This window comes from Ranitomeya imitator, chromosome 4, assembly GCF_032444005.1.
Source record: "Ranitomeya imitator isolate aRanImi1 chromosome 4, aRanImi1.pri, whole genome shotgun sequence".
Taxonomy (NCBI): domain Eukaryota; kingdom Metazoa; phylum Chordata; class Amphibia; order Anura; family Dendrobatidae; genus Ranitomeya; species Ranitomeya imitator.
In genome coordinates, this window is record NC_091285.1 from 217,165,383 (window position 1) to 217,237,471 (window position 72,089).

Here is a 72,089-nt window from a genome sequence, read left to right on the forward strand (position 1 = left end):
TGGGGTTAGTGTTCTGGAATCACTGCGTTGAGAAACACGTGATGGTGTCTCCGCGGTGTTGGATGTTTTGGTCTCCCCGAGGCCAATCATCTGTGCCTTTATAGCCTTTTTACTAGGCACTGCTCCTAATAGCCAGATTCCTACTCCACACTGATGAGGGGCAAAAACCCCGAAACAGCTGTCTGTGGATGGATACCATGCTTGGCATAGGTGGCTTTCCTTCATAGGATGCTGCCCTTCCCGTGGTTGTTCCTTCCCGGGGAAAGGCCTGGCTATTCACTGCTTGCGTCGAGAAACACGTGATGGTGTCTCCGCAGCTTCTTTACATGCATCTGCATATTTCCCATAAGGGATGGGGGCAGTGTTCTGGAATCACTGCGTTGAGAAACACGTGATGGTGTCTCCGCGGTGTTGGATGTTTTGGTCTCGCCGAGGCCAATCATCTGTGCCTTTATAGCCTTTTTACTAGGCACTGCTCCTAATAGCCAGATTCCTACTCCACACTGATGAGGGGCAAAAACCCCGAAACAGCTGTCTGTGGATGGATACCATGCTTGGCATAGGTGGCTTTCCTTCATAGGATGCTGCCCTTCCCGTGGTTGTTCCTTCCCGGGGAAAGGCCTGGCTATTCACTGCTTGCGTCGAGAAACACGTGATGGTGTCTCCGCAGCTTCTTTACAAACAAATTGGTATTGTCAGTGCCAGGCATTGAAGGATTTCACCACATAGACTAAACAGCGGTGGAGCAGTGACAGATAATTTTGCAAGTGGTAGAGCACAGTTTAAGCTGGGGGGTGGGGGGCACTCTCTCGTGCCCGGCGGTACTGGCCGAAGGCCCCTCATGTTACAACGGTGTGTCTGACGTTGGGTGCGCGTCACCACCGCCAGAGACACTTCATTGTACTATGAGGGACCCGGTGCCAGTGCTATCAACCAAAAGTGGGCATACCCACCTTTTCAGACAAACGGCACTCTCACGGGTGCTTGCGCCAAGTGGCGAGACCACGGCCCCGTGGGGGGAGTCAGCCCATTTAGGGAGGTGTAAACATGTCGTATGCTGGACATACAGCAGTTGCAAATGGAGAAATTGGAACACTCAGTAAGACCAGTCCAAAAGCAAGACCTTTATAAAGGAAAGCTAGGTGTCAGCCGGGAAAGGTGGGGCAAAATAATTCGAAATCCATGAGTGCTTCATTTTAATGAAGGTTAGATCATCAACATTTTGGGTAGCCAGACGAGTCCTTTTTTCGGCCAGTATTGAACCAGCAGCACTGAATACTCTTTCTGATAGCACACTAGCTGCTGGGCAAGCGAGCTCCTGCAATTCATATTTGGACAATTCAGGCCAGGTGTCTATTTTGGATGCCCAGTAATCAAATGGGAATGATGGGTGAATGAGAACATCGATAGGGGAGGAAAAATAGTTAGTAACCATACTGGACAAATGTTGTCTCCTGTCACTTTGAATTGATGCTGCAGTACCTGTCCTGTCTGCGGTCATTGCGAAATCACTCCACAACCTGGTCAGAAAACCCCTCTGTCCAACGCCACTTCTGATTTGTGCACCTCTAACACCTCTGCCCTGTTGCCCCCTACAGCTCGTGTGAGAACCATCACCGCTGCTGTGTGCTGGGAATGCCTGAACCAAACGGTCTACAAGAGTTGCTTGTTTGGTTGCCAATATTTGTTCAAGGTTCTCATGTGGCATGATGTTTTGCAGTTTCCCCTTATAGCGTGGATCCAGGAGGCAGGCCAACCATTAATCGTCATCGGTCATCATTTTTATAATGCGGGGGTCCCTTTTTAGGATACGCAAGGCATAATCCGCCATGTGGGCCAATGTTCCAGTTGTCAATTCACTGCTTGTGCTGGGTTGAGGAGGACTTTTGGGCAAATCAAAATCACTTGCCTCCCTCAAAAACCCTGAACCTGACCTTGCAACGCCACCAGTTTCTATTGCCCCCTGAGAAGCTTCCTCATCCAAAAAATACTCATCCCCATCATCCTCCTCGTCCTTCTCCTATTCGCCCGCCACCTCATCCAGTAGACTTCCCTGACCAGACAATGGCTGACTGTCATCATGGCTTCCCTCATCCTCGGCTGCAGACGCCTGCTTCTTTATGTGCGTCAAACTTTGCATCAGCAGACACATTAGGGGGATGCTCATGCTTATTATGGCATTGTCTGCACTAACCAGCCATGTGCATTCCTCAAAACCCTGAAGGACTTGACAGAGGTCTTGTAGCTTCGACCACTGCACACCTGACAACTCCATGTCTGCCATCCAACTGCCTGCCCGTGTATGTGTATCCTCCCACAAATATATAACAGCACGCCTCTGTTCGCACAGTCTCTGAAGCATGTTCAGTGTGGAGTTCCACCTTGTTGCAATGTCGATGATTAGGCGATGCTGGGGAAGGTTCAAAGATCGCTGATGGTTCTGCATACGGCTGGAGTGTACGGGCGAACTGCGGATGTGCGAGCAAAGTCTGCGCACCTTCAGGAGCAGGTCGGGTTAACCCGGATAACTTTTCAGGAAGCACTGCACCACCAGGTTTAAGGTGTGAGCCAGGCAAGGAATGTGTTTCAGTTGTGAAAGGGCTATGGCAGCCATAAAATTCCTTCCGTTATCACTCACTACCTTGCCTGCCTCAAGATGTACACTGCCCAGCCATGACTGAGTTTCTTGCTGCAAGAACTCGGACAGAACTTCCGCGGTGTGTCTGTTGTCGCCCAAACACTTCATTGTCAATACAGCCTGCTGACGTTTGCCACTAGCTGTTCCAGAATGGGACACCTCATGTGCAACAGTGGCAGCTGCGGATGGAGTGGTCATGCGACTGCGGTCTGTGGACGAGCTCTCGCTTCTACTGGAGGACGAGGAGGAGGAGGGGGGGGCGAACGCCTACAGCCTACTGTTTCCTAGACCGTGGGCAGAACTGTCCCAATATTGCTGTCCCCTGTGGACCCTGCATCCACCACATTAACCCAGTGTGCCATGATGGACATGGAACGCCCCTGGCCTTGCCTACTGGTCCATGCATCTGTTGTCAGGTGCACCTTTCTACTCACAGATTGCCTGAGTGCATGGACAATGTGGTCTTTTACATGCTGGTGGAGGGCTGGGATGGCTTTTCTTGAAAAGAAGTGTCGACTGGGTAGCTCGTAGCGTGGTACAGCGTAGTCCATCAGGGCTTTGAAAGCTTTGCTTTCAACTAACCGGTAGGGCATCATCTCTAACGAGATTAGCCTAGCAATGTGGGCATTCAAACCCTGTGTACGCGGATGAGAGGATGAGTACTTCCTTTTCCTAACGAGAGTCTCTTGTAGGGTGAGCTGAACTGGAGAGCTGCATATGGTGGAACTAGCGGGGGTGCCGGTGGACATGGCAGACTGAGAGAGGGTTGGTGATGGTATTCTTGCTGTTGGCCTACATACAGGGTTTCCTACCAAGAACCTGGTGATTCCAGACTGCTTTGGCCTTGCGACGAAACCTCCACATTTGCTGCAGGTGGTGTGGTAAGCGGTGGGCTTACAGTGAGGGAAGGGATGTAGCGTTGCTGACTAGCTTCATTGTGAGAGGGTGCAACAACGTTAAGGGACGTTTGGTAGTTAGTCCAGGCTTGCAAGTGCATGGTGGTTAAATGTCTACGCATGCAACTTGTATTTAGATTTTTAACATTCTGACCTCTGCTGAAGGTTCTTGAGCATTTCTTACAGATGACTATGCACTGATCATTTGGATCTTGGTTAAAAAAATGCCAGACTGCACTCTTCCTACTATCGGATACCTTTTCAGGCATTGCACACTGAGCTACTTTAACCAGATGGCCACGCTGTCCTACAACTGGTTTTGGTTTTGCCACACGTTTTTGGCCAGATACGGGCCTGCCAGATGGAACCTGTTGCGATGTTGATGCCTGCTGCGGCTCCTCCTCCACTTCAGAGCTACTGCCGGCTGCACCCTGTTCCCCGAATGGCTGCCAATCGGGGTCAACAACTGGGTCATCTATGACCTCCTCATCTATGTCCTGTGCACCTTCCTCTGTGTCACCGTGTAAGCCGGTGCTATAGCGTTCGTGACGGGGCTCTATTGTCTCATCTGGGTCAGATTCTGGATCAGTACACTGCGAGGGCAATGTTGTGATCTGAGCCAAAGGAACAGCATAATAATCTGGCTGTGGCTGTGCATCTGTGCACTCCATGTCCGATTCATCTTGTAATGGGCATGGCCTGTTAACAATTTCCCTTTCTAACCCAGGAACGGTATGTGTAAAGATCTCCATGGAGTAACCCATTGTGTCGCCTGACGCATCCTTCTCTGTTGTTCTGGGTGAAGAATGCAAGGAAGCGACTTGTCCCTGACCGGGAACATCCACTGACGACGCGCTGCTTTTACATTTTGCACTTTCCGAAGAGCTAGAGGCAGAGTCAGCAAGGAAAGCCAAAACTTGTTCCTGCTGCTCTGGCTTTAAAAGCGGTTTTCCTACTCCCAGAAAAGGGAGCGTTCGAGGCCTTGTGTAGCCAGACGATGATGGTGGCTGAACAACTCGAGACTTAGGTGCTATATTGCTTTTCCCATGACCACCTGATGCTCCACCACCACTAGCATCATTACCAGCTGGCAATGACCACCCACGGCCACGACCTCTTCCACCAGACTTCCTCATTCTTGGAAATATGTAACCAAACTAACAAGCAGTATTTGGTACTGTAAAACCAGTTACAAGGTGTACGGAAATTGTTGTGAATTTAAATCTCCCTTTATAGGTGTGTGAGACTGCAGGGAAAATCAGGCCCACTGTATTACAGTACACAGTTTCAGTGGCAGACAGTGGCTGACAGATATGCCACTAACAGGACTGACGCAGATGCACACACTGGAAATAAAAATCTCCCCTTCTTTTTTTTTATATGGAAGACTAGTGAATAAATCTGGCCCACTGTATTACAGTATATTTTCTGCGTCAGAAAATGAAAGACAGATACCACAGACTGGACTGGCACAGATGCACAGATTTGCCAATATTAATCTCCCCTTTTTGTTTTTATATGGAAGACTAGTGAATAAATCTGGTCCACTGTTTTACAGTATTGTTTCTGTGGCAGAAAATGACAGACAGATACCACAAACTGGACTGGCACAGATGCACAGATTTGCCAATATTAATCTCCCCTTCTTTTTTTTTATGGGAGACTAGTGAATAAATCTGGCCCACTGTTTTACAGTATTGTTTCTGTGGCAGAAAATGACAGACAGATACCACAAACTGGACTGGCACCGATGCACAGATTTGCCAATATTAATCTCCCCTTCTTTTTTTATGGGAGACTAGTGAATAAATCTGGCCCACTGTTTTACAGCATTGTTTCTGTGGCAGAAAATGACAGACAGATACCACAGACTGGACTGGCACAGATGCACAGATTTGCCAATATTAATCTCTTCTTTTTGTTTTTATATGGAAGACTAGTGAATAAATCTGGCCCACTGTTTTACAGTATTGTTTCTGTGGCAGAAAATGGCAGACAGATACCACAGACTGGACTGGCACAGATGCACAGATTTGCCAATATTAAGCTCTCCTTTTTTATGGGAGACTATTGAGTAAATCTGGCCCACTGTTTTACAGTATTGTTTCTGTGGCAGAAAATGACAGACAGATACCACAGACTGGACTGGCACAGATGCACAGATTTGCCAATATTAATCTCCCCTTTTTGTTTTTATATGAAAGACTATTGAATAAATCTGGCCGACTGTTTTACAGTATTGTTTCTGTGGCAGAAAATGACAGACAGATACCACAGACTGTACTGGCACAGATGCACAGATTTGCCAATATTAATCTCCCTTTTTGTTTTTATATGGAAGACTATTGAATAAATCTGGCCCACTGTTTTACAGTATTGTTTCTGTGGCAGAAAATGACAGACAGATACCACAGACTGGACTGGCACAGATGCACAGATTTGCCAATATTAATCTCCCCTTTTTTATGGGAGACTAGTGAATAAATCTGGCCCACTGTTTTACAGTATTGTTTCTGTGGCAGAAAATGACAGACAGATACCACAGACTGGACTGGCACAGATGCACAGATTTGCCAATATTAATCTCCCCTTTTTTTTTATATGGAAGACTAGTGAATAAATCTGGCCCACTGTTTTACAGTATTGTTTCTGTGGCAGAAAATGATAGACAGATACCACAGACTGGACTGGCACACATGCACAGATTTGCCAATATTAATCTCCCCTTTTTTATGGGAGACTAGTGAATAATTCTGGCCCACTGTTTTACAGTATTGTTTCTGTGGCAGAAAATGAAAGACAGATACCACAGACTGGACTGGCACAGATGCACAGATTTGCCAATATTAATCTCCCCTTTTTGTTTTTATATGGAAGACTAGTGAATAAATCTGGCCCACTGTTTTACAGTATTGTTTCTGTGGCAGAAAATGATAGACAGATACCACAGACTGGACTGGCACAGATGCACAGATTTGCCAATATTAATCTCCCCTTTTTTATGGGAGACTAGTGAATAAATCTGGCCCACTGTTTTACAGTATTGTTTCTGTGTCAGAAAATGACTGACAGATACAACATACTGGACTGGCACAGATGCACTGATTGGCAATATAAATCTCCCTTTTTAGGTGTGGGACAGTGCAGAAAAATACAGGCCCACTGTTTCACATATATAACAAAGGCAAAAAATGTCTCAAATTTCTCAGATGTTGCGTAATGAAAAATTATAATCATAAAAAAACGATAATGTACCGGGCATACAAGAACAGAACATCGTAGAGATTTCTAGGGATTCTGAGGGTGAGCCGATGAGGAGTGGGGGCACCTACTGTAGAAAATTAGGGTGCCTACCCCCACTGCTAGGCAGGGTGAAGTATAGCGACCCCCTAAGACCTAACAGGTACATACCTTGTGTTTTTTGTATTGATAATGAAAAGAGATTTTTTTAACTGTTTTTCAATAAAAGTTATGTTTTAGGGATCCTTGTTTTTCTAGGTTTTTTAGTGTGTTCTAGGATTCTATTATATTTTTTGTGGTTAACATATTGTACTGACATTGTCATAACAGTGGTAAAATTTCTTTGATATGACTTGCATTTATTTGTGAAATAAACGGAAATTTGGTGAAAATTTTCCAACTTTGAATTTTCATGCCCTTAAATCACAGAGCTAAAGTACACAAAGTACTTAATAAGTAAGATTTCCCACATGTCTGCTTTACATCAGCACAATTTTGGAACCAAAATTTTTTTTTGTTAAGAAGTTATAAGGGTCAAATCTGAACAGCGATTTCTCATTTTTACAGCACTATTTTTTTTAGGGACCACATCACACTTGAAGTCATTTCAGGGGTCTATATGACAGGAGATACCCAAAAGTGACACCATTCTAAAAACTGCACCCCTCAATGTGCTGAAGACCACATTCAAGAAGTTTATTAACCCTTCAGGTGCTTCACAGTATTTTTTAAAATGTTTAAAAAAAATGAACATTTAACTTTTTTTTCACAAAAAAATTACTTCAGATCCAATTTTTTTTATTTTTTCAAGTGTATTATGATAAATTGGACCCCAGAAGTTGTTGTGGAATTTGTCCTGAGTACGCTGATACCCCATATGGGGGGTAAACCACTGTTTGTGCGTATGGTAGAGCTCGGAATGGAAGGAGCCCTGTTTGACTTTTTCAACGCAAAATTGGCTTCAATTGAGATCAGACACCATGTCACATTTGGAGAGCCCCTGATGTGCCTAAACAGTGGAAACTCCCCCCAAGTGGACCCATTTTTGAAACTATACCTCTCAAGGAACTTATATAGATGTGTGATGAGCACTTTGAACTCCTAAGTGCTTCACAGATGTTTATCACGTTGAGCCGTGAAAATAAAAATCATATTTTTTCCACAAAAATGATTTTTTCGCCCCCAATTTTTTTATTTTCCCATGGGTAACAGGAGAAATCGGACCTCAAAAGTTGTTATGCAATTTTTACTGACTATGCTGATACCCCATACGTGGGTGTAAGCCGCTGTTTGGGTGCATGGCAGTGCTTGGAAGGGAAGGAGCGCCGTTTGACTTTTTGAACACAAAATTGGCTGGAATTGAAATCGGACACCATGTTGCATTTGGAGAGCCTCTGATGTGCCTATGGCTGGGCTCTCCCATCCCATCATTGTATGCATGGCTCGACTCGGCTCCCCCCATCCTCCCCCATCATACTCACCCTCCTTGTGCCATCGCTGCACGTCCCTGCATCTCCATTGTCCCTATGCGGCAGCTCTTCCTCTGCTGAGCGGCCACGTGGTACCGCTCATTAAGGTAATGAATATGCGCTCCACGCCTATAGGAGTGGAGATGCGTGCATAATATTCATTACCTTAATGAGCAGTACCACGTGACCGCTCAGCACAGGAAGAGCTGCTGCAACTGGACAATGGATATGAAGGGATGTTCAGCAACGGCGCGAGGAGGGTGAGTATGATGTCACAGCCGCCGTCTCCTGCCGCTGCTCCCCTCCCCCACTGGCTTTCCTGGACAATGACTCATGTATATGCAGAGAGGGGCTTTTTCAGCACAAAAAATTTGCTGAAAATCTCGGCTTATGCACGAGTATATATGGTATCTAGATGTGTGATGAGCACTTTGAATCCCCAGGTGATTCACAGAAGTTTATAACGTTGAGCCGTGAAAATAATAAAATCACACTTTCCTCACAAAAATGTTATCTTAGCTTCAAATTTTGCATTTTCATAAGGGTAACAAAAGAAATTACACCATACAATTTGTTGTGCAATTTCTCCTGAGTACATCGATACCCCATATGTAGGGGAATACTACTTTTGAGGCACAGTGCAAAGCCCACAAGGGAAGAGGTGCCATATTGGAATTCAGATTTTTCATTTTGTAAATTACACTCCCCAATGAATTCATCTAAGGGTGCCGTGATCATATTGACACCACATGTGCCTCACAGAATTTTATACCACTGATCGGTGAATAAAGAATAAATTACATATTTACCACTAAAATTTTGTTTTAGCCCCAAGTTTTCAATTTTTCTAATGGCTAATAGGACATTTTTCTACAACGAACTGAGGTCCACTTTTTCCTGAGTGCACCAACACCCTACATGTAATCGGAAATATTTTTCAGGCACAGTGCAAAGCTCAGAAGGCAAGAAGCGCCAGATTTTACTGTTATGGTTTGCAGGTGCCATGACCCACTGGGAGAGCCCATGAGGTGCCAGAACAGCACAGCCCCCATAAGTGACCCCATTTTATGAACTACACCTCTCAATTAATTAATCTAAGGGTGCAGTGATCATATTGACACCATGAGTGTGTCACAGAATTTTATACTACTGGGCAGTGTAGACAAAATATCTATATTTTTACCACCAAAATTTTGTTTTAATCAAAGATTTTACAGTTTCACACAACAAGTGGGTAAAAATGGCACCAAAATGTGTCCCACAATTTCTACTGAATGCTGCAATACCCCATGTGTGGCTGTACAGTACTACTTAGCCATACGGAGAGACTCGGGAGGAACGGAGTGCTATTTGCCTCACGGAGAGCAGATTTTCCTAGAACAGTTTGCGGACTCCATATACAGAGCCCCTAATTGCTAGAAGAGCAGATTTCCTCCTCAATTGACCCCATTTTGGAAACTATACCCCTTGGGGAATTTATCTACAGGTGTAGGTGTCACGATTTTGACTTCATGGGTACTTTCCAGAAATAAGCAGCAATGAATATTGCCAAGTGAAAATTGCAAACTGCCATTGTAGTGACCAGTACGCTGTAGTTACCAGTACATTGCAGTCACCAGTACGTTATGCCCAACCCGTGCTTCTGGAAGCATGCACCCGTAAGTTATGCGTGCTCTCATCGCTTCAGAAATGCCAAATGTGGATGCAATATGTGTTTTGGTATACTGTGGGGCTCAGAAGGGAGGGGGCATTTGGATTTGGGAGTGTAGAATTTGCTGAATTTCTTTTGGAGGGTGAGGATCTATTTCGCTTTTCCAGAGCCTTTGTGCTACTAGTAATGTGGAAGCCCCCTATATTTCCGTTAACAGATGGTAGACTTGAGTGAAGGCTTGCTTTTTTGCGGATTGAGTTGAAGCTTTTATTGGGAACATTTTACATAATGTTTGTGATCACATTTATCCAGAGCTCTACGCTGAGCACTTACTTTGGGGTTTCCATCTAAATCTCTGGGTGACGTTATTCAGATGAAACCCTCAAGGGGTCCATTCACTATAATGAGGCAACAGAGTTACTCTGGACTCCATCTGGCCTTTGTTCAGTGGTGTCCTTCTTTTCAGAAGTGCACAAAACTGTGGTCAACGTCACTATTATGCAATCCTAAAAAGACGGACACCTACGGATCACAGGTCAGTTTTCGTCCATAGTGCCTACATCTGTCTCATTATAGGGAATATTCTGTCAGAGGTTCCATCTGAATCAAGTATTTCAGAGATATACATGGAAACCCCAGTGTAAGAGCTCAATGCTGAATCAACGTGCGCCGAACCTTACTGCGATCTTTGGGAGGTAAAATGAAAAAATCAATAGCATGTGAAGAATTGATTTTATTTATTTTTTGCGCCATTCCTCGTGTGGTATAAGTGATTAGGTGACTTTATTCTTCGAGTCAGTGCAATTACAGCTATGCCAGATTTCTTTCATGTTTTATGTTTGGCTGCTGTCAAACACTAAATATGTTTTTTATTGCATAAAATAGTTTTTGCATCACCACATTTAGAGAGCTATAACTTTTCCATATTTTGGCCCACAGAGTTATGTGAGGTCTTAATTTTTATGGACCGAGTTGATGTTTTTATTGGTAACATTTTCAGGCACATGATAATTTTTGATCGCTTTCTATTCCGATTTTTGGGAGGTAGAATGAACAAAAAGCATTAATTCTTGAATTTCTTTTAGGGGATTATGCTGTTTTGTGTGTGGTAAAATTGATAAGGCAGTTTATTATTCGGGTCAGTACGATTACGGTGATACAATAATAATAATAATAATAATAATTAATACTACGATACCACGTTTATATCATTTTTTATGTTTTGGCGCTTTTATACAATAAAAACTATTTTAAAGAAAAAACTATTATTTTTTTATCACTTTATTCTGAGAGTTACACATTTTCGTTTTCTGCTGATAAAGCTGTACGGCAGCTTGTTTTTTGTGGAACAAGATGATGTTTTCAGCAGTACCATGCTTATTTATATCCGTGTTTTTGATCGCATGTTATTCCACTTTTGGTTCAGCAGTATGATGATAAAGCATTGTGTTTTGCCTTTTTTAATTTTTTTTATGGTGTTTGTGAAAGGAGTTAACTAGTGGGACAGTTTTATAGGGCGGGCTATTGCGGACGTGACGATGCCAAATATGTGTACTTTTATTGTTTATATTTTTTCATTCAAATATTTATTTAGAGATGTAATATACAAATATTTTTTTTATCATTTTTGATTTTTTTTTTTTTATATTTTTACAATTATTTAACTTTTTTTTACTTTTTTTCTAACTTTTTTAACTTTGTCCCACTATGGGACAATAATTTTTTGCAGACGGATCACTTTTATAGCATGTGGAAGCAGTGACTCGTGTCACAGGTAGGGGTCGCTGTGTGTTCTCCCCAGGTTGTGCATGGAGACGGACGAAGTCCATAGGTGTGCATGGCAGTCACGGATTTCCGGTCCGGGTTTTCCATGTGGCTGAAAGCCACAGGTTTGTTTGTTAAAAACCCTGCAGTAAGGGGTATGGGTGTGTCAGGTGTCAGGTGCAATGTCAGTGTCAGTCTGGTGTGTGCTGTTGTGCAGAGCAGAGGCCTGCAGTGCACTGGCTGTGCATGTGTGAAGCAGCACAGGCAAGTGGAGCCAGCAGCTATGGCAGCTGAATAGTCTGACACCTTCTGCGTATGCAGCGATGCAAGTCATGCATGGAGGCTGGTTTCGGATGTGGACTGTCCCTTGCCCAGAGGTGAATGTCCTGTGCCCGAAAGAGTCGGATGTAGACAGTACTGTGACCAGAGGTGTACCGAATGTGGATGTACTGTTCCCAAAAGAGGACTGGCATGTGTAACGATTGCAAACAGGTGGATATGGTGCCCAGCTGCTATCCGGAAGATATCCTGGGCTGCATACGGCTGTGTGAGTAAAGAGACTGTGATACAGCAGTGCAGGACACTCATGGGAACTAGTCAGAAGAGGACAGGCGTGTGTGGTGTCTGCAACATGTAAAGCTGTGTTTAGAGACTGTAATATAGCTAGCGGTCGCCACACGGATCATGGACAAGGAGAAGTCTGACGTGTTTAAGGACTGCAATCTAAAAACCATATGATGTGGAGAGCTATGAAACTGGCACTGAGACAAGATGCAACTGTGTGTATTGAACTTTGATGATGACGTGTACTATAAAATGCTATGCACCTTTATGTGTGAAGTAACACATTAAAGAGACTTTTCTGTTTGAACTTTGTGGGTCACTGCCTCTTCACTGTGTACTTCCACCGCATTACACATGGAGATGATGCAACATGTGCTTGCTAAAGAAACTGTCAGCTCTGCATTGACATAGAGACCTGCTGATCATGCACTGCGCATGATCAACAAGTTTCCTAGCTCTGGTGATCTGGATGTCATGATGATGACATCGGGTCACCATGGCAACAATCAGGACCCCGCGTCACGCCGTGGGGTCTCCGATTCAAAGTTAGAGGGGCTGCCAGCCCTCTGTGGGCTTCCAGAATGCTGTGATCATGTTTGATTACAACATTTTGGGGTTAAAGTGCCAGGAACGGTCTGTGACAGCTCCTGGCACCTAGTGTCGGGCGTCAGCTGTCAGAATCAGCTGACACCCGGCAGAAATCACTTGCGCACCCCCCTATGTGCGCTGGCAAACGTGATGACGTAATATTCCATCCATGGTGAAATAGGCCCAGGTCATAGGGTCGGAATATTACGTCCGATGCAGAAAGGGGTTATGTACTCCTTTACTATCTTAGTTAACTTCTCCCTACGTGTTTTAGTTACACCCACAGACAGCCCTTGCTGATGTGACAATTTCATGAAAATTGTCCAGTTGGTGGACATTCCCCCCCTGATCGCACCTGGTGTACGTGTCCCTCTCCTTTAATCCTTGTGGGTGAAAAGGGCCCGTATCTCTGCATCAGCATTGTCTGAGGGTAATCTTTTCAGCAAGTCTTCCACAAAGGCCCACTGGCATTCATGCACGGAAAATGGCACGTCTGCCTCCAATATGAGAGAAGGAAATTTCTCCTTGTACTGTGGGTCAAGAAAGGTGCACAGACAGCATTTCATGTTGTTCTAAATGTATTTCATGCGAGAGTCTTGGGAAAGGCATCTGGACATGAACTCTGCCATGTGTGGCAGACTACAAAGAGTCCAATATTCAGTGTCCCTACCAGGACGAACACTAACAATCCTCTCCTCCTCACAACGCATCGCCTACTCCTCCTCTTCAAGCCATCCATGCTGGACAGGCATGAAGCTGAGATTGGAAGCCCCCTCTGCAGCGCAGACCAAAAACTCCTGTTCCTTCTCCTTCTCCTGTTCCTCGTCATCACCCAATGTGGCCTGAGAATATTGTGTGAGGCTAGGCTGTGTGGTATCAGCCACTGTAAAATCTTGCTCCATAGTCACCTGCTTGGCATTCAAAGCTTCCTCTTTGAGATTCTGCAGCGATCATTTTAATAGACAGAGCAGCATGATTGTTATGCTGATAATAGCATCATCAGCGCTCACCATCTTGGTGCTGTACACAAAGTTTTGAAGAGACTCACAAATGTCAGCGATCCACACCCACTCAGCAGTTGTTATTAGAGTTGAGCGACCTTGACCTTTTTAGAGTCGAGCCGGGTTTCGCGAAACCCGACTATCTCAAAAGTCGGGTCGAGTGAAATCGGCCGATTATGGCGAAAAGTCGGGATCGACCGAAACACGAAACCCAATGCAAGTCAATGGGGCAGCATAGTCGGCAGTGAGTGGGGGCCAGGAAAACACCTAGAGTGCCCATTTTAATGTCAAAACCATCCATTCTTCTTAATGAAGCTTGTCAAGCGTAATTTACCTTATAATAATTGGAAGGCATTTGAAATTGGGGGTCATTTGGCTAAAGTTGTGTGGGGTAGGGCTGGTTCAAGTAATTAGTGGGCCCAGGAAATCTGGACCACGTCACGGCAGTGGAGCAGGGAGAGGTAAGTATTTCAACTTTGCAAGTGCTGTGATCCTGAGCAAGCAGGGGGGGCCCACTTGTTGGCATTGGCACTGGCACAGGGCCCCTCAAAGTACAGCGGTGTGTTTGCACGGCGGGGGCGCCTCCCACCGGCAGCAACACTTTTGCGTACTATGAGAGGCCCTGTGCCAGTGACGTCGCCAACTAGTATTCCTCCCCCCACCTGATGAAGGAACCTGCACTTTCATCTGCACCTTCCTCTTTGTCCCCGTGTAAGGTGGTATGGTATGCGGGAAGAGCAACCTGACTTTCAGCAGGGTCACAATGTTGTTGTGTAGCATGCACGGGGAATGTTGCATTATGGGTCAATGTACCAGCAGACTCATCTATCACTGGCTGGGCAATGGGCACGATGAAGTGGAAACACAAATATAGGCCCAAAGAATAAAGTGGGCTAAATGCAGTTCAAAATTGGTAACACAGGAATAACCAGGGGGCATTGCAGTGGAGGACAACTGGAATGAGAGGCTGACACAGAGAGTAGGGCCAAATCAGTAAGTAGTCGAAATGCAGTTCAAAATTGGCAACCGTAGTAAACAGGCGGCACAGCTTTGTTCAGTGGAGGAGAACAGCAAGGAGTGGCAGACACCGATAGTAGGCCCCAACCCAACTAGTAGGCCAAATGCAGTCTAACATTAACATCTACTTAACGAGAGCCTGAAAATGGAATTTCAGGACAGGAAACCAGGAGAACAGCAAGGAGTGGCAGACACCGATAGTAGGCCCCAAACCAACTAGTACGCCAAATGCAGTTGTTCCATTTAACCACAATTTAATGAGAGCCTGAAGATAGAAGCTCAGGAAAGGCAACCTGGGGAACACCTTGGAGTGTAACACACCATCTCTCTCCACCCCATACCCATTTTGTAGGCCTAATGCAGTGTACTTTTCTACAACTACTAAACGAGAGTCGGAAGACCGAAGCAATGGCAAGGAAACCTGGGGAACACCTTGGAGTGTAACACACCATCTCTCTCCACCCCATACCCAATTTGTAGGCCTAATGCAGTGTAGTTTCCAAGAACTACTAAACGAGAGCCGGAAGATCGAAGCTCAGGAAAGGCAACCTGGGGAACACCTTGGAGTGTAACACACCCTCTCTCTACACCCCATACCCAATTTGAAGGCCTAATGCAGTGTAGTTTCCAAGAACTACTAAACGAGAGCTGGAAGATCGAAGCTCAGGAAAGGCAACCTGGGGAACACCTTGGAGTGTAACAAACCCTCTCTCTACACCCTATACCCAATTTGTAGGCCTAATGCAGCGTAGTTTCCGACAACTACTAAACGAGAGCATGAAGATCGAAGCTCAGGAAAGGCAACCTGGGGAACACCTTGGAGTGTAACACACCCTCTCTCTACACCCCATACCCAATTTGAAGGCCTAATGCAGTGTAGTTTCCAAGAACTACTAAACGAGAGCCGGAAGATCGAAGCTCAGGAAAGGCAACCTGGGGAACACCTTGGAGTGTAACACACCCTCTCTCTACACCCCATACCCAATTTGAAGGCCTAATGCAGCGTAGTTTCCAACAACTACTAAACGAGAGCCGGAAGATCGAAGCTCAGGAAAGGCAACCTGGGGAACACCTTGAAGTGTAACACAACGTCTCTCTACACCACGGAAGGGCTGATTCTTAGGAAGGAAGGCTGTTGGAAATAAGCATTGCGCGTCCGAGGGTGATTATATTCTTATTAGGTATATACTCACCCTCGGACGCGCCCTGCTTCTTTATTTGGAATGAATGTTTATTTGCAATGTGGTGTTGACTTTCTCTATTATTTTGGTAATTAATGATTTTATTATTTTCATTGTTTTGCATCTTCTCCGCAATAATATAAAGAAGACGCGACAGGACAACACTCGGTGGATGCCATATCTGTGTTTAAAATTGAAAAAACCTTTCAGTTAAATACTTGCAGGATAAAGTAATTGTAGCTGGTGGCCATTTTTAGTACTGTACCAGATTTTAGTTGTGTGTTTGTTTTTAATGTTAAAATGTCTGCATTTGATATCTCACCAGTATTTTCTTTTTTATAAGCAAAATACTTTTTTTTTTATTTTATGATGTTGGTTCAAGGGGTACACGGGCAGCAGTAGACAGGTCCGTGGAGGCCTAGTGGAAGGAGGGACCGCAGACAGGCTTCGAAGCCCTAACATAATAAATTGAGCTGCCTGTAGGCAGTTTAAAATTGGTTCCAGGGGAACACGGGCAGCAGTAGACAGGTCAGTGGAGGCCTAGTGGAAGGAGGGACCGCAGACAGGCTTCGAAGGCCTAACATAATAAAATGGGCTGGCTGTAGGCAATTTAAAATTGGTTCCAGGGGAACACGGGCAGCAGTAGACAGGTCAGTGGAGGCCTAGTGGAAGGAGAGACCGCAGACAGGCTTCGAAGGCCTAACATAATAAAATGGGCTGGCTGTAGGCAATTTAAAATTGGTTCCAGGGGAACACGGGCAGCAGTAGACAGGTAAGTGGAGGCCTAGTGGAAGGAGGGACCGCAGACAGGCTTCGAAGGCCTAACGTAATAAAATGGGCTGGCTGTAGGCAATTTACAATTGGTTCCATGGGAACACGGGCAGCAGTAGACAGGTCAGTGGAGGCCTAGTGGAAGGAGTGACGGCAGACAGGCATCAAAGGCCTAACATAATAACATTTGGCTGTTGGCAATTTAAAATTGGTTCCAGGGGTACACGGGCAACAGTGGTCTGGTCAGTGGAAGTCTAGTGGAAGGAGTGACGGCAGACAGGCTAAGAAGGCCTAACATAACAAAATTGGGCTGGCTGTAGGCAAGTTTAAATTGGTTCCAGGGGAACACGGCCAGCAGTGGCCTGGTCAGTGTAGTAGTTGTAGAAAGAACGGACCGCAGACAGGCTTCGAAGGCCTAACATAACAAAAATGTCAAAACAATGGTATTGTCAGTGCCAGGCATTGAAGGATGTCAGCGCATAGACTAAACATTGGTGAAGCTGTGAGAGATAATTTTGCTAGTGGTAGAACACTGTTTGAGCTGGGGGGGGAACTGTCTTGTGGCCGGCGGTACAGGCCCAGGGCCCCTCATATTACAATGGTGTGTCTGACGTTGGGTGCGCACCACCACCGCCAGAGACACTTTATTGTACTATGAGGGACCCAGTGGCAGTGCCGTCGACCAAAAGCGGGCACACCCACCTCTTCAGACAAACAGCACTCTCACGGGTGCTGGCGCAAAGTGGCGATACCACGGCCCCGTGTGGGGAGTTTGGCCATTTTGTTAGGAGTAAACATGTCGTATGCTGGACAATCAGGTGCAGAAAATTACGAGATTGGAAAAGTCATTCAGAAGAGTCCACAGGCAAGACCTTTTCATAGGAAAGTTAGGTGTCAGCCGGGCAAGGTGGGGCAAAAGATTTCGAAATCCAGTTGTGGTTCATTTTAATGAAGGTTAGATCATCTACATTTTGGGTAGCCAGACGAGTCCTTTTTTCAGTTAGTATTGAACCTGCAGCACTGAATACTCTTTCTGATAGGACACTAGCTGCCGGGCAAGCAAGCTCCTGCAATGCATATTCTGCCAATTCTGGCCAGGTGTCTAATTTGGATGCCCAGTAATCAAATGGGAATGACGGTTGAGGGAGAACGTCGATAAGGGATGAAAAATAGTTTGTAACCATACTGGACAAATGTTGTCTCCTGTCACTTTGAATTGATGCTGCAGTACCTGTCCTGTCTGCGGTCATAGCAAAATCACTCCACAACCTGGTCAGAAAACCCCTCTGGCCAACGCCACTTCTGATTTCTGCCCCTCTAACACCTCTGGTCTGCTGGTCCCTGAAGCTCGTGTGAGAATGATCACGGGCGCTGTGTGCAGGGAATGCCAGAAGCAAACGGTCAACAAGAGTTGATTGTTTTGTTGCTAATATTAGTTGCAAGTTCTCATGTGGCATAATATTTTGCAATTTGCCTTTATAGCGAGGATCAAGGAGGCAGGCCAACCAGTAATCGTCATCGTTCATCATTTTTGTAATGCGTGTGTCCCTTTTGAGGATACGCAAGGCATAATCCGCCATGTGGGCCAAAGTTCCAGTTGTCAAATCTGCGGTTGTGCTTGGTTGAGGGGCAGTTGCAGGCAAATCTACGTCACTTGTGTCCCTCAAAAAACCAGAACCCGCCCTTGCCACGCCACCAATTTCCAATGACCCCGGGAAAGCATCCTCATTAAAAATATACTCATCCCCATCATCCTCCTCATCCTCCACCTCCTCGTCGCCCGCTACCTCGTCCTGTACACTGCCCTGACCAGACAATGGCTGACTGTCATCAAGGCTTTCCTCTTCCTCTGGTGCAGACGCCTGATCCTTTATGTGCGTCAAACTTTGCATCAGCAGACACATTAGGGGGATGCTCATGCTTATTATGGCGTTGTCTGCACTAACCAGCCGTGTGCATTCCTCAAAACACTGAAGGACTTGACACATGTCTTGAATCTTCGACCACTGCACACCTGACAACTCCATGTCTGCCATCCTACTGCCTGCCCGTGTATGTGTATCCTCCCACAAAAACATAACAGCCCGCCTCTGTTCGCACAGTCTCTGAAGCATGTGCAGTGTTGAGTTCCACCTTGTAACAACGTCTATGATTAGGCGATGCTGGGGAAGGTTCAAAGAACGCTGATAGGTCTGTATACGGCTGGAGTGTACAGGCGAACGGCGGATATGTGCGCAAAGTCCACGCACTTTGAGGAGCAGGTCGGATAACCCCGGATAACTTTTCAGGAAGCACTGCACCACCAGGTTTAAGGTGTGAGCCAGGCAAGGAATGTGTTTCAGTTGGGAAAGGGAGATGGCAGCCATGAAATTCCTTCCGTTATCACTCACTACCTTGCCTGCCTCAAGATCTACAGTGCCCAGCCACGACTGCGTTTCTTGCTGCAAGAACTCGGACAGAACTTCCGCGGTGTGTCTGTTGTCGCCCAAACACTTCATAGCCAATACAGCCTGCTGACGTTTGCCAGTAGCTGCCCCATAATGGGAGACCTGGTGTGCAACAGTGGCAGCTGCGGATGGAGTGGTTGTGCGACTGCGGTCTGTGGACGAGCTCTCGCTTCTGCAGGAGGACGAAGAGGAGGAGGGGGTGCGAACGGCTACAGCCAACTGTTTCCTAGACCGTGGGCTAGGCAGAACTGTCCCAAACTTGCTGTCCCCTGTGGACCCTGAATCCACCACATTTACCCAGTGTGCCGTGATGGACACGTAACGTCCCTGGCCATGCCTACTGGTCCATGCATCTGTTGTCAGGTGCACCTTTGTGCTCACAGATTGCCTGAGTGCATGGACGATGCGCTCTTTAACATGCTGGTGGAGGGCTGGGATGGCTTTTCTGGAAAAAAAGTGTCGACTGGGTAGCTCGTAGCGTGGTACAGCGTAGTCCATCAGGTCTTTGAAAGCTTCGCTTTCAACTAACCGGTAGGGCATCATCTCTAACGAGATTAGTCTAGCTATGTGGGCGTTCAAACCCTGTGTACGCGGATGCGAGGCTAAGTACTTCCTTTTTCTAACCATAGTCTCATGTAGGGTGAGCTGGACTGGAGAGCTGGAGATCGTGGAACTAGCGGGGGTGCCGGTGGACATGGCAGACTGAGAGACGGTGGGAGATGGTATTGTTGCCGCCGGTGCCCTAGATGCAGTGTTTCCTACTACGAAACTGGTGATTCCCTGACCCTGACTGCTTTGGCCTGGCAAAGAAACCTGCACAGATACTGCAGGTGGTGCAGAAAATGGTGGCCCTACACTGCCGGAAGGGATGTTGCGTTGATGAGTAGCTTCACTGGCCGAGGGTGCTACAACCTTAAGGGACGTTTGGTAGTTAGTCCAAGCTTGCAAATGCATGGTGGTTAAATGTCTATGCATGCAACTTGTATTGAGACTTTTCAGATTCTGCCCTCTGCTTAAGGTAGTTGAACATTTTTGACAGATTACTTTGTGCTGATCAATTGGATGTTGTTTAAAAAAATGCCAGACTGCACTCTTTCTAGCATCGGATACCTTTTCAGGCATTGCAGACTGAGCTTTAACCGGATGGCCACGCTGTCCTCCAACAGGTTTTGACTTTGCCATGCGTTTTGGCCAAGATACGGGCCCGGCAGATGGAACCTGTTGCGATGTTGATGCCTGCTGCGGCCCCTCCTCCTCCGCTTCAGAACTGCTGCCGCCTGCACCCTGTTCCCCCAATGGCTGCCAATCGGGGTCAAGAACTGGGTCATCTATTACCTCTTCTTGTAGCTCGTGTGCAACTTCGTCTGTGTCACCGTGTCGGTCGGTGGTATAGCGTTCGTGATGGGGCAACATAGTCTCATCAGGGTCTGATTCTTGATCAGCACCCTGCGAGGGCAATGTTGTGGTCTGAGTCAAAGGACCAGCATAGTAGTCTGGCTGTGGCTGTGCATCAGTGCACTCCATGTCAGATTCAACTTGTAATGGGCATGGACTGTTAACTGCTTCACTTTCTAAGCCAGGGACGGTATGTGTAAAGAGCTCCATGGAGTAACCCGTTGTGTCGCCTGCTGCATTCTTCTCTGTTGTTGTTTTTGCTGAAGAGGACAAGGAAGTGACTTGTCCCTGACCGTGAACATCCACTAACGACGCGCTGCTTTTACTTTTACCAGTTTCACGAGAGGAGGCAAAAGAGCTAGAGGCTGAGTCAGCAAGATAAGCCAAAACTTGCTCTAGATGCTCCGGCTTTAAAAGCGGTTTTCCTACTCCCAGAAAAGGGAGGGTTCGAGGCCTTGTGTAGCCAGACGACGAACCTGGCTCCACAGCTCCAGACTTAGGTGCAATATTTTTTTTCCCACGACCACCTGATGCTCCACCACTACCACTACCCTCATTACCAGCTGACAATGAACGCCCCCGGCCACGACCTCTTCCACCAGACTTCCTCATTGTTTTAAAAACGTTACCAAACGAACGGTATTTGTTGCTGTCACACAACTTACACGGTGAGCTATAACTTCAGTATGATTTAGCTACCCCTTTACAGGTGGGTGAGACCACGACGAAAATCAGCCACAATGTTACACACTCTGTTGTTGTTGGCAACAAATGAGATGGCACACACGCAGGACTGTCACTGAAGCGCAAATGTAAATATTTATCTCCCACTGATTTGTGTTTGTTTTTTTTAAAAGGGAGACTTCAGAAAAAAAAAAATTTAAAAAAAATTATTTTTTACAGAAGAATTTATAAAACAAATAAAATGAAATGATTGTTTCAGGGAGAATTTAGGAAAAAAAAAAAAAAAAGGCTTTGTAGGGCCCACTGAGTGACAGATGACGCACACAGGAGTCAGGAGTGGCACACAAGCCCAGAGGCCAATATTAATCTCCCACTGATTGATTTAGTGATTTTTTTTGGTAGATTTTGGAACCCAAATCAAGCAAAAAAACTAATAGGCTTTCTATGGCCCACAATTGGGGAGAGAGAGAGAGATGGCACACCCAGGAGTCAAGACTGGCACACAAGCAGAAGGGGCAATATGAATCTCCCACAGATTTTTTTTTTTTTTTTTTTTTTTTCAGGGAGATTTGAGAGAAAAAAAAATACAAAAAAAATGATTTTTTTCAGGAATAATTTAGAAACCAAAGAAAATAAAATGATTGTTTCAGGGAGAATTTAGAAAACAAATAAAACAAAAAATAGGCTTTCTAGGGCCCACTGAGTGACAGATGACGCACACAGGAGTCAGGAGTGGCACACAAGCCCAGAGGCCAATATTAATCTCCCACTGATTGATTTAGTGATTTTTTTTGGTAGATTTTGGAACCCAAATCAAGCAAAAAAATTAATAGGCTTTCTATGGCCCACAATTGGGGAGAGAGAGAGAGATGGCACACCCAGGAGTCAAGACTGGCACACAAGCAGAAGGGGCAATATGAATCTCCCACAGATTTTTTTTTTTTTTTTTTTTTCAGGGAGATTTGAGAGAAAAAAAAATACAAAAAAAATGATTTTTTTCAGGAATAATTTAGAAACCAAAGAAAATAAAATGATTGTTTCAGGGAGAATTTAGAAAACAAATAAAACAAAAAATAGGCTTTCTAGGGCCCACTGAGTGACAGATGATGCACACAGGAGTCAGGAGTGGCACACAAGCCCAGAGGCCAATATTAATCTCCCACTGATTGATTTAGTTATTTTTTTGGTAGATTTTGGAACCCAAATCAAGCAAAAAAATTAATAGGCTTTCTATGGCCCACAATTGGGGAGAGAGAGAGAGATGGCACACCCAGGAGTCAAGACTGGCACACAAGCAGAAGGGGCAATATGAATCTCCCACAGATTTTTTTTTTTTTTTTCAGGGAGACTTTAGAGAAAAAAAAAAACAAAAAAAAATGATTTTTTTCAGGAATAATTTAGAAACCAAAGAAAATAAAATGATTTTTTCAGGGAGAATTTAGAAAACAAATAAAACAAAAAATAGGCTTTCTAGGGCCCACTGAGTGACAGATGACGCTCACAGGAGTCAGGAGTGGCACACAAGCCCAGAGGCCAATATTAATCTCCCACTGATTGATTTAGTGATTTTTTTTGGTAGGTTTTGGAACCCAAATCAAGCAAAAAAATTAATAGGCTTTCTATGGCCCACTATTTGTGAAAGAGATGGCACGCTCAGGACTGGCACACAAGCCCAGAGGCCAATATTAATCTCCCATTTTTTTTTTTTCCAGGGAAAATTTATAAACCCAATAAAAAAAATAATAATAAATAGGCTTTCTATGGCCCACTATCTGAGAGAGAGAGATGGCACGCTTAGGACTGGCACACAAGCCCAAAGGCCAATATTAATCTCCCACTGATTGATTGATTGATTTTTTCAGGTAGAATTATGAACCCAAATCAACCAAAAAAATAAATAGGCTTTCTATGGCCCACTATTTGTGAGAGAGATGGCACGCTCAGGACTGGCACACAAGCCCAGAGGCCAATATTAATCTCCCACTTTTTTTTTTTTTCCAGGGAAAATTTATAAACCCAATAAAATAATAAAAAAATAGGCTTTCTATGGCCCACTATCTGAGAGAGAGAGAGATGGCACGCTTAGGACTGGCACACAAGCCCAAAGGCCAATATTAATCTCCCACTGATTGATTTATTGATTTTTTCAGGTAGAATTTAGAACCCAAATCAAGCAAAAAAATTAATAGGCTTTCTATGGCCCACTGAGTGAGAGATGGCACACACAGGAGTAAGGAGTGGCACACAAGCCCTGAGGCCAATATTTTTCTCCCACTGATTGATGTTGTGATTTTTTCTGGTAGATTTTGGAACTCAAATCAAGCAAAAAAATAAATAGGCTTTCTATGGCCCACTGAGTGAGAGATGACACAGACAGAGATGGCACTCTAGCAGAAATGTCAATCTTAATCTCCCACAAAAAAAAAAAAAAAAAAAAAAAGGAACTGTCCTTCAATTACTATCTCCCTGCAGTAATCTCAGCCAGGTATGGCAGGCAGCAATAAGGAGTGGACTGATGCACAAATTAAATAAAAAGTGTGGACAAACAAACAAGATAGCTGTGCAGAAAGGAAGGAACAAGAGGATTTGTGCTTTGAAAAAAGCAGTTGGTTTGCACAGCGGCGTACACACAGCAATGCAGCTATCAGGGAGCCTTCTAGGGCAGCCCAATGAGCTACAGCGCTGAGGAAAAAAAAAAAAAAAAGGAGCTTCCACTGTCCCTGCACACCGAAGGTGGTGTTGGGCAGTGGAAATCGCTACAGCACAAGCGGTTTTGTGGTTAATGGACCCTGCCTAACGCTATCCCTGCTTCTGACGAAGCGGCAGCAACCTCTCCCTAAGCTCAGATCAGCAGCAGTAACATGGCGGTCGGCGGGAACTCCCCTTTATAGCCCCTGTGACGCCGCAGACAGCAAGCCAATCACTGCAATGCCCTTCTCTAAGATGGTGGGGACCAGGACCTATGTCATCACGCTGCCCACACTCTGCGTTTACCTTCATTGGCTGAGAAATGGCGCTTTTCGCGTCATTGAAACGCGACTTTGGCGCGAAAGTCGCGTACCGCATGGCCGACCACGCACAGGGGTCGGATCGGGTTTCATGAAACTCGACTTCGCCAAAAGTCGGCGACTTTTGAAAATGTTCGACCCGTTTCGCTCAACCCTAGTTGTTATGTGTGGGGGTTAAGTGTTACTCTGATGGGCATTGAGAAACAGGAATTCAGCTACTGCCCTCTGCTGCTCACTAAGCCTTGCCAACATATGAAGGGTCAAATTCCAGCATGTGGGCAGGTCACAAATCAGTCGGTGATGAGGCAAATTAAAGTGCTGCTGCAGAAAAGCCAGACAGGCAAAAGCCTGAGATGACTTTCGGAAATGGGCGCTGACATGGCGTACCTTGGCAAGTAGGTCAGGCAAGTTATGGTATGCTTTTAAAAACCACTGTACAACCAAGTTCAGCACATGGGCCAAGCATGAAGCGTGTACCAGCTTGCTGAGCTTTAAAGCCGCCACCAAGTTACGCCCAATATCGCACACAACCAGACCCGGTTGAACATTCAATGGGAAAGCCACTGATCAGTATGGTCTTTTATCCCATTCAACAGCTCTGCTGTGTTTTGAGCTTTATCATCTAAACAGATGAGATTCATCAGAGCATATTGCCGCTTTGCCAAGGCATTGCTGCAGAACTCCCAGCTGGGGAGTGATGGGGAGGCTAGTTACGCTGAGGATGAGGAGGAGTCAGAGGAAAGACAGGAACAGGAATATGAGGAAAATGAAACCCTGATGGAATTGGGGCCTGCTGTTCTTGGTGTTTGTAAGATGTGTGATGTCCCAACCTCTGACTCTGTCCCAGACTCCATCAGGTTAACCCAGTGGCCATCAGGGAACTGTAAATATTAGGATTTCATCAGCTCACCCAACCAGACGTAATAGAGTCCAATTCTCAATAGATATGTGCAGAGCACGGATCACCACCAAGTTCCTGCCGGACGACTCCCAGGTGAAAATCCAAATCACTCACTTGCCCAGCTCATGCAAATATTGAATGGAGGAGATGAAAATAGAATAAAATCTTGCCCTTTATTAGTGCATCATAAAAACAAGCTGATGCGTTTCAGGCAGTACTGCACTTAGTCATAGCATAATGAAAAAACACATTACAACACAATATATAAAAGCACATAACAAAAGGCTACATCCAATCACAATACATGTCAATTAACCATATATCAAACACCTGAGTACCCATTGGACAAAGACACACACCCTGCCCAACCTGAGTGTTATACAAATGTTATAGCCACTAAGTCTATATACAATATTGCAAATACAAATTGTAAGAATACAAAAATACCCATCGCCAATATATATGTATATATAATACATAAAATACCCCCACATATATACATAAAGCACATATCTTTATTATATTTATACATGAAAACATCACTTAATAAAAATACATCAGATCTGTTTTATAATTCATTCCTTTGGGGAAACAAGTATCTAATTTTAAGAGCCAAGCTGCTTCTCTGGCTCGCAGAGTAGATACTGTATCCCCTCCTCTGACTGCCCTCTTTACTTGTTCAATGGCACTCACTCTCATAGAAGTCATGTCACCACCAGCATGAAGCTCCTTGAAGTATCTGCTTTTTCTTGGTTTTCCTGCTACTTCCCTGACCACTCCTTCACTGTATACTTTGTCTGCTCATCTTCCTCTCCTTTTCACTTAATGTCAAGGTTTCTCGGAACTCATTCCTGGGCTCCCTCTTCTTCTCTCTATATACTGCCCTTACTGGACAAACCATCAGCAGAATTGGTTTCCAGTGTCATCTATATGCTGATGATAAGCAGTTATGCACATTTTTACATCTTCTCCTGATATCACTCCCACCTTAGTACAAAATACCAGGGATTGCATTTCTGCTGTCTCTAGCATCATGTCATCCCTCTATTTGAAACTGAATCTCTCCAGAACTGAACTTCTCATGATTCCTCCTTCAACTAATCTATCTATACCCCATAAAGCAATTTCCTTGGGTGGTTCAACCATAACTCCCAAGCAGTACACTTGCTTTCTTGGGGTAATATTTGACATAAAACTTTCCTTTATCTAATCACTCGCTCACTCATGTCATCTGCATCTAAAAAACATCCATCTTTTTCTCACCATGGAACTGAAAAACTCTACTACAACTCTACTGATTGGTCTCTCTCTTGCCAAACTTTCTCCTCTCCAATCTGTCTTGGATGCGGCAGCCAGGACTGTATTTTTGTCCAACTGCTATACTGATACCTTCACATTGTGCCAGTCATTGTTCAGGTGACCGATCCACTACAGAGTGCAATATAAATTTATTATTGTAACATCAAATTGTCCACAGTTTTACACCACCATGCATCTCCTCCATCATCTCTTTAGATCAGAATATCTGTGCTCTTCTTTCTGCAATTAATCTATGCCGCGGGTAACGCACTCCGTTACCGCCGCTATTAACCCTGTGTGTCCCCAACTATTTACTATTGATGCTGCGTATGCAGCATCAATAGTAAAATGATCTAATGCTAAAAATAATAATAATTTAAAAAAAAACGTATTCTCACCTTCCGCCGTCGCGTCCTCTCCTCGGCACTGCAAGCGGCAGGTTCCGCTTCCAAAGATGCTATGGGAGAAGGACCTTCCATGACATCATGGTCATGTGACCGCGACGTCATGGAAGGTCCTGCGCTCATACCAATCCTGGGACCGGACACCGCTCACAAGCGCCGGAACTACAATGGGCTCTTCGGATGGTGAGTATGTTTCTTTTTTATTTTTTAACCTGTTACATACGTGACTGGGCAATATACTACCTGGCTGGGCAATATACTACGTGTCTGTGCTGTATACTACGTGACTGGGCAATATACTACGTGGCTGGGCAATATACTATGTGGCTCTGTGCTGTATACTATGTCGCTGTGCAATATACTGCGTGGCTGGGCAATACACTACGTGGCTCTGTGCTGTATACTATGTCGCTGTGCAATATACTGCGTGGCTGGGCAATATACTATGTGGCTCTGTGCTGTATATTACGTGGCTGTGCAATATACTACGTGACTGGGCAACATACTATGTGACTGGGCAATATACTACGTGGCTGGCCAATATACTACGTGACTGGGCAATATACTACGTGACTGGGCAATATACTATGTGGCTGGGCAATATTCTATGTGGCTCTGTGCTGTATACTATGTCGCTGTGCAATATACTGCGTGGCTGGGCAATATACTACGTGGCTCTGTGCTGTATATTACGTGACTGGGCAATATACTACGTGGCTGGGCAATATACTACGTGGCTGTGCAATATACTACGTGACTGGGCAACATACTATGTGACTGGGCAATATACTATGTGGTTGGGCAATATACTATGTGGCTCTGTGCTGTATATTACGTGGCTGTGCAATATACTACGTGACTGGGCAACATACTATGTGACTGGGCAATATACTACGTGGCTGGCCAATATACTACGTGACTGGGCAATATACTACGTGACTTGGCAATATACTATGTGGCTGGGCAATATTCTATGTGGCTGGGCAATATACTACGCGGCTGGGCAATATTCTATGTGGCTGGGCAATATACTATGCGGCTGGGCAATATACTACGTGGCTGTGCAATATACTATGTGACTGAGCAATATACTACGTTTCTGGGCAATATACTACGTGGCTGGGCAATATACTATGTGGCTGGGCAATATTCTATGTGGCTGGGCAATATACTACGTGGCTGGGCAATATACTACGTGGCTAGGCAATATACTACGTGGCTGGCCAATATACTATGTGGCTGGGCAATATACTATGTGGCTGGCCAATATACTACATGACTGGGCAATATACTACATGGCTGGGCAATATACTATGTGGTTGGGCAATATAGTATGTGGCTGGGCAATATTCTACGTGGCTGGCCAATATACTATGTGGCTGGCCAATATACGACGTGGCTGGGCAATATACTACGTAGCTGGGCAATATACTACGTGGCTGGACAATATAGTACGTGGCTGGGCAATATAGTACATGGCTGGGCAATATAGTATGTGGCTGGGCAATATACTATGTGACTGGGCAATATACTATGAGGACATGCATATTCTAGAATACCCGATGCGTTAGAATCGGGCCACCAACAAGTAAATACATAAACTACTGTCACGGCTATAACCAACCACTCTAACAATATTAATGTAAACACAGGTCCAAAAACAGGGGGACCTTGAATATAACACTTTCCATGCATCGTATCAGTAGACCTCATGTGATGACACAGCATTTCTTCTTAATTATGCCAGATGTAAATTGTGTAGGCTCAGAATCTTAAACTGTTGTCTGAAGTATTGACTCTTCTTGTAAGACGAATATTTACCTCTAATATTATCTCATACAGTTTATTTTCTACTATTTTGCAAAATAGTAATGCATGGCTACTGGACAATGATGCTTGATTATATCTTGATTACATACATTGTCCATGCTAAACAGTTTGTTGGCTTTCCCAAACAGAGGAGGAAAAACATACGTTTGACATATAGCTTCATCAAGAGGGAATTAAAAATGTATTTTTGTGCTCCGTAACCTGCCTGAACAAGTGCTAAATAAATGTTGAAAGGATGAATAAATACAATGCAATGTAAAAACGATTTGCAAGGCATATGTTCAGTCTTTTAAGCTTTTCTTAACCAGTTCAGGTTACAGGTTTCCAAAGATGCAAAGCCATTAACCCCTTTACCCCCAAGGGTGGTTTGCACGTTAATGACCGGGCCAATTTTTACAATTCTGACCACTGTCCCTTTATGAGGTTATAACTCTGGAACGCTTCAATGGATCCTGGTGATTCTGACATTGTTTTCTCGTGACATATTGTACTTCATGACAATGGTAAAAATTATTTGATAGTACCTGCGTTTATTTGTGAAAAAAACGGAAATTTCGCGAAAATTATGAAAATTTCGCAATTTTCCAACTTTGAATTTTTATGCAATTAAATCACAGAGATATGTCACACAAAATACTTAATAAGTAACATTTCCCACATGTCTACTTTACATCAGCACAATTTTGGAACCAAAATTTTTTTTTGTTAGGGAGTTATAAGGGTTAAAAGTTGACCAGCGATTTCTCATTTCTACAACACCATTTTTTTTTAGGGACCACATCTCATTTGAAGTCATTTTGAGGGGTCTATATGATAGAAAATACCCAAGTGTGACACCATTCTAAAAACTACACCCCTCAAGGTGCTCAAAACCATATTCAAGAAGTTTATTAACCCTTCTGGTGCTTCACAGGAATTTTTTGAATGTTTAAATCAAAATGAACATTTAACTTTTTTTCACAAAAAATTTAATTCAGCTCCAATTTGTTTTATTTTACCAAGGGTAACAGGAGAAAATGGACCCCAAACATTGTTGTACAATTTGTCCTGAGTATGTCAATACCCCACATGTGGGGGTAAACCACTGTTTGGGCGCATGGCAGAGCTCGGAAGCGAAGGAGTGCCATTTGACTTTTCAATGCAAAATTGACTGGAATGGAGATGGGACGCCATGTTTCGTTTGGAGAGCCCCTGATGTGGCTAAACATTGAAACCCCCCACAAGTGACACCATTTTGGAAAGTAGACCCCCTAAGGAACTTATCTAGAGGTGTGGTGAGCACTTTAACCCAACAAGTGCTTCACAGAAGTTTATAAAGTAGAACCGTAAAAATAAAAAATCATATTTTTTCACAAAAATTATCTTTTTGCCCCCAATTTTTTATTTTCCCAAGGGTAAGAGAAGAAATTGGACCCCAAAAGTTGTTGTACAATTTGTCCTGAGTACGCTGATACCCCATATGTGGGGGTAAACCACTGTTTGGGTGGATGGGAGAGCTCGGAAGGGAAGGAGCGCCATTTGACTTTTCAAAGCAAAATTGACAGGAATTGAGATGGGACGCCATGTTGCGTTTGAAGAGCCACTGATGTGCCTAAACATTGAAACCCCCCACAAATGACACCATTTTGGAAAGTAGACCCCCTAAGGAACTTATCTAGAGGTGTGGTGAGCACTTTGACCCACCAAGTGCTTCACAGAAGTTTATAATGCAGAGCCGTAAAAATAAAACAAAATTTTTTTCCCACAAAAATTATTTTTTTAGCCCCCAGTTTTGTATTTTCCTGAGGGTAACAGGAGAAATTGGACCCCAAAATTTGTTGCCCAATTTGTCCTGAGTGCGATGATACACCATATGTGGGGGGAACCACTGTTTGGGCACATGGGAGGGCTCAGAAGGGAAGGAGTGCCATTTGAATGCAGACTTAGATGGAATGGTCTGCAGGTGTCACATTGCGTTTGCAGAGCCCCTAATGTACCTAAACAGTAGAAACCCCCCACAAGTGACACCATTTTGGAAAGTAGACCCCCTTAGGAACTTATCTAGATGTGTGCTGAGCGCTTTGACCCACCAAGGGCTTCACAGAAGTTTATAATGGAGAGCCGTAAAAATAAAACAAAAATTTTTTCCCACAAAAATTATTTTTTAGCCCCCAGTTTTGTATTTTCCCGAGGGTAACAGGAGAAATTCGACCCCACAATTTGTTGTCCAATTTGTCCTGAGTGCGCTGATACCCCATATGTGGGGGGGAACCACTGTTTGGGCGCATGGGAGGGCTCGGAAGGGAAGGAGCTCCATTTGGAATGCAGACTTAGATGGAATGGTCTGCAGGTGTCACATTGCATTTGCAGAGCCGCTAATGTATCTAAACAGTAGAAACCTCCCACAAGTGACACCATTTTGGAAACTAGTCCCCCTAAGGAACTCATCTAGATGTGTTGTGATAGCTTTGAACCCCCAAGTGTTTCACTACAGTTTGTAACGCAGAGCCATGAAAATTAAAAAAAAAAAATCTTTCCCCCCAAAATTATTTTTTAGCCCCCAGTTTTGTATTTTCCCGAGGGTAAGAGGAGAAATTCGACCCCAAAAGTTGTTGTCCAATTTGTCCTGAGTACGCTGATACCCCGTATGTTGGGGGAAACCAACGTTTGAGCGCATGGCAGAGCTCGGAAGGGAAGGAGCGCCATTTGGAATGCAGACTTAGATGGAATGGTCTGCAGACGTCACATTGCGTTTGCAGAACCCCTAATGTACCTAAACAGTAGAAACCCCCCACAAGTGACCCCATATTGGATACTAGACCCCCCAGGGAACTAATCTAGATGTGTTGTGAGAACTTTGAACCCCCAAGTGTTTCACTACAGTTTATAACGCAGAGCAGTGAAAATAAAAAATCTTTTTTTTTCCCACAAAAAATATGTTTTAGCCCCGAGTTTTGTATTTGTAGCAGGAGAAATTGGACCCCAAAAGTTGTTGTCCTATTTGTCCTGAGTACGCTGATACCCCATATGTTGGGGTAAACCCCTGTTTGGGCACACAGGAGAGCTCGGAAGGGAAGAAGCACTGTTTTACTTTTTCAACGCAGAATTGGCTGGAATTGAGATCGGACGCCATGTCGCGTTTGGAGAGCCCCTGATGTGCCTAAACAGTGGAAACCCCCCAATTATAACTGAAACCCTAATCCAAACACATCCCTAACCCTAATCCCAACAGTAACCCTAACCACACCTCTAACCCTGACACACCCCTAACCCTAATCCCAACCCTATTCCCAACCGTAAATGTAATCTAAACCATAACTTTAACTTTAGCCCCAACCCAAACTGTAGCCCTAGCCCTAACCCTAGCCCTAACCCTAATCCTAACCCTAGCCCTAACCCTAGCCCTAACCCTAGCCCTAACCCTAGCCCTAACCCTAGCCCTAACCCTAACCCTAGCCCTAACCCTAGCCCTAACCCTAACCCTAGCCCTAACCCTAACCCTAACCCTAGCCCTAACCCTAGCCCTAACCCTAGCCCTAACCCTAGCCCTAACTCTAACCCTAGCCCTAATGGGAAAATGGAAATAAATACATTTTTTTAATTTTTCCCTAACTAAGGGGGTGATGAAGGGGGGTTTGATTTACTTTTATAGCGGGTTTTTTAGCGGATTTTTATGATTGGCAGCCGTCACACACTGAAAGACGCTTTTTATTGCAAAAAATATTTTTTGCGTTACCACATTTTGAGAGCTATAATTTTTCTATATTTTGGTCCACAGAGTCATGTGAGGTCTTGTTTTTTGCGGGACGAGTTGATGTTTTTATTGGTAACATTTTCGGGCACGTGACATTTTTTGATCGCTTTTTATTCCGATTTTTGTGAGGCAGAATGACCAAAAACCAGTTATTCATGAATTTCTTTTGGGGGAGGCGTTTATACCGTTCCGCGTTTCGTAAAATTGATGAAGCAGTTTTATTCTTCGGGTCAGTACGATTACAGCGACACCTCATTTATATCATTTTTTTATGTTTTGGCGCTTTTATACGATAAAAACTATTTTATAGAAAAAATAATTATTTTTGCATCGCTTTATTCTCAGGACTATAACTTTTTTATTTTTTTGCTGATGATGCTGTATGGCAGCTCGTTTTTTGCGGGACAAGATGACGTTTTCAGCGGTACCATGATTAGTTATATCTGTCTTTTTGATCGCGTGTTATTCTACTTTTTGTTCGGCGGTATGATAATAAAGCGTTGTTTTTTGCCTCGTTTTTTTTTTTTTTTTCTTACGGTGTTTACTGAAGGGGTTAACTAGTGGGCCAGTTTTATAGGTCGGGTCGTTACGGACGCGGCGATACTAAATATGTGTACTTTTATTGTTTGGTTTTTTTTATTTAGATAAAGAAATGTATTTATGGGAATAATACTTTTATTTTTTTTTTCATTATTTTGGAATATTTTTTTTTATTTTTTTTTACACATTTGACATTTTTTTTTTACTTTTTTACTTTGTCCCAGGGGGGGACATCACAGATCAGTGATCTGACAGTTTGCACAGCACTCTGTCAGATCACTGATCTGACATGCAGCGCTGCAGCCTTCACAGTGCCTGCTCTGAGCAGGCTCTGTGAAGCCACCTCCCTCCCTGCAGGACCCGGATCCGTGGCCATCTTGGATCCGCGGCTGGAGGGAGCAGGGAGGGAGGTGAGACCCTCGCAGCAACGCGATCACATCGCGTTGCTGCGGGGGGCTCAGGGAAGCCCGCAGGGAGCCCCCTCCCTGCGCGGTGCTTCCCTGCACTGCCGGCACATCGCGATCATGTTTGATCGCGGTGTGCCGGGGGTTAATGTGCCGGGGGCGGTCCGTGACCGCTCCTGGCACATAGTGCCGGATGTCAGCTGCGATAAACAGCTGACACCCGGCCGCGATCGGCGGCGCTCCCCCCGTGAGCGCTGCCGATCGCATATGACGTACTATTGCGTCCTTGGGAAGTAAAGCCCACCCCACATGGACGCAATAGTACGTCTAATGGCAGAAAGGGGTTAAAAGACGTGACCTGCCCATTGTTCAGGCAGCTTCTCCTTGGAAGTCGCTCTGTAGGCTATTCAATTCAAATTAATAAAAAAACAGGTCTGACGGAAAATACATTGCAAAAAAGCACCAAAAAATAGTCTTCAGCACAAAAAAATCCCTGAATATGAAGCATCTTCCTCACGAAAAACTTGTCAGTTCACGTTTATCTAAAAGACATTGTGTGCACATTTCAGCAGGGTCACAGATGGTATTTTCAAAGTATTCATTAATTTCATAGATTTATTGATAATTAATTTAACAATTATGCACAGATTTAATTTTGCATTCATTTATATGCTTTCAAAAGACACTTTATAGGCTTTACATTTCCTTTATTTCATCTATCCTTTTTTGTAACTAGCATAAGCTATTTTAAACAGGCAAATAAATGATACAATAGTTTGTGTGGTCATAATAATATAAATACCGTAGGTAGTTTGGATGAACTTGTGCTTAGAAGATTGTAGAATTGTACAATAAAGGCAATGTTTACTTATAATGGAAATACACGTGAAAAATGTCGTATTGTCCTAATCACAACCGAGTAAACATTTTCCTTAGCAATCATTCCTGCAGTCTTCCAAAAGCCACATTAGTTCAAAACTTCCTAAGTTACTATTTATATTACAAAAGAAAGTAGTTTCTTTTTTTTTGTTGGATGGATAAAGCAAGAAAACAAATGCATTTTTTTTTCACTTTTTTACCCTGGCCAAACCTAAATTGGCATCCTGTAGCTAAATTCAACAATCCATATGAACAGAAACAAAAAACAATATGAGAAATGTGCAGTGCTCAATAAGTAAAACATATATTTGTTATCGAAACATGGTTAAAAAAAAATGTCAGACTCATTCACAGCTAGATGGGCAAAAATATTCCCAAATGAGTATTTTACATATACTAAATAGTGATAATAATCTGCATCTCTGTATTGAGATGTACAAGAGTCCAAGGTTAGCAATCCACAGAGAAAGAAAAAAAGAATTACAAATGAAGGCAAATGTACATAATGGTGTTGGTACAAGTTCACTCTAGAAAAAATGCATGTTTCTCAACAAGCTTCATCAGGGGATGGTTACACATTGCCCATGCACTTTAAGTATACATGGACCAATGAAAGTATTCATAGCACATATGGCACCATATATGCAACTTAAAAAATGGTCATCTTACTTAGATAGTAGGTTTAACAGCGGACCTATAAGGAAGGTCATAGATGAATTGCAGGTGCATGCATGCTGAAAATTATGTAGAATTTATCTATGTTAGTAACAGCTTGGTCAAATGGCCAATCAAATAAAAATGATAGCCAGAAATCATCAGTGTGACCACCCTGTGCAAAGAAAAGCTAAGCAGCTGAATAGCTGGAATGAAATTGACAGGAAATATATGGAATTACGACACATGCACCCTGCATTCAATTGACATAGAAGTCACATAAATTGGTCACTGGTAGTGTTGAGCATTCCGATACCGCAAGTATCGGGTATCGGCCGATACTTGCGGTATCGGAATTCCGATACCGAGATCCGATATTTTTGTGATATCGGGTATCGGTATCGGAAGTGTAAAATAAAGAATTAAAATAAAAAATATTGTTATATTCACCTCTCCGGCGGCCCCTGGACATCTGCGCGAGGAACCGGCGTCCGGCACGGCTTCTTTCTTCAAAATGCGCGCCTTTAGGACCTGTGGTATGACGTCCCGGCTTCTGATTGGTCGCGTGCCGCCCATGTGACCGCCACGCGACCAATCAGAAGCCGCGACGTCATTCCTCAGCTAAAGTCCTAGAATGAGCGCCTTTTAGGACCTGAGGAATGACGTCGCGGCTTCTGATTGGTCGCGTGGCGGTCACATGGGTGGCACGCGACCAATCAGAAGCCGGGACGTCATTCCACAGGTCCTAAAGGCGCGCATTTTGAAGAAAGAAGCCGTGCCGGACGCCGGATCCTCCCGCTGATGTCCAGGGGCCGCCGGAGAGGTGAATATAACAATATTTTTTATTTTAATTCTTTATTTTACACTTTAATATGGATCCCAGGGCCTGAAGGAGAGTTTCCTCTCCTTCAGTCCCTGGGATCCATGAGGATACATTCCGATACTTGATGTCCCATTGACTTGTATTGGTATCGGATATCGGTATCGGCGATATCCGATATTTTTCGGGTATCGGCCGATACTATCCGATACCGATACTTTCAAGTATCGGACGGTATCGCTCAACACTAGTCACTGGTAATTTGCTTGGTCACATGATCATATTTTTTATATTTTTTTAATACTTAGATTAAAATTTGCTGTGACTAAATATGAGCCGACCATTGGAAATTTGAATTCACGAGGTTCGCTGAATTGTACAAAGATAGGATAGAAGAGAAAGATTTTGTTTCAATATGATCTGTCTAGTCTGTGCTCCAACGGTACCCGATAATTTCTGATAACTTGGGTACTGGCCACAAACTAACAAGGTATGAAAACCTTCTTGATTAACTAGGAATAGCTATGCAGTGTCATAGATGCAGGGTGTTACGAGGAAGCCATTGACAGCATAGTGGCTTAGTAATTAGCACAATTGCTTTGCAGTGCTGGGGTCCTGGATTCAAATCCCACCAAGGACAACATCTGCAAGATGTTTGTATGTTCTCCCCATGTTTAAGTGTGTTTGGGTTTCCTCTGGGTTCTCCGATTTCCTCTCACACTTTAAAGACATTCTGATTGGGAATTTAGATTGTGAGCCTCAGTGGTGACAGTACTGATGATGTCTGTAAAGTGTTGTGGAATTAATGGAGCTATATAAGGGAGTAAAATAAAATAAGCCACTCAAAACATCATTAGACCACTTCATTGGCCCAATCTCGGGTGATTCAACAGTGTGGCTAATAATAATTTTATTTATATAGCGCCAACATATTCCGCAGCGCTTTACAAATTATAGAGGGGACTTGTACAGACAATAGACATTACAGCATAACAGAAATCACATTTCAAAATAGATACCAAGAGGAATGAGGGCCCTGCTCGCAAGCTTACAAGCTATGAGGAAAAGGGGAGACACGAGAGGTGGATGGTAACAATTGCTTTAGTTATTCGGACCATCCATAGTGTAAGGCTCAGGTGTTGATGTAAAGCTGCATGAACCAGTTAACTGCCTAAGTATATAGCAGTACAGACACAGAGGGCTAATAACTGCATAAAGTATATGAGAACATGTTGCGAGGAACCTGATTATGTCTTTTTTTTTAATGGGCCGCACAGGGATAGTTAGGTTAATGCGGTGATCTGGTAGGCCAATCTGAACAAGTGAGTTTTTAGGGCACACTTAAAACTTTAGGGATTGGGGATTAATCGTATTAACCTAGGTAGTTCATTCCAAAGAATCGGCGCAGCACGTGTAAAGTCTTGGAGACGGGAATGGGAGGTTCTGATAATTGAGGATGCTAACCTGAGGTCATTAACGGAGTGGAGGGCACGGGTAGGGTGGTAGACTGAGACCAGAGAGGAGATATAGGGTGGTGCTGAGCCATGGAGTGCTTTGTGGATGAGGGTAGTAGTTTTGTACTGGATTCTTGAGTGGATGGGTAACCAGTGTAATGACTGGCACAAGGTAGAGGCATCGGTGTAAAGGTTGGTGAGGAATATGATCCTGGCTGCAGCATTCAGGACAGATTGGAGAGGGGAGAGTATTGTAAGAGGGAGGCCAATTTAGTAGAGAGTTACAATAGTCCAGACGAGAATGAATAAGTGAAACAGTAAGAGTTTTTGCAGAGTCGAAAGTAAGAAAAGGGAGAATTCTAGAAGTGTTTTTGAGATGCAGATAAGAATAGCGAGCCAGTGATCAGATGTGGGGGGTGAATGAAAGCTCGGAATCAAGTATGACCCCAAGGCAGCAGGCATGTTGCTTTGGAGTAATGATGGACCCGCACACGGAGATGGCAATGTCAGGCAAAGGTAGGTTAATAGAGGGAGAAAACACGAGGAGTTAAGATTTTGACAGGTTCAGTTTCAGATAGAGGGAGGACATGATGTTAGAGACAGCAGTAAGACAATCACTGATGTTTACTAAAAAGGTCGGCGTGATAACAGGAGAAGAAGTGTATAATTGGGTGTCATAAGCATAGAGATGGTACTGGAAACCAAATCTATTGATTGTTTATCCAATAGGGGCAGTATACAAAAAGAAAAGGAGGGGGCCTAGGACTGATCCTTGAGGAACCCCAACAGTAAGGGGAAGGTGAGAGGAGGAGGAACCAGAAAAGATACAGTGAAGGATCGGTCAGAGAGATAGGAGGAGAACCAGGAGAGGACGGTGTCCTTGAGGCCGATAGAGTGGAGCATAGTGAGGAGGAGCTGATGATCCACAGTGGCGAATGCTGCAGAGAGATCCAAGAGAATTAGCATGGAGTAGTGACCATTAGATTTAGCTGTTAGTAGGTCATTAGAGACTTTAGTGAGGGCAGTTTCAGTAGAGTGTAAAGAGCAGAAACCTGATTGAAGAGGGTCGAGAAGAGAGTTATCTGAGAGATAGCAGGTAAGACTGGAGTGGACCAGGCGTTCGAGGAGTTTAGAGATGAAGGGAAGATTAGAGACAGGTCTATAATTAGCGGCACAGTTTTGATCGAGGGATGGTTTTTTAAGTAATGGATGTACAGTATGATGGCATGCTTAAATGAGGATGGAAAAATATCAGAAGTGAGAGAAAGGTTGAATATTTTTGTTAGGTGAGAGGTGACAGCCGGGGAAAGGGACTGGAGGAGATGTGACGAAATTGGGTCACTGGTGCAAGTGGTTGGGCGAGAAGATGCAAGGAGCCTGATTACTTCTTCTTCTGTAACTGGTTCAAAATCAGAGAGTGAACTAGATGCATTAGGGGAGGGAGGACAGTGCATGGTATGAAGAGATTGGGAGATGATTTCCTGTCGAATGTGGTCAGTTTTTTCTTTGAAGTAATTGGCCAGATCGTCAGCGCAGAGATCCGTGGTTGGGGTTGAGTACGGACTGGAAAGTGTCAAAGAGACGTTTAGGGTTATTGGACAGTGAGGTGATGAGGGTGTTGAAATAGGTATGTTTGGAGAGCTGAAGGGTAGAGTTGTAGGTTTTTAGCATGAACTTATAATGGATGAAATCTTCGGGTAGATTAGATTTTCTCCACAGACGTTCGGCACACCTGGAGCACCGCTGAGGGAAACGTGTTTGCAGAGTGTGCCACGGTTGTTGCCATCTGTGCTGAGTTGGTAGTGGACAAGTTTACTTCACGAATCGAATCTCAAAGAATTCAAATTTGTGTGAAACCTCTGCTGATCGATCAGCTCATTTCTAGCTATGACCATAAAATAACCCATAAAACAGTTATAAAAGTAGCAGTTCCATTAGAAATGTGCTTCAATATGGATGTTGTCAAAGGCTTGTGTGTTTTAGTCCACTATTTTTAAGTTCCAGGAATTCAACTTTTTCTTCTTTCACATGACCATCAAACTGGTACTAATGTAGAAAAGAGAAGGTGTGACTTACCATTCCTTTAAAGAATCCCAAATTTTATTGAAGCATCATGGTAAAAAACTGGATTCTAGGAACCACGCGAAATGGTCATCATCCATCCTTTAGTAAATCACATTTACTCCTGCAAGCATTTTTTGCAATGATCTTTCTCTATGTCAATGTTATGGACTAATTCTTGGTGGGCACCCATGATCATTTTAGCGTGTAATCTGACCCATACATTACACATGTGGAGTTTTACCAATCCTTTAAAAAATCCCAAATGTTATTAAAAACATCATGGTAAGAAACTAGATTCTGATACCCATTGAAATGCAAAGAAGCACAAGCAGCCGTCATCCATCCATTAATATATCACATTTCTTGCAACCATTTTTTTACCATGATGTTTCAATAAAATTTGGGATTTTTTAAAGGAACAGTGAGTGTAACTTTTTCCTGTCTATGTCAATATTATGGACTAATTGTTGGTGGCACCCATGATCTGTTTAGCGTAGCTATTTGACCCATACATTACACATGTGGAACTTTACAGATTTACAGATTCCAGTTTTCCTCTTCCTAAGATATGACCATGGACCTGTTCTGTAGGTTGAGTCCATTCCATCAGCTTTAGGGTTCATACAAAGCCAGCACCTGCTTATCGCCACTTTAAATCAATGTCCGAGTGGCAAAAGATTCTTCAAAACCCTTCATCTAATGCATTGTGCCTGAGCAATGCGATCAATCAGATTCCCGTGGCTACAAAGATGTATGTTACAGCTCTGTTTGGTATCGGCTGAGCTTGTGTTCTTGACCACGTCTTCTCATCTGTCAGAGAATATCCCTTTTTTACTACAGCCTTCTAGGCATGTTAACATAAAAGTTTAAAAACAGGAATAAAGGGAAACACCCACACTTGTTCAAACTCCAAAAGGTAATACTAAAAGCATCAAAGTGACAAAGAAACACCACTCGTGGTGTAGGGAGGTAAAAAACCAAACTATATAAATATATATGACACTGCGCTAAATGGAATTATACATTATTTGGCATATAAATATATGTAGATGAGGACACCAAGGCAACAAACAACTGAGAGTAAAAATTACTACAAAAGGGAAAATTAATGAAAATATAGTTGTTAGCTGAACTACCGTGTACCTGCAATAGTTAGTGTCAACTTGGTACAATGAATGAATGAACAAAAAAGACCAGCATAGGCTATTATTAATAGTAGAAAATGAGTATAAACTAACAAGGTTGTAAATAATATGGAAAATGGAGTGAGAAAATAAAAAATTAAAAAATGAACAACCTGTTTGGTGTACAACTGGATTAAATAGCCTAAGAAAGTGAGTTGTTAAGCATGTGTTGGTGCAAGCGGGCTGAAGCTGTAAATATTGATGTATGTTGAACCCCAATAGTAAGCATCAAATAAAACAAAAGACACTTTTAACTTATTGTACATAATACTGTTGCCAATAGCAAATATTGCAATACCCCATATAGGGAGCACAATGTCTCTGAACACTCACTGCTGTGATGAAAGTCCTGTGAAAGGAGCGGTAAAAAAGTCCATGGGTGTTCACCGTGGCTGCGATGATACCTGAAGGAGCAGTGCAAGGCTGGAACCAGACAGGCGTGAAGCGCGGTAAAAGATCCCAGGGAGTTCAGGCCAGAGGCACACCTGGTACTTCAGCTGGACCACGGATGGGAGCAAGTGGCACATTACGTCACACTCCTTGGTACGGTAACCACAAGGGGCCGCACCTCTCTTACGAGTTTTGGAGATGTGGTGATCCCCTTCATCAGAGGGCATAAAAGTTTAACTGCATTTTCAGATAACTTTTGAGAGCAATTGCTCCAGAAAATGATGTATTTCTCCCACAAAAATATTGCAATTAGACATGGTTTGTTATACACGTTTATTTCCTTTGTGTGTATTGGAACAAAACAAAAAAAAATTTGAAAGAAAGGAAAATTGAACATCATTTCACCCAAAACCCCAAAAATGGGTCTGACAAAATTGTTGGCACCTTCAACTGAATATTTGGTTGTACATAGTTTGGAATAAACAACTGCAATAAATTGCTTCCTATAACCATCAACAAGCTTCTTGCACCTCTCAACTGGAACTTTGAACCACTCTTCTTTTGCAAATTGCTCCAGGTCTCTAAAATTTGAAGGGTGACTTCTCCCCACTGCTAGTTTAAGATCTTTACACAGGTTTTCTATGGGATTTAGATCCAGGCTCATTGCTGGCAGTTTAGAATTCTCCAGTACTTTGTTTCCTTCCATTGCTGGGTGTTTCTTGAAGTATGTTTGGGGTCATTATCCTACTGAAAGACCAATAACCTAGGACACAAACCCAGCTTTCTGACACTGGGCACTAAATTGCGACCCAAAATCCTTTGGTAATCTTCAGATTTGATGCCTTGCACCAAGTCAAGGCACCCAGTTCCAGAGGCAGCAAAACAAACTCAAAATGTCTTTGAAATTCCACCATATTTGACTGTAGATATTGTGTTCTTTTCTTTGTAGACCTCATCCTATTTTCGATAAACAGTAGAATGATGTGCTTTATCAAACTACTCTAACTTGATCTCATCTCTCCACAAGAAGCTTTACAAGAAGGATTTTGACTTACTCATGTACATTTTGGAAAACTGGAGTTTATCTTTTTTATGTCTCTGTTTCAGAAATGGAGTCCTCCTGAATCTGTTGCTATAGGGTGTCACTTCATTCAAATTTTGATGGATTATTTGCTTTGACACTGATGCACCCTAAGCCTGCAGGGCAGCTTGAATTTCTTTGAAACTTGATTGGGGCAGCTTATCCACCATCCGGACTATACTGCATTCCAACCTTTTATCAATTTTTATCTGCCATCCACATCCATGTTGATTAGCTACAGTGTCATGGGTTCTAAACTTCTTAATTATGCTACGCTCTGTGGGCAAAGGAACATCAAGATCTCTGGAGATGGACTTGTAACCTTGAAATCGTTGAAATTTTGGTTCTCGAGTTTACAGACTGTTCTCTTCTTGTATGTGTCACCAATTTCTAAGACCTGTAATGTTTTAATCTCTTGGTCAATGAAGCTGTGGGAGGGCTTGATTTTTTTACGCTTGGGAGGACATTTTTATTGAAACCATTTTGGGATCAATACAATGCTTGGAACAATTTTTTTGCATTTTTTCAGGTGTTGCGTTGGCTGAAAAAAATGTAATGGTGGGGTAAAGATTTTTTTTCTCATTACGCTGTATACCATTCAGATTAATTAATTTTGTATTTCGATAAATCAGACTTTAAAAAAATTAGCCATAATTAGGGTTGAGCGAAACGGGTCGTTCATTTTCAAAAGTCGCCGACTTTTGGCAAAGTCGGGTTTCATGAAACCCGATCCGACCCCTGTGCGGGGTCGGCCATGCGGTACGCGACTTTCGCGCCAAAGTCGCGTTTCAATGACGCGAAAAGCGCCATTTCTCAGCCAATGAAGGTAAACGCAGAGTGTGGGCAGCGTGATGACATAGGTCCTGGTCCCCACCATCTTAGAGAAGGGCATTGCAGTGATTGGCTTGCTGTCTGCGGCGTCACAGGGGCTATAAAGGGGAGTTCCCGCCGACCGCCATGTTACTGCTGCTGATCTGAGCTTAGGGAGAGGTTGCTGCCGCTTCGTCAGAAGCAGGGATAGCGTTAGGCAGGGTCCATTAACCACCAAACCGCTTGTGCTGTAGCGATTTCCACTGCCCAACACCACCTTCGGTGTGCAGGGACAGTGGAAGCTACATTTTTTTTTTTTCCCCCTCAGCGCTGTAGCTCATTGGGCTGCCCTAGAAGGCTCCCTGATAGCTGCATTGCTGTGTGTACGCCGCTGTGCAAACCAACTGCTTTTTTCAAAGCACAAATCCTCTTGTTCCTTCCTTTCTGCACAGCTATCTTTTTGGTTTGTACACACTTTTTATTTAATTTGTGCATCAGTCCACTCCTTATTGCTGCCTGCCATACCTGGCTGAGATTACTGCAGGGAGATAGTAATTGAAGGACACTCCCTGTTTTTTTTTTTTTTTTTGTGGGAGATTAAGATTGACATTTCTGCTAGAGTGCCATCCCTGTCTGTGTCATCTCTCACTCAGTGGGCCATAGAAAGCCTATTTATTTTTTTGCTTGATTTGGGTTATAAAATCTACCTGAAAAAATCACTACATCAATCAGTGGGAGAAAAATATTGGCCTCAGGGCTTGTGTGCCACTCTTGACTCCTGTGTGCATCATCACTCACTCAGTGGGCCATAGAAAGCCTATTTATTTTTTTGCTTGATTTTGGTTCTAAAATCTACCTGAAAAAATCACTACATCAATCAGTGGGAGAAAAATATTGGCCTCAGGGCTTGTGTGCCACTCTTGACTCCTGTGTGCATCATCACTCACTCAGTGGGCCATAGAAAGCCTATTTATTTTTTTGCTTGATTTTGGTTCTAAAATCTACCTGAAAAAATCACTACATCAATCAGTGGGAGAAAAATATTGGCCTCAGGGCTTGTGTGCCACTCTTGACTCCTGTGTGCATCATCACTCACTCAGTGGGCCATAGAAAGCCTATTTATTTTTTTGCTTGATTTTGGTTCTAAAATCTACCTGAAAAAATCACTACATCAATCAGTGGGAGAAAAATATTGGCCTCAGGGCTTGTGTGCCACTCCTGACTCCTGTGTGCATCATCACTCACTCAGTGGGCCATAGAAAGGCCATTTTTTTTTTTTTTTTGCTTTATTTGGGTTCTAAATTCTACCTGAAAAAATCAATAAATCAATCAGTGGGAGATTAATATTGGCCTTTGGGCTTGTGTGCCAGTCCTAAGCGTGCCATCTCTCTCTCTCAGATAGTGGGCCATAGAAAGCCTATTTATTTTTTTATTTTTTTATTGGGTTTATAAATTTTCCCTGGAAAAAAAAAAAAAAGTGGGAGATTAATATTGGCCTCTGGGCTTGTGTGCCAGTCCTGAGCGTGCCATCTCTCTCACAAATAGTGGGCCATAGAAAGCCTATTTATTTATTTTTTTTTGGTTTTATAAATTCTCCCTTAAAAAAAAAGGGAGATTAATATTGGCCTTTGGGCTTGTGTGCCAGTCCTAAGCGTGCCATCTCTCTCTGTCTCTCAGATAGTGGGCCATAGAAAGCCTATTTATTATTTTTTTTATTGGGTTTATAAATTTTCCCTGGAACAAAAAAAAAAAAGTGGGAGATAAATATTGGCCTCTGGGCTTGTGTGCCACTCCTGACTCCTGTGTGCGTCATCTCTCACTCAGTGGGCCATAGAAAGCCTTTTTTTGTTTTATTTGTTTTCTAAATTCTCCCTGAAAAAATCATTTTATTTTATTCGGTTTCTAAATTCTTCCTGAAAAAATCATTTTATTCTATTTTTTTTTTCCTAAAGTCTCCCTGAAAAAAACAAAACAAAAACAAATCAGTGGGAGATTAATATTGCCCTTTCTGCTTGTGTGCCAGTCTTGACTCCTGGGTGTGCCATCTCTCTCTCTCTCTCCAATTGTGGGCCATAGAAAGCCTATTATTTTTTTAGCTTGATTTGGGTTCCAAAATCTACCTGAAAAAAATCACTACATCAATCAGTGGGGGATAAATATTGGCCTCTGGGCTTGTGTGCCACTCCTGACTCCTGTGTGCTTCATCTCTCACTCAGTGGGCCATAGAAAGCCTTTTTTTGTTTTATTTGTTTTCTAAATTCTCCCTGAAAAAATCATTTTATTTTATTTGGTTTCTAAATTCTTCCTGAAAAAATCATTTTATTCTATTTTTGTTTCCTAAAGTCTCCCTGAAAAAAACAAAAAAAAAACAAATCAGTGGGAGATTAATATTGCCCTTTCTGCTTGTGTGCCAGTCTTGACTCCTGGGTGTGCCATCTCTCTCTCTCTCTCCAATTGTGGGCCATAGAAAGCCTATTATTTTTTTTAGCTTGATTTGGGTTCCAAAATCTACCTGAAAAAATCACTACATCAATCAGTGGGAGATAAATATTGGCCTCTGGGCTTGTGTGCCACTCCTGACTCCTGTGTGCGTCATCTCTCACTCAGTGGGCCATAGAAAGCCTTTTTTTGTTTTATTTGTTTTCTAAATTCTCCCTGAAAAAATCATTTTATTTTATTTGGTTTCTAAATTCTTCCTGAAAAAATCATTTTATTCTATTTTTTTTTTCCTAAAGTCTCCCTGAAAAAAAAAAAAAAAAAAAAATCAGTGGGAGATTAATATTGCCCTTTCTGCTTGTGTGCCAGTCTTGACTCCTGGGTGTGCCATCTCTCTCTCTCTCTCTCCAATTGTGGGCCATAGAAAGCCTATTATTTTTTTAGCTTGATTTGGGTTCCAAAATCTACCTGAAAAAATCACTACATCAATCAGTGGGAGATAAATATTGGCCTCTGGGCTTGTGTGCCACTCCTGACTCCTGTGTGCGTCATCTCTCACTCAGTGGGCCATAGAAAGCCTTTTTTTGTTTTATTTGTTTTCTAAATTCTCCCTGAAAAAATCATTTTATTTTCTTTGGTTTCTAAACTCTTCCTGAACAAATCATTTTATTCTATGTTTTTTTTTCCTAAAGTCTCCCTGAAAAAAAAAAAAAAATCAAATCAGTGGGAGATTAATATTTACATTTGTGCTTCAGTGACAGTCCTGCGTGTGTGGCATCTCTCTCATTTGTTGCCACCAACAACAGAGTGTGTAACATTGTGCCTGATTTTCATTGTGGTCTCACTCACCTGTAAAGGGGTAGCTAAATCATACTGAAGTTATAGTTCACCGTGTAATTTGTGTGACAGCAACAAATACCGTTAGTTTGTTTACGTTTTTAAAACAATGAGGAAGTATGGTGGAAGAGGTCGTGGCCGGGGGCGTTCATTGTCAGCTGGTAATGAGGGTAGTGGTAGTGGTGGAGCATCAGCTGGTCGTGGGAAAAAAAATATTGCACCTAAGTCTGGAGCTGTGGAGCCAGGTTCGTCGTCTGGCTACACAAGGCCTCGAACGCTCCCTTTTCTGGGAGTAGGAAAACCGCTTTTAAAGCCGGAGCAGCAAGAGCAAGTTTTGGCTTATCTTGCTGACTCAGCCTCTAGCTCTTTTGCCTCCTCTCGTGAAACTGGTAAATGTCAAAGCAGCGCGTCGTTAGTGGATGTTCACGGTCAGGGACAAGTCGCTTCCTTGTCCTCTTCAGCAAAAACAACAACAGAGAAGAATGCAGCAGGCGACACAACGGGTTACTCCATGGAGCTCTTTACACATACCGTCCCTGGCTTAGAAAGTGAAGCAGTTAACAGTCCATGCCCATTACAAGTTGAATCTGACATGGAGTGCACTGATGCACAGCCACAGCCAGACTACTATGCTGGTCCTTTGACTCAGACCACAACATTGCCCTCGCAGGGTGCTGATCAAGAATCAGACCCTGATGAGACTATGTTGCCCCATCACGAACGCTATACCACCGACCGACACGGTGACACAGACGAAGTTGCACACGAGCTACAAGAAGAGGTAATAGATGACCCAGTTCTTGACCCCGATTGGCAGCCATTGGGGGAACAGGGTGCAGGCGGCAGCAGTTCTGAAGCGGAGGAGGAGGGGCCGCAGCAGGCATCAACATCGCAACAGGTTCCATCTGCCGGGCCCGTATCTTGCCCAAAACGCGTGGCAAAGCTAAAACCTGTTGGAGGACAGCGTGGCCATCCGGTTAAAGCTCAGTCTGCAATGCCTGAAAAGGTATCCGATGCTAGAAAGAGTGCAGTCTGGCATTTTTTTAAACAACATCCAATTGATCAGCGCAAAGTCATCTGTCAAAAATGTTCAACTACCTTAAGCAGAGGACAGAATCTGAAAAGTCTCAATACAAGTTGCATGCATAGACATTTAACCACCATGCATTTGCAAGCCTGGACTAACTACCAAACGTCCCTTAAGGTTGTAGCACCCTCGGCCAATGAAGCTAGTCAGCAACGCAACATCCCTTCCGGCAGTGTAGGGCCACCATTTTCCGCACCACCTGCAGTATCTGTGCAGGTTTCTTTGCCAGGCCAAAGCTGTCAGGGTCAGGGAATCACCAGTTTCGTAGTAGGAAACACTGCATCTAGGGCACCGGTGGCAACAATACCATCTCCCACCGTCTCTCAGTCTGCCATGTCCACCGGCACCCCCGCTAGTTCCACGATCTCCAGCTCTCCAGTCCAGCTCACCCTACATGAGACTATGGTTAGAAAAAGGAAGTACTTAGCCTCGCATCCGCGTACACAGGGTTTGAACGCACACATAGCTAGACTAATCTCGTTAGAGATGATGCCCTACCGGTTAGTTGAAAGCGAAGCTTTCAAAGCCCTGATGGACTACGCTGTACCACGCTACGAGCTACCCAGTCGACACTTTTTTTCCAGAAAAGCCATCCCAGCCCTCCACCAGCATGTTAAAGAGCGCATCGTCCATGCACTCAGGCAATCTGTGAGCACAAAGGTGCACCTGACAACAGATGCATGGACCAGTAGGCATGGCCAGGGACGTTACGTGTCCATCACGGCACACTGGGTAAATGTGGTGGATGCAGGGTCCACAGGGGACAGCAAGTTTGGGACAGTTCTGCCTAGCCCACGGTCTAGGAAACAATTGGCTGTAGCCGTTCGCACCCCCTCCTCCTCCTCTTCGTCCTCCTGCAGAAGCGAGAGCTCGTCCACAGACCGCAGTCGCACAACCACTCCATCCGCAGCTGCCACTGTTGCACACCAGGTCTCCCATTATGGGGCAGCTACTGGCAAACGTCAGCAGGCTGTATTGGCTATGAAGTGTTTGGGCGACAACAGACACACCGCGGAAGTTCTGTCCGAGTTCTTGCAGAAAGAAACGCAGTCGTGGCTGGGCACTGTAGATCTTGAGGCAGGCAAGGTAGTGAGTGATAACGGAAGGAATTTCATGGCTGCCATCTCCCTTTCCCAACTGAAACACATTCCTTGCCTGGCTCACACCTTAAACCTGGTGGTGCAGTGCTTCCTGAAAAGTTATCCGGGGTTATCCGACCTGCTCCTCAAAGTGCGTGGACTTTGCTCACATATCCGCCGTTCGCCCGTACACTCCAGCCGTATGCAGACCTATCAGCATTCTTTGAACCTTCCCCAGCATCGCCTAATCATAGACGTTGCAACAAGGTGGAACTCAACACTGCACATGCTTCAGAGACTGTGTGAACAGAGGCGGGCTGTTATGTTTTTGTGGGAGGATACACATACACGGGCAGGCAGTAGGATGGCAGACATGGAGTTGTCAGGTGTGCAGTGGTCGAAGATTCAAGACATGTGTCAAGTCCTTCAGTGTTTTGAGGAATGCACACGGCTGGTTAGTGCAGACAACGCCATAATAAGCATGAGCATCCCCCTAATGCGTCTGCTGATGCAAAGTTTGACGCACATAAAGGATCAGGCGTCTGCAGCTGAGGAAGAGGAAAGCCTTGATGACAGTCAGCCATTGTCTGGCCAGGGCAGTGTACAGGACGAGGTAGCGGGCGAAGAGGAGGAGGAGGACGAGGAGGATGATGGGGATGATTATATTTTTAATGAGGAAGCTTTTCCGGGGCCACTGGAAATTGGTGGCGCTGCAAGGCCGGGTTCTGGTTTTTTGAGGGACACAAGTGACGTGGATTTGCCTGAAACTGCCCCTCAACCAAGCACAACCGCAGATTTGAGAACTGGAACTTTGGCCCACATGGCGGATTATGCCTTACGTATCCTCAAAAGGGACACACGCATAACTAAAATGATGAATGATGACGATTACTGGTTGGCCTGCCTCCTTGATCCTCGCTATAAAGGCAAATTGCAAAATATAATTCCACATGAGAACTTGGAACTAATATTAGCAACCAAACAATCAACTCTTGTTGACCGTTTGCTTCTGGCATTCCCTGCACACAGCGCCCGTGATCGTTCTCACACGAGCTGCAGGGGCCAGCAGACCAGAGGAGTTAGAGGGGCAGAAATCAGAAGTGGCGTTGGCCAGAGGGGTTTTCTGACCAGGTTGTGGAGTGATTTTGCTATGACCGCAGACAGGACAGGTACTGCAGCATCAATTCAAAGTGACAGGAGACAACATTTGTCCAGTATGGTTACAAACTATTTTTCATCCCTTATCGATGTTCTCTCTCAACCGTCATTCCCATTTGATTACTGGGCATCAAAATTAGACACCTGGCCAGAATTGGCAGAATATGCATTGCAGGAGCTTGCTTGCCCGGCAGCTAGTGTCCTATCAGAAAGAGTATTCAGTGCTGCAGGTTCAATACTAACAGAAAAAAGGACTCGTCTGGCTACCCAAAATGTAGATGATCTAACCTTCATTAAAATAAACCACAACTGGATTTCGAAATCTTTTGCCCCACCTTGCCCGGCTAACACCTAGCTTTCCTATGAAAAGGTCTTGCCTGTGGACTATTCTGAATGCCTTTTCCAATCTCGTAATTTTCTGCACCTGATTGTCCAGCATACGACATGTTTACACCTCACTAAATGGCCAAACTCCCCACACAGGGCCGTGGTATCGACACTTGGCGACAGCACCCGTGAGAGTGCAGTTTGTCTGAAGAGGTGGGTGAGCCCGCTTTTGGTCGACGGCACTGCCACTGGGTCCCTCCTAGTACAATAAAGTGTCTCTGGCGGTGGTGGTGCGCACCCAACGTCAGACACACCGTTGTAATATAAGGGGCCCTGGGCCTGTACCGCCGGCCACAAGACAGTTTCCCCCCACCCCAGCTCAAACAGTGCTCTACCACTTGCAAAATTATCTCACAGCTCCACCAATGCTTAGTCTATGCGCTGACATCCTTCAATGCCTGCCACTGACAATACCATTGTATTGACATTTTTGTTATGTTAGGCCTTCGATGCCTGTCTGTGGTCACTCCTTCCACTAGGCCTCCACTGACCACACCACTGCTGCCCGTGTACCCCTGGAACCAATTTAAAATTGCCTACAGCCATGTGTTATTATTTTAGGCCTTCGATGCCTGTCTGCGGTCACTCCTTCCACTAGGCCTCCACTGACCACACCACTGCTGCCCGTGTACCCCTGGAACCAATTTAAAATTGCCTACAGCCATGTGTTATTATTTTAGGCCTTCGATGCCTGTCTGCGGTTACTCCTTCCACTAGGCCTCCACTGACCACACCACTGCTGCCCGTGTACCCCTGTAACCAATTTAAAATTGCCTACAGCCATGTGTTATTATTTTAGGCCTTCGATGCCTGTCTGCGGTGACTCCTTCCACTAGGCCTCCACTGACCACACCACTGCTGCCCGTGTACCCCTGGAACCAATTTAAAATTGCCTACAGCCATGTGTTATTATTTTAGGCCTTCGATGCCTGTCTGCGGTTACTCCTTCCACTAGGCCTCCACTGACCACACCACTGCTGCCCGTGTACCCCTGTAACCAATTTAAAATTGCCTACAGCCATGTGTTATTATTTTAGGACTTCGATGCCTGTCTGCGGTGACTCCTTCCACTAGGCTTCCACTGACCACACCACTGCTGCCCGTGTACCCCTGGAACCAATTTAAAATTGCCTACAGCCATGTGTTATTATTTTAGGCCTTCGATGCCTGTCTGCGGTCACTCCTTCCACTAGGCCTCCACTGACCACACCACTGCTGCCCGTGTACCCCTGGAACCAATTTAAAATTGCCTACAGCCATGTGTTATTATTTTAGGCCTTCGATGCCTGTCTGTGGTCACTCCTTCCACTAGGCCTCCACTGACCACACCACTGCTGCCCGTGTACCCCTGGAACCAATTTAAAATTGCCTACAGCCATGTGTTATTATTTTAGGCCTTCGATGCCTGTCTGCGGTTACTCCTTCCACTAGGCCTCCACTGACCACACCACTGCTGCCCGTGTACCCCTGTAACCAATTTAAAATTGCCTACAGCCATGTGTTATTATTTTAGGCCTTCGATGCCTGTCTGCGGTGACTCCTTCCACTAGGCCTCCACTGACCACACCACTGCTGCCCGTGTACCCCTGGAACCAATTTAAAATTGCCTACAGCCATGTGTTATTATTTTAGGCCTTCGATGCCTGTCTGCGGTGACTCCTTCCACTAGGCATCCACTGACCACACCACTGCTGCCCGTGTACCCCTGGAACCAATTTAAAATTGCCTACAGCCATGTGTTATTATTTTAGGCCTTCGATGCCTGTCTGCGGTGACTCCTTCCACTAGGCCTCCACTGACCACACCACTGCTGCCCGTGTACCCCTGTAACCAATTTCAAATTGCCTACAGCCATGTGTTATTATTTTAGGCCTTCGATGCCTGTCTGCGGTGACTCCTTCCACTAGGCCTCCACTGACCACACCACTGCTGCCCGTGTACCCCTGGAACCAATTTAAAATTGCCTACAGCCATGTGTTATTATTTTAGGCCTTCGATGCCTGTCTGCGGTCACTCCTTCCACTAGGCCTCCACTGACCACACCACTGCTGCCCGTGTACCCCTGGAACCAATTTAAAATTGCCTACAGCCATGTGTTATTATTTTAGGCCTTCGATGCCTGTCTGTGGTCACTCCTTCCACTAGGCCTCCACTGACCACACCACTGCTGCCCGTGTACCCCTGGAACCAATTTAAAATTGCCTACAGCCATGTGTTATTATTTTAGGCCTTCTATGCCTGTCTGCGGTTACTCCTTCCACTAGGCCTCCACTGACCACACCACTGCTGCCCGTGTACCCCTGGAACCAATTTAAAATTGCCTACAGCCATGTGTTATTATTTTAGGCCTTCGATGCCTGTCTGCGGTGACTCCTTCCACTAGGCCTCCACTGACCACACCACTGCTGCCCGTGTACCCCTGGAACCAATTTAAAATTGCCTACAGCCATGTGTTATTATTTTAGGCCTTCGATGCCTGTCTGCGGTTACTCCTTCCACTAGGCCTCCACTGACCACACCACTGCTGCCCGTGTACCCCTGTAACCAATTTAAAATTGCCTACAGCCATGTGTTATTATTTTAGGCCTTTGATGCCTGTCTGCGGTGACTCCTTCCACTAGGCCTCCACTGGCCACACCACTGCTGCCCGTGTACCCCTGGAACCAATTTAAAATTGCCTACAGCCATGTGTTATTATTTTAGGCCTTTGATGCCTGTCTGCGGTCACTCCTTCCACTAGGTCTCCACTGACCAAACCACTGCTGCCCGTGTACCCCTGGAACCAATTTAAAATTGCCTACAGCCATGTGTTATTATTTTAGGCCTTCGATGCCTGTCTGCGGTCACTCCTTCCACTAGGCCTCCACTGACCACACCACTGCTGCCCGTGTACCCCTGTAACCAATTTAAAATTGCCTACAGCCATGTGTTATTATTTTAGGCCTTCGATGCCTGTCTGTGGTCACTCCTTCCACTAGGCCTCCACTGACCACACCACTGCTGCCCGTGTACCCCTGGAACCAATTTAAAATTGCCTACAGCCATGTGTTATTATTTTAGGCCTTCGATGCCTGTCTGCGGTCACTCCTTCCACTAGGCCTCCACTGACCACACCACTGCTGCCCGTGTACCCCTGGAACCAATTTAAAATTGCCTACAGCCATGTGTTATTATTTTAGGCCTTCGATGCCTGTCTGCGGTCACTCCTTCCACTAGGCCTCCACTGACCACACCACTGCTGCCCGTGTACCCCTGTAACCAATTTAAAATTGCCTACAGCCATGTGTTATTATTTTAGGCCTTCGATGCCTGTCTGTGGTCACTCCTTCCACTAGGCCTCCACTGACCACACCACTGCTGCCCGTGTACCCCTGGAACCAATTTAAAATTGCCTACAGCCATGTGTTATTATTTTAGGCCTTCGATGCCTGTCTGCGGTCACTCCTTCCACTAGGCCTCCACTGACCACACCACTGCTGCTCGTGTACCCCTGGAACCAACATCAGAAAATATAAAAATAAGTATTTTGCTTATAAAAAAGAAAATACTGGAGAGATATCAAATGCAGACATTATAACATTAAAAACAAACACATACAACAAAAATCTGGTACAGTACTAAAAATGGCCACCAGCTACAATAACTTTCTCCTGCAAGTAGTTAACTGAAAGGTTTTTTCAATTTTAAACACAGATATGGCATCCACCGAGTGTTGTCCTGTCGCGTCTTCTTTATATTATTGCCAAGAAGATGCAAAACAATGAAAATAATAAAATCATTATTTACCAAAAAATAGAGTAAGTCAAAACCACATTGCAAATAAACATTCATTACAAATAAAGAAGCAGGGCGCGTCCGAGGGTGAGTATATACCTAATAAGAATATAATCACCCTCGGACGCGCCCTGCTTCTTTCCGACAGCCTTCCTTCCTAAGAATCAGCCCTTCCGTGGTGTAGAGAGAGGGTTTGTTACACTCCAAGGTGTTCCCCAGGTTGCCTTTCCTGAGCTTCGATCTTCCGGCTCTCGTTTAGTAGTTGTTGGAAACTACGCTGCATTGGGCCTACAAATTGGGTATGGGGTGTAGAGAGATGGTGTGTTTCACTCCAAGGTGTTCCCCAGGTTGCCTTTCCTGAGCTTCGATCTTCCGGCTCTCGTTTAGTAGTTGTTGGAAACTACGCTGCATTAGGCCTACAAATTGGGTATGGGGTGTAGAGAGATGGTGTGTTCCACTGTAGAGAGATGGTGTGTTCCACTCCAAGGTGTTCCCCAGGTTTCCTCTCCATTGCTTCGATCTTCCGGCTCTCGTTTAGTGGTTGTTGGAAACTACGCTGCATTAGGCCTACAAATTGGGTATGGGGTGTAGAGAGATGGTGTGTTACACTCCAAGGTGTTCCCCAGGTTTCCTCTCCATTGCTTCGATCTTCCGGCTCTCGTTTAGTAGTTGTTGGAAACTACGCTGCATTGGGCCTACAAATTGGGTATGGGGTGTAGAGAGATGGTGTGTTCCACTCCAAGGTGTTCTCCAGGTTGCCTTTCCTGAGCTTCGATCTTCCGGCTCTCGTTTAGTAGTTGTTGGAAACTACGCTGCATTAGGCCTACAAATTGGGTATGGGGTGTAGAGAGATGGTGTGTTACACTCCAAGGTGTTCCCCAGGTTTCCTCTCCATTGCTTCGATCTTCCGGCTCTCGTTTAGTAGTTGTTGGAAACTACGCTGCATTAGGCCTACAAATTGGGTATGGGGTGTAGAGAGATGGTGTGTTCCACTGTAGAGAGATGGTGTGTTCCACTCCAAGGTGTTCCCCAGGTTTCCTCGCCAATGCTTCGATCATCATGCTCTCGTTTAGTAGTTGTTGGAAACTACGCTGCATTAGGCCTACAAATTGGGTATGGGGTGTAGAGAGATGGTGTGTTCCACTCCAAGGTGTTCTCCAGGTTGCCTTTCCTGAACTTCTATCTTCAGGCTCTCATTAAATTGTGGTTAAACGGAACAACTGCATTTGGCGTACTAGTTGGTTTGGGGCCTACTATCGGTGTCTGCCGCTCCTTGCTGTTCTCCTGGTTTCCTGTCCTGAAATTCCGTTTCCAGGCGCTCGTTAAGTAGTTGTTAATGTTAGACTGCATTTGGCCTACTAGTTGGGTTGGGGCCTACTATCGGTGTCTGCCACTCCTTGCTGTTCTCCTCCACTGAACAAAGCTGTGCCGCCTGTTTACTACTGTTGCCAATTTTGAACTGCATTTCGACTACTTACTGATTTGGGCCTACTCTCTGTGTCAGCCTCTCATTCCAGTTGTCCTCCACTGCAATGCCCCCTGATTAGTCCTGTGTTACCAATTTTGAACTGCATTTAGCCCACTTTATTCTTTGGGCCTATATCTGTGTTTCCTCCTCATCCTGCCCATTGCCCAGCCAGTGATAGATGAGTCTGCTGGTACATTGACCCATAACGCAACATTTCCCGTGCACGCTACACTGCAAGATTGTGACCCTGCTGAAAGTCAGGTCCCCCTTCCCGCATACCATACCACCTTACACGGGGACAAACAGGAAGGTGCAGATGAAAGTGCAGGTTCCTTCATCAGGTGGGGGGAGGAATACTAGTTGGCGACGTCACTGGCACAGGGCCTCTCATGGTACGCAAAAGTGTTGCTGCCGGTGGGAGGCGCCCCCGCCGTGCAAACACACCGCTGTACTTTGAGGGGCCCTGTGCCAGTGCCAATGCCAACGAGTGGGCCCCCCCTGCTTGCTCAGGTTCACAGCACTTGCAAAGTTGAAATACTTACCTCTCCCTGCTCCACTGCCGTGACGTGGTCCAGATTTCCTGGGCCCACTAATTACTTGAACCAGCCCTACCCACCACAACTTTAGCCAAATGACCCCCAATTTCAAATGCCTTCCAATTATTATAAGGTAAATTACGCTTGACAAGCTTCATTAAGAAGAATGGATGGTTTTGACATTAAAATGGGCACTCTAGGTGTTTTCCTGGCCCCCACTCACTGCCGACTATGCTGCCCCATTGACTTGCATTGGGTTTCGTGTTTCGGTCGATCCCGACTTTACGTCATAATCGGGCGATTTCACTCGACCCGACTTTTGAGATAGTCGGGTTTCGCGAAACCTGGCTCGACTCTAAAAAGGTCAAGGTCGCTCAACTCTAGCCATAATACATGTGTGCTTTTTATTTTTAATGGGGGAAAAGAGGGGAGGTTCTAATGTTTATAAAAATATGAATATATATATATATATAAACATTTTTTGTAGTCTCCTAAGGAGACTTGAACCTGTAAATGTCTGATTACTTGCACTACAGCAATAGTACAGCACTGCTGTGTATAATAAAAATCACATAGTTATGATGGGAATGGAGGTCTTCAGCAGACCCCCAGCAACCTACTGGTACCCTGCTTCGCAGGTCACCCATTGGCTGTTAGAACAGCATCCTACCTGCTGGTACACTGTAAAAATTAAAGATTGTCAGGGGCATGTAACAGGTTAACAGCTGTGGGTGACAGTTAGAGGTAGATGATAGCTGAATAACACAGCCATCATCTGCCGGCAAAGATGCAGAATTTTTCACGTTAGCAAAAAAAATGTTACCGGTTTCAGTGTGTCAGCAGTATCTTTCCTGGAGAAATAAATCACCAAGCTTCTATCCTTTTCATTGTTAAATGCAGACAGCATACACATGGCTCATGGCATGGACCCATATTTGCCCTTTTCATCCATGCTGCCGGAACAAAACAGATATGTTGCATGAGTTGTACACTGACACACGGTCCATAACAAAACACAGACATGTAAACAGCTCCATAGACTATAAGGAGCATGTGCTCCATCTATGAAAACCACGGACTGAACATGTACATGCAACACAGACTTCTGAATAAGGCCCTAAAAACATTCAAAAGGAAATTTCCTCTTTAAACTGTTGTATTGCCTCTAGTTGCCTTATGTAATTGGAGCTTGAGATCGTTTAAAGTCAAGCACTGTGCCCTTACCTGACTAGCGGTGGATCATGTGGCTAGCATACATAGATTTTTATGTGCACATATCAGAATGTTCACTTAAATTATAACTCTTAATCGTAATTTTGTTAAAATGTATATTTACTGTATGTATACAGTATATATATATATATATATATATACTGTATATATATATATATATATATATATATATATATTCAATGGCAGAGTTGCAATGTCTGTGGCCTAGGGCTTAGAAACCATCTATAACTGTGTAAATCAGGATGTAATCATGCATAATAAACATGCGTTACACATTTGTAAATTAATCTCTTTCTTTGTAGATAAATATATTATTTTTTTAATTTTTTTTTGGTTAATGTTTCCATTTTTAATACACATTCTACATTCCTGTTAGAAGGTCTGTGTGCAGCTTCATCAAATGTACATGAATTTCAATCCTTTACAGAACTTTGTGAACTGTTATCTTAACCGTCCAGATTCCAGAAAACTTGTTTCAATGATATGACCTCTGTTTGACACATCCTTTTCCTAAACTATAGCTGTTGGTTATAAGAGAGGGAGTTTGGTATTTCTCAGCCTCTGCTGTGCTAGAGGCCAGTGTGACAGTATAGGCAAGCAACTAAATCAGGTAAGGTGCAACTGTCATTGAGAAATTAGATCCAACTTGATTATCTGATTAGTCAGACCAATCAGAATTTTAATACCTGCCACTCCTATTTCAATGTTCGAGAGCACCTTTCACCAAATGTTTCATATTGAACTAAACACATGTAATAGAGGCTGTAGAGCAGAATAAAATGTGTTGTTTGTTTTTTTTCTCCACCCCATTGGAAAGATATTAGCCAACAAAGTTCTTGGCAGCTAATGATTTAACCATTATTAGGCCCAAGTGGGCTTCATCAGTTAGCTTTCACCCAGGGAGAGTATTATTCCCCCTATATGATGTTGATCAATTTTTAAGTACACAGCAAAGCCATGGTAGGGAGATTTCTTCTTCCCCTTAAATTTTGCTGTGTGCTTGTTATTGGTCAACATGATACAAGTGGAAGATGTACACGCCCCCACGGAAAACTGTCTGTTAACGCCTAGTTGGACTTTAGGAAAATAGTTAATATCTCAAAAACAAAGAGGTTCTGCAGTCACTATTACATCATGTGTCCACTTGAACATGAAAATTTGGTGAAGGGTCTACTTTAAGTGAACTGACATGAACCTCTTTGTTTGATAACTTGATAATGGCACACAGCTAAATCCACTTAAATTTTTCATAATTCCAATTTTTAGAAAAGAACGTACGAGTCATTGGATACAGCGTAAAATATAACTATACAGTTAGGTCCATATATATTTGGACAAAGACAACATTTTTCTAATTTCGGTTACAGACATTCCCACAATGAATTTTAACCCCTTTACCCCCAAGGGTGGTTTGCACGTTAATGACCAGGCCAATTTTTACAATTCTGACCACTGTCCCTTTATGAGGTTATAACTCCGAAACGCTTCAACGGATCCTGGTGATTCTGACATTGTTTTCTCGTGACATATTGTACTTCATGATAGTGGTAAAATTTCTTTGATAGTACCTGCGTTTATTTGTGAAAAAAACGGAAATTTGGCGAAAATTTTGAAAATTTCGCAATTTTCAAACTTTGAATTTTTATGCAATTAAATCACAGAGATATGTCAAACAAAATACTTAATAAGTAACATTTCCCACATGTCTCCTTTACATCAGCATAATTTTGGAACCAATTTTTTTTTTGTTAGGGAGTTATAAGGGTTAAAAGTTGACCAGCAATTTCTCATTTTTACAACACCATTTTTTTTTTAGGGACCACGTCTCATTTGAAGTCAGTTTGAGGGGTCTATATGATAGAAAATGCCCAAGTGTGACACCATTCTAAAAACTGCACCCCTCAAGGTGCTCAAAACCACATTCAAGAAGTTTATTAACCCTTCAGGTGTTTAATAGGAATTTTTGGAATGTTTAAATAAAAATGAACATTTAACTTTTTTACACAAAAAATTTAATTCAGCTCCAATTTGTTTTATTTTACCAAGGGTAACAGGAGAAATTGGACCCAAAAAGTTGTTGTCCAATTTGTCCTGAGTACGCTGATACCCCATATGTGGCAGTAAACCACTGTTTGGGTGCATGGGAGAGCTCGGAAGGGAAGGAGCGCTATTTGACTTTTCAATGCAAAATTGACAGGAATTGAGATGGGACGCCATGTTGCGTTTGGAGAGCCACTGATGTGCCTAAACATTGAAACCCCCCACAAGTGACACCATTTTGGAAAGTAGACCCCCTAAGGAACTTATCTGGATGTGTGGTGAGCACTTTGACCCACCAAGTGCTTCACAGAAGTTTATAATGCAGAACCGTAAAAATAAAAAATCATATTTTTTCACAAAAATTATATTTTTGCCCCCAATTTTTTATTTTTCCAAGGGTAAGAGAAGAAATTGGACCTCAAAAGTTGTTGTCCAATTTGTCCTGAGTACGCTGATAGCCCATATGTGGCAGTAAACCACTGTTTGGGCGCATGGGAGAGCTCGGAAGGGAAGGAGCGCCGTTTGACTTTTCAATGCAAAATTGACAGGAATTGAGATGGGACGCCATGTTGCGTTTGGAGAGCCACTGATGTGCCTAAACATTGAAACCCCCCACAAGTGACACCATTTTGGAAAGTAGACCCCCTAAGGAACTTATCTGGATGTGTGGTGAGCACTTTGACCCACCAAGGGCTTCACAGAAGTTTATAATGCAGAGCCATAAAAATAAAACAAATTTTTTTTCCCACAAAAATTATTTTTTAGCCCCCAGTTTTGTATTTTCCCTAGGGTAACAGGAGAAATTGGACCCCAAAAGTTGTTGTCCAATTTGTCCTGAGTACGCTGATACCCCATATGTGGGGGGGAACCACCGTTTGGGCGCATGGGAGGGTTCGGAAGGGAAGGAGCGCCATTTGGAATGCAGACTTAGATGGAATGGTCTGCAGGCGTCACATTGCGTTTGCAGAGCCCCTAATGTACCTAAACAGTAGAAACCCCCCACAAGTGACACCATTTTGGAAAGTAGACCCCCTAAGGAACTCATCTTGATGTGTTGTGAGAGCTTTGAACCCCCAAGTATTTCACTACAGTTTATAACGCAGAGCCATGCAAATAAAAAATATTTTTTTTTCCACAAAAATTATATTTTAGCCCCCAGTTTTGTATTTTTCCAAGGTTAGCAGGAGAAATTGGACCCTAAATGTTGTTGTCCAATTTGTCCTGAGTACGCTGATACCCGATATGTGGGGGGGAACCACCGTTTGGGCGCATGGGAGGGCTCGGAAGGGAAGGAGCATCATTTGGAATGCAGACTTAGATGGATTGGTCTGCAGGCGTCACATTGCGTTTGCAGAGCCCCTAATGTACCTAAACAGTAGAAACCCCCCACAAGTGACCCCATATTGGAAACTAGACCCCTCAATGAACTTATCTAGATGTGTTGTGAGAACTTTGAACCCCCAAGTGTTTCACTACAGTTTATAACGCAGAGCCGTGAAAATAAAAAATCTTTTTGTTTTCCCACAAAAATTATTTTTTAGCCCCCAGTTTTGTATTTTCCCAAGGGTAACAGGAGAAATTGGTCCACAAAAGTTGTTGTCCAATTTGTCCTGAGTACGCTGATACCCCATATGTTGGGGTAAACCCCTGTTTGGGCACACAGGAGAGCTCGGAAGGGAAGGAGCACTGTTTTACTTTTTCAACGCAGAATTGGCTGGAATTGAGATCGTACGCCATGTCGTGTTTGGAGAGCCCCTGATGTGCCGAAACAGTGGAAACCCCCCAATTATAACTGAAACCCTGATCTAAACACACCCCTAACCCTAATTCCAACGGTAACCCTAACCACACCTCTAACCCTGACACACCACTAACCCTAATCCCAACCCTATTCCCAACTGTAAATGTAATCTAAACCCTAACCCTAACTTTAGCCCCAACCCTAACTGTAGCCCCAACCCTAACCCTAACCCTAGCCCTAACCCTAGCCCTAACCCTAACCCTAACCCTAGCCCTAACCCTAACCCTAGCCCTAACCCTAGCCCTAACCCTAACCCTAACCCTAGCCCTAACCCTAGCCCTAACCCTAACCCTAGCCCTAACCCTGGCCCTAACCCTAGCCCTAACCCTAGCCCTAACCCTAGCCCTAACCCTAGCCCTAACCCTAACCCTAACCCTAATCCTAGCCCTAATGGGAAAATGGAAATAAATACATTTTTTTTTATTTTTCCCTAACTAAGGGGGTGATGAAGGGGGGTTTGATTTACTTTTATAGCGGGTTTTTTAGCGGATTTTTATGATTGGCAGCCGTCACACACTGAAAGACCCTTTTTATTGCAAAAAATATTTTTTGCAATACCACATTTTGAGAGCTATAATTTTTCCATATTTTGGTCCACAGAGTCATGTGAGGTCTTGTTTTTTGCGGGACGAGTTGACGTTTTTATTGAAAACATTTTTGGGCACGTGACATTTTTTTATCGCTTTTTATTCCGATTTTTGTGAGGAAGAATGACCAAAAGCCAGCTATTCATGAATTTCTATTGGGGGAGGCGTTTATACCGTTCCGCGTTTGGTAAAATTGATAAATCAGTTTTATTCTTCGGGTCAGTACGATTACAGCGATACCTCATTTATATCATTTTTTTATGGTTTGGTGCTTTTATACGATAAAAACTATTTTACAGAAAAAATAATTATTTTTGCATCGCTTTATTCTCAGGACTATAACTTTTTTATTTTTTTGCTGATGATGCTGTATGGTGGCTCTTTTTTTGCGGGACAATATGACGCTTTCAGCGGTACCATGGTTATTTATATCTGTCCTTTTGATCGCGTGTTATTCCACTTTTTGTTCGGCGGTATGATAATAAAGCGTTGTTTTTTGCCTCGTTTTTTTTTTTTTTTTCTTACGGTGTTTACTGAAGGGGTTAACTAGTGGGACAGTTTTATAGGTCGGGTCGTTACGGACGCGGCGATACTAAATATGTGTACTTTTATTGGTTTTTTTTTTTTATTTAGATGAAGAAATGTATTTATGGGAATAATATATTTTTTTTTTTTTCATTATTTTGGAATATTTTTTTTTATTTTTTTTACACATTTGGAAAATTTTTTTTTTACTTTTTTACTTTGTCCCGGGGGGGACATCACAGATCAGTGATCTGACAGTTTGCACAGCACTCTGTCAGATCACTGATCTGACTAGCAGCGCTGCAGCCTTCACAGTGCCTGCTCTAAGCAGGCTCTGTGAAGCCACCTCCCCTCCCTGCAGGACCCGGATCCGCGGCCATCTTGGATCCGGGGCTCGAGCAGGGAGGGAGGTGAGGAGACCCTCGCAGCAACGCGATCACATCGCGTTGCTGCGGGGGGCTCAGGGAAGCCCGCAGGGAGCCCCCTCCCTGCGCGGTGCTTCCCTGCACCGCCGGCACATCGCGATCATCTTTGATCGCGGTGTGCCAGGGGTTAATGTGCCGGGGGCGGTCCGTGACCGCTCCTGGCACATAGTGCCGGATGTCAGCTGCGATAAGCAGCTGACACCCGGCCGCGATCGGCGGCGCTCCCCCCGTGAGCGCTGCCGATCGCTATGACGTACTATCCCGTCCAGGGTCAGATAAGCCCAGGGCACCTCGACGGGATAGTACGTCTAAGGTCACAGAGGGGTTAAACAAAACAATTCAGATGCAGTTGAAGTTCAGACTCTCGGCTTTCATTTGAGGGTATTCACATTAAAATTGGATGAAGGGTTTAGGATTTTCAGCTCCTTAACATGTGCCACCCTGTTTTTAAAGGGACCATAAGTAATTGGACAATTGACTCCAAGGCTATTTCATGGACAGGTGTGGGCAATCCCTTCATTATATCATTCTCAATTAAGCAGATAAAAGGCCTGGAGTTGATTTGAGGTGTGGTTCTTGCATTTGGAAGGTTTTGCTGTGAAGTAAACATGCGGTCAAAGGAGCTCTCCATACAGGTGAAACAAGCCATCCTTAAGCTGCAAAAACAGAAAAAAAAAACATCCGAGAAATTGCTACAATATTAGGAGTGGCAAAATCTACAGTTTGGTACATCCTGAGAAAGAAAGAAAGCACTGGTGAACTCATTAATGCAAAAAGACCTGGGCGCCCACGGAAGACAACAGTGGTGGATGATCGTAGAATGATCTCCATAGTGAAGAGAAACCCCTTCACAACAGCCAACCAAGTGACCAACACTCTCCAGGAGGTTGGCATATCAATATCCAAATCTACCATAAAGAGAAGACTGCATGAAAGTAAATACAGAGGGTTCACTGCATGGTGCAAGCCACTCATAAGCATCAAGAATAGAAAGGCTAGACTGGACTTTGCTAAAAAACATCTAAAAATGCCAGCACAGTTCTGGATGAACATTCTTTGGACAGATGAAACCAAGATCAACCTCTACCAGAATGATGGAAAGAGAAAAGTATGGCGAAGGCGTGGTACAGCTCTTGATCCAAAGCATACCACTTCATCTGTAAAACACAGCGTTGGCAGTGTGATGGCTTGGGCATGCATGGCTGCCAGTGGCACTGGGTCACTAATGATTATTACTTCTGTCCTGTGTCACATCATCGAGTTCTGAGGTATTCAGAGCCATACTGTGTGCTCAGATCCAGCAAAATGCAGCCAAACTGATTGGTCGTCGTTTCATACTACAGATGGACAATGACCCAAAACATAAAGCCAAAGCTACCCAGGAGTTTGTTAAAGCAAAGAAGTGGAATATTCTTGAATGGCCAAGTCAGTCACCTGATCTCAACCCAATTGAGCATGCATTTCACTTGTTAAAGACTAAACTTCAGACAGAAAGGCCCACAAACAAACAGCAACTGAAAACCACAGTAGTGAAGGCCTGGCAGAGCATCAAAAAGGAGGAAACACAGCGTCTGGTGATGTCCATGAGTTCAAGACTTCAGGCAGTCATTGCCAACAAAGGGTTTTCAACCAAGTACTAAAAATGAACATTTTAGTTAAAATTATTGAATCTGTCCAATTACTTTTGGTCCCTTTAAAAACAGGGTGGCACATGTTAAGGAGCTGAAACTCCTAAACCCTTCATCCAATTTTAATGTGGATACCCTCAAATGAAAGCTGAAAGACTGAACTTCAACTGTATCTGAATTGTTTTGTCTAAAATTCATTGTGGTAATATCTATAACCAAAATTAGAAAAATGTTGTCTCTGTCCAAATATATATGGACCTAACTGTATATACATACTGTTATATATATAGATATCTATATACATATAAATACTTCTTATTTTATAAAGTGTTTATTGAATTGCACAAAGAGAAAAAGCAGTAAAACAAAATGTGCACAACAGTTATAGTATAAATAACATACAGAAGAAAAGTGATGAAAGAATAGCAAGAGTCTTTCTACCAACTATGATAAAACATACCAAAAGCAAAAGAAATGTGGAGGATTTTAAAAGTGGCAAACAAGGCAGATAAAATACACTGGAACATAGGAACATAGGAGAGGATAAGAAGAGGAAAGGGAAATTTAGATGAATGTTGTAGACAAGGAGAAAAGCTGCATAGAAAAGCTCATGATCATTGTGATTACCATGATTTTAGAAGCTTCTTTATTAGAGGGATACAGGGGGAGTTGAACACTGGTGTGGCGCGTAATGAGCCAGACGGGAGGGGTGAGCAGTGAGGAGCAGCTGCTGCCACATGGAATTACAGGTGTTCTAAAGATGATTAGAGTGCACTGAGCATCTCATCTTTATAGTTTATGAGGGCAGAGACAGTACAATTTTTTTTTCATATCTCTGTAGTACCCCTTTAATTTGATGCTATTAACCTTTTATGCCCACTATTGGATGGAAAGATCAACCAGGAATTGGAAATGATGAGGGACAATCAATATAAGAAAATGGAATAAGGTGAGGGGCTAACAGCTAGCATAAGCAGACACACCTAGAGTGAGCTCTGTCTCTAAAGTTACCTTCACACTGAACAACTTAACAACGATATCGCTAGCGATCCGTGACGTTGCAGCGTCCTGGATAGCGATATTGTTGTGTTTGACACGCAGCAGCGATCTGGATCCTGCTGTGACATCGTTGGTCGGAGCAGAAAGGCCAGAACTTTATTTTGTCGCTGGATCACCCGCTGACATCGCTGAATCGGCGTGTGTGACGCCGATTCAGCGATGTCTTCACTGGTAACCAGGGTAAACATCGGGTTACTAAGCGCAGGGCCGCGCTTAGTAACCCGATGTTTACCCTGGTTACCAGTGAAAATGTAAAAAAAAAAACACTACATACTTACATTCCGGTGTCTGTCGCATCCCCCGGCGTTCTGCTTCCCTGCACTGTCAGCGCCGGCTGGCCGTAAAGCACAGCGGTGACATCACCGCTCTGCTTTACGGCTGGCGCTTACACAGTGCAGGGAAGCAGAACGCCGGGGGACAGACACCGGAATGTAAGTATGTAGTGTTTGTTTTTTTTACATTTACACTGGTAACCAGGTTAAATATCGGGTTACTAAGCGCGGCCCTGCGCTTAGTAACCCGATGGTTACCCGGGACTTCGGCATCGTTGGTCGCTGGAGAGCTGTCTGTGTGACAGCTCTCCAGCGACCAAACAGCGACACTGCAGCGATCGGCATCGTTGTCTATATCGCTGCAGCGTCGCTTAATGTGACGGTACCTTAACTCAGATTACTTACCATAATACTGCCACAATTGGGTGACAAACAACATCTAAAGATACCTCATACCATTGTGCATGTCAGGAGAGGAAAGATGAATAGAAGGCGCCAATCTTCAGCTGTGGAGAAGCTCTGGATATTTGCCAGGCCTTGATCACAAAATAGCGCCAAGACTCCAGCACAGCAGGGGGAGGAGGGGACGGCACAAAAGAACATGGAGCGTGAAGTGCAACCAGAAGAACCTGAACCTACATTGAAACAGTTATCTGTACAAACCTCTCTGATATAAAAGACACTAAGATGTCCCTCATTGACAAAATAGATGAAATAAAAATTGATGTAGGCTCCTGAAATTAGATCTGCAGAACCTCAGAGAAGAGTAAAAGAGACAGGGTCTAAAATACTGTATCTACCCTGAAAGACAGTTCATTTCTGATGACAGGTAAACTGCTATCATTGGAGAAGGCAGCTAGTCTGCAGTCCCAAAGGGCAGAGGACCTGGAGAACCATCTCAGCTGTAACAACTTTCAGATCTTGGGATTCACAGAGCGTGCAGAAGGCAAGGAACACATTCATGGAGAACTGGCTCAAAACCATGTTTCCGGACATCAAGGTGTCTCTCACATTTGCTATAGAAACAGCACATCGGGTTCCAGCCTGACTGACTATTGGCTTGGCTATTAAGTAGATGAGACAGAGACATAGTAACATAGTAACATAGTTAGTAAGGCCGAAAAAAGACATTTGTCCATCCAGTTCAGCCTATATTCCATCATAATAAATCCCCAGATCTACGTCCTTCTACAGAACCTAATAATTGTATGATACAATATTGTTCTGCTCCAGGAAGAGATCCAGGCCTTTCTTCAACCCCTAGACTGAGTTCGCCATCACCACCTCTTCAGGCAAGCAATTCCAGATTCTCACTGCCCTAACAGTAAAGAATCCTCTTCTATGTTGGTGGAAAAACCTTCTCTCCTCCAGACGCAAAGAATGCCCCCTTGTGCCCGTCATCTTCCTTGGTATAAACAGATCCTCAGCGAGAGATTGTCCCCTTATATACTTATACATGGTTATTAGATCGCCCCTCAGTCGTCTTTTTTCTAGACTAAATAATCCTAATTTCGCTAATCTATCTGGGTATTGTAGTTCTCCCATCCCCATTATTAATTTTGTTGCCCTCCTTTGTACTCTCTCTAGTTCCATTATATCCTTCCTGAGCACCGGTGCCCAAAACTGAACACAGTACTCCATGTGCGGTCTAACTAGGGATTTGTACAGAGGCAGTATAATGCTCTCATCATGTGTATCCAGACCTCTTTTAATGCACCCCATGATCCTGTTTGCCTTGGCAGCTGCTGCCTGGCACTGGCTGCTCCAGGTAAGTTTATCATTAACTAGGATCCCCAAGTCCTTCTCCCTGCCAGATTTACCCAGTGGTTTCCCGTTCATTGTGTAATGGTGATTTTGATTCCTTCTTTCCATGTGTATAACCTTACATTTATCATTGTTAAACCTCATCTGCCACCTTTCAGCCCAAGTTTCCAACTTATCCAGATCCATCTGTAGCAGAATACTATCTTCTCTTGTATTAACTGCTTTACATAGTTTTGTATCATCTGCAAATATCGATATTTTACTGTGTAAACCTTCTACCAGATCATTAATGAATATGTTGAAGAGAACAGGTTCTAATACCGACCCCTGCGGTACCCCACTGGTCACAGCGACCCAGTTAGAGACTATACCATTTATAACCACCCTCTGCTTTCTATTACTAAGCCAGTTACTAACCCATTTACACACATTTTCCCCCAGACCAAGCATTCTCATTTTGTGTACCAACCTCTCGTGCGGCACGGTATCAGACGCTTTGGAAAAATCGAGATATACCACGTCCAATGACTCACCGTGGTCCAGCCTATAGCTTACCTCTTCATAAAAACTGATTAGATTGGTTTGACAGGAGCGATTTCTCATAAACCCATGCTGATATGGAGTTAAACAGTTATTCTCATTGAGATAATCCAGAATAACATCCTTCAGAAACCCTTCAAATATTTTACCAACAATAGAGGTTAGACTTACTGGCCTATAATTTCCAGGTTCACTTTTAGAGCCCTTTTTGAATATTGGCACCACATTTGCTATGCGCAAATCCTGCGGAACAGACCCCGTCGCTATAGAGTCCCTAAAAATAAGAAATAATGGTTTATCTATTACATTACTTAGTTCTCTTAGTACTCGTGGGTATATGCCACCCGGACCCGGAGATTTATCTATTTTAATCTTATTTACCCAGTTTCGCACCTCTTCTTGAGTTGGATTGGCGACCCTTAATATAGGGTTTTCATTGTTTCTTGGGATTTCACCTAGCATTTCATTTTCCACCGTGAATACCGTGGAGAAGAAGGTGTTTAATATGTTAGCTTTTTCCTCGTCATCTACAACCATTCTTTCCTCACTATTTTTTAAGGGGCCTACATTTTCAGTTTTTATTCTTTTACTATTGATATAGTTGAAGAACAGTTTGGGATTAGTTTTACTCTCCTTAGCAATGTGCTTCTCTGTTTCCTTTTTGGCAGCTTTAATTAGTTTTTTAGATAAAGTATTTTTCTCCCTATAGTTTTTTTAGAGCTTCAATGGTGCCATCCTGCTTTAGTCGTGCAAATGCTTTCTTTTTACTGTTAATTGCCTGTCTTACTTCTTTGTTTAGCCACATTGGGTTTTTCCTATTTCTAGTCCTTTTATTCCCACAAGGTATAAACCGCTTACAGTGCCTATTTAGGATGTTCTTAAACATTTTCCATTTAATATCTGTATTCTTATTTCTGAGGATATTGTCCCAGTCTACCAGATTAAGGGCATCTCTAAGCTGGTCAAACTTTGCCTTCCTAAAGTTCAGTGTTTTTGTGACTCCCTGACAAGTCCCATTAGTGAAAGACAGGTGAAACTGCACAATATTGTGGTCGCTATTTCCTAGATGCCCGACCACCTGCAGATTTGTTATTCTGTCAGGTCTATTAGATAGTATTAGGTCTAAAAGTGCTGCTCCTCTGGTTGGATTCTGCACCAATTGTGAAAGATCATTTTTCTTGGTTATTAGCAGAAACCTGTTGCCTTTATGGGTTTCACAGGTTTCTGTTTCCCAGTTAATATCCGGGTAGTTAAAGTCCCCCATAACCAGGACCTCATTATGGGTTGCAGCTTCATCTATCTGCTTTAGAAGTAGACTTTCCATGATTTCTGTTATATTTGGGGGTTTGTAACAGACCCCAATGAGAATTTTGTTACCATTTTTCCCTCCATGAATTTCGACCCATATGGACTCGACATCCTCATTCCCTTCGCTAATATCCTCCCTTAAAGTGGACTTTAGACAAGACTTTACATAGAGACAAACCCCTCCTCCTCTCCGATTTTTATGATCCTTTCTAAACAGACTGTAACCCTGTAAGTTAACTGCCCAGTCATAGCTTTCATCTAACCATGTCTCGGTTATTCCCACTATGTCATAGTTACCTGTAGATATTTCTGCTTCTAGTTCTTCCATCTTGTTTGTCAGGCTTCTGGCGTTTGCGAGCATGTAGTTTAGAGGATTTTGTTTTGTTCCAATCTCCTCGCTGTGGATTGTTTTAGAAATGTTCTTACCTCCCTTCTGAGTATGTTTTCATAATCACCATATTAGGAGCTGCAAAACGTAAAGGTCCAATTACTTATAACTACTCATCTATAGCGATTTTTCCAAATTTCTTAGCAGCGCTTCAAAAAACAGGGGCCACATTTATAAATGCTAAAAAATGACTGGGCCAGCTACTGATCTCCTTTTGTATGGCCTTTCCTGCTCAATTATATGTGACACATGACAAAAAGACATTGTTCTTCTGAACTCCAGCAGAGTCAGATGCCTGGCTGAACTCTGTAAAGCACAACAGAAATCGCTGATGACATGGAAGAGGAGACTGCATTCATATCCTCATACTCTTTAGAAGATTTTCAGGAGGAAAATGGACATCCATGGGGGAACTGCTTTGATATATGTAATACTGATGGATGCTAATCCTGTGATTGCTCAACTTTTTGCAATTTGTCTCTTCCTACTCCGTCTTTTCATTGTCACCCCCTTGCCTCCTCTTCTCTTTCCCCCTTTTCCTTCCCCCTCCCCATTTGTGCCGTTCTTCTTTTTCTTTTTCATATCTTTTATTTGTTATTTTACTGTTTAGTAAGTGAACTATGGTCTGTGATATATGACAGATACTAGTTTCATAGACAGCCCTAGTTATATTAGCCACATAACTGGTACTTGGTCCATAAAAGATGTCATATTAATAACACCTATTGGGCATTAAAATCTTTGTTGAGTTATTCATAAGAGATTTCTAACTAACGTTTTAGGAATTAGATAATAGTTTTATTGGAAAGAGCTATTTAGCTACTTGACTCATGCCACTAAGGGTATTGTGAAAGATTTTGGTACCCCTTAAAACCATTATTTTGTCTTTGCCCACATTAGAAAAGTTAATCCTCAGATTATATCCCGGCAATAATAATATATAATAATAATTTTTATTTATATAGCGCCAACATATTCCGCAGCGCTTTACAAATTATAGAGGGGACTTGTACAGACAATAGACATTACAGCATAACAGAAATACAGTTCAAAACAGATACCAGGAGGAGTGAGGGCCCTGCTCGCAAGCTTACAAACTATGGGGAAAAGGGGAGACACGAGAGGTGGATGGTAACAATTGCTTTAGTTATTCGGACCAGCTATAGTGTAAGGCTCAGGTGTTCATGTAAAGCTGCATGAACCAGTTACCTGCCTAAGTATGTAGCAGTACAGACACAGAGGGCTAATACTGCATAAAGTGTATGAGAACATGATGCGAGGAACCTTTTTTTTTTTTTTATTATAAATAGGCCACACAGGGATCGTTAGGTTAATGCATTGAGGCGGTAGGCCAGTCTGAACAAATGAGTTTTTAGGGCACGCTTAAAACTGTGGGGATTGGGGATTAATCGTATTAACCTAGGTAGTGCATTCCAAAGAATCGGCGCAGCACGTGTAAAGTCTTGGAGACGGGAGTGGGAGGTTCTGATTATTGAGGATGCTAACCTGAGGTCATTAGCGGAGCGGAGGGCATGGGTAGGGTGGTAGACTGATACCAGGGAGGAGATGTAGGGTGGTGCTGAGCCATGGAGTGCTTTGTGGATGAGGGTAGTAGTTTTGTACTGGATTCTGGAGTGGATGGGTAGCCAGTGTAATGACTGGCACAGGGTAGAGGCATCGGTGTAACGGTTGGTGAGGAATATGATCCTGGCTGCAGCATTCAGGACAGATTGGAGCGGGGAGAGTTTTGCAAGAGGGAGACCGATTAGTAGAGAGTTACAATAGTCCAGACGAGAATGAATAAGTGAAACAGTCAGAGTTTTTGCAGAGTCGAAAGTAAGAAAAGGGCGAATTCTAGAAATGTTTTTGAGATGCAGGTAAGAAGAGCGAGCCAGTGATCGGATGTAGGGGGTGAATGAAAGGTCAGAATCAAGGATGACCCCAAGGCAGCGGGCATGTTGCTTTGGAGTAATGGTGGAACCGCACACGGAGATGGCAATGTCAGGCAAAGGTAGGTTAGTAGAGGGAGAGAACACGAGGAGTTCAGTTTTTGACAGGTTTAGTTTCAGATAGAGGGAGGACATGATGTTAGAGACAGCGGTAAGACAATCACTGGTGTTTTCTAAAAAGGTCGGTGTGATATCGGGAGCAGAAGTGTATAATTGGGTGTTGTCAGCATAGAGATGGTACTGGAAACCAAATCTACTGATTGTTTGTCCAATAGGGGCAGTATACAACGAGAAGAGTAGGGGGCCTAGGACTGATCCTTGAGGAACCCCAACAGTAAGGGGAAGGTGAGAGGAGGAGGAACCAGCAAAACATACAGTGAAGGATCGGTCAGAGAGATAGGAGGAGAACCAGGAGAGAACGGTGTCCTTGAGGCCGATGGAGCGGAGCATAGTGAGGAGGAGCTGATGATCCACAGTGTCGAATGCTGCAGAGAGATCCAAGAGAATTAGCATGGAGTAGTGACCATTAGATTTAGCTGTTAGTAGGTCATTAGAGACTTTAATGAGGGCAGTTTCAGTAGAGTGTAAAGAGAGGAAGCCAGATTGAAGAGGGTCGAGAAGAGAGTTATCTGAGAGATAGCGGGTAAGACGGGAGTGGACCAGGCGTTCGAGGAGTTTAGAGATGAAGAGAAGATTAGAGACAGGTCTATAATTAGCGGCACAGTTTTGATCGAGGGATGGTTTTTTAAGTAATGGATGTATGATGGCATGCTTAAATGAGGAGAGAAAAATACCGGAAGTGAGGGAAAGGTTGAATATTTTTGTTAGGTGAGAGGTGACAGCCGGGGAAAGGGACTGGAGGAGATGTGACGGAATGGGGTCACTGGTGCAAGTGGTCGGGCGAGAAGATGCAAGGAGCCTGCTTACTTCTTCTTCTGTAACTGCTTCAAAGTCAGAGAGTGAACTAGATGCAGTGGGGGAGGGAGAACAGTGCATGGTATGAAGAGATTGGGAGATGATTTCCTGTCGAATGTGGTCAATTTTTTC